A 72,089-nucleotide genomic window follows, 5' to 3' on the forward strand; every position below is an offset into this window, starting at 1 on the left:
ATAAAAAAAAAAGATAAAGAGAAATAAGAGAAATATAACTCCTACCCAAAAGAGAAGGCACAGTCTCTGTCTTAATTTACATAGCTACCTTCGAGTTGATCTTGACTGCAGCTGTGTTCAGTTTTTTTAGCAACAGCACCAGAAAGACATTTATATAAGCAGAGCATCCAGGCACAAGTGTAGCCATATCTGACAGACCATTAAATGGATTTTTTAAATGGGAAAGTGTATATATATACACTTCATTAGAGTTTTGGGGAAAATTTACCTCAGAAGTCCCATAAAGAAACAAAGCAGAGCTCTCTACCATGAACTTTAAGTACGATTACATTATTGAGCCTTCTTGTTGCATGAAAATTTAATTTGTTTTCCATATAATTTATTTCCCATTTAAATGTCTTTTTAACTGCTCTCTAGGTGATAAGCAAAATAAAATATAATTTACAGCACTTTTAGTAACAAATCCATTGTTCATTTTCCTATGAAGCTTAACAAACTAGCAAGGTAATTTTAAAGTAGCTTGTATTCAGATAGACCTGATGTTTTTTTCAGAGAAAATGTGTGCCAGCTTCACAGCCTGAGAGTGAGAACACACCTTTCTTTTTTTCAAATATTCACACAGAAAAACGTGAAATGTTGTCCCAGCTGAAAAGAAAGGTTCCTGCGAGACCCTGGGGGAGACTGTACAGCACAGACACACAGCAATTGGCAAATTCCTCTTTTCAGGTCATTGGGATTTTCATATGGCAACTATATGCTTTTGCTTCAAAGAGAAACTACCACAGTACACTAGGCATGAATAAAAATTGAATAGTAGGCTATTTATTTGGAGGTCATACCTCCCTGGTATCATTAAGCATGGTGAAGTTATATTTAAGTTAAATAAATTAACTACATTTCTCTATATTTCTCATTCTCGTTTTTTGCCTAACTGCTCTGCAGTCCCAGATACCATACAATCATGTAATGAAAGACAGATGCTGCTATAAGGAGCTTGTAGGTGAAACCTACAAGCATGCACAGAAACACGAGACCTAATACAGATGTAGAGTTATCAGACCAATAGACCTTATTAATTTAATGTTTTTTCCAGAGCCATCCCAACCAAACTGAAGTGCTACAATTAGGAGCATGATCACCTGAGGCTTCCTGTGGATTTGATGGAGAAGGATGGTCTTTGCAGAGGGAGGCTTGGACCTCAGGTTAGCACCAAGGGGAATCCCACGCTCAGCACCTGGCCTGCAGGCTGAGCACAGCAGCACATTGGTCATCAAGGATGAGCAAACCCATGCCTGGCTGCCACACTGGGCTGTGCCCTTTCTACTGTCCCTGTAATGTCTGGATGAGAGGGATCCCCAGTTGTGTACCTGGCAAACTTAGGCTTTGCCCCTTTCTTTAAGGTCCTGCACCCCCGGGGTGGCAGTGACCCTTCTGCCTGGCATGGAGGTTGCTGCTCTGAGCATCCTGGCTGGGGGCTCCACATTCCACCCCACCAAGGTCATCTACTCTCTCCCAGAGCCACTCATGTGCCAACATCTGTCACCAGCCATGTTTGAATGCCACCAAAGCTCCTGCTGGGCACTAATCACCTGTATGCCCCAGCACCACAAAGCCAAACTCATGTCAACTTTCCAAGTGATCCTACTGGTGTGTTTTTTCCAGTCAGCACTCAACTGCATGCTCCCAGTGCTATATTTGGTTGATGTTCCTTATCTTTATATTTTCCTTTCTTTTTTGTTGATGTTTTTGGTTGATACCATGGAATGTTTTCCGAATCATAAATCTGTTATTCAACAATCTCTCTTTGTCCCCCATGGAACATTTTCATCTGATGCTCCATTATTCTGCATTTAGTAACAAGAGAACTGTGTAACTATCATAACACCATACCCAGCTTGCAAGGATTTTTGTCATGAATAGTGTCCAGACTTCTCATTTTTCAGGTGGCCTTTTTGATTAAATAAGTAAGTAGCAGCTTTGCAGACAAAAAGCACTCATCTCTTTTTTTTTTTTTTTTTTTTTTTCTGTAAACCAAGTACCATTCAGATATTTTGGTGTAAGATGTATTTTTCATCAAAATTATGGTTTATGGCAAGACAGAAATTATTCCCAAAATTTAACAGAACTTGTGATTTCTTCAGCTAGAAGACAGATATCAAGAACAAGAAAAAGTATTTTATCATTTTTGTTGTTTCTCAAAACACCATTGGGAACAAGACTTAACAATAAAAGAGCTTAAGTACTGAAAATAAAATTTAGCATTTCTTTTGAGGTCAACTAACATATTTAATTTGTACCAAGCAAAACTTTAAAGATATTCTCTTTCTCTCAAAAAAAAAAAAAAAAAAAAAAAAGAATCATGCAACTTGAAAAATGTCTTTTAAGTATAATCTGATTCACCCAGAAGACTGAAGAACTCACTGTTCTGGCCTTACTTTGTGTGTCGATAACTGATCGAGCCTTAAGAAACATCTCTGGAAATCTTGGCTTCTAAGTCCTGATATTGTAGAAGTGCTATTGGTAATGCAGTATCAGAAGTATTTCAGTACAGACTACTCTGTACGTGGAGGTGCAGAAATCCTTCCTTCAACTATCCTTCGGGTGGTTGGTAAAACAGTAGGAAGCTGCCACTTATTCCAATCCAAGCCTCAGAATAAGACTGAAGCAGATGTCTGAACATACCTGCCTTGCCTTTCTTTTTCTGGTGTGATCTGAATTCCACAAATTGTCTATTTTTCTCCCTGCTTTGGGCAGGCTGTAAAAATAGGAAAGACACTGGTACTGGTTCTGGAAGAAGACTTACAGACCGACAGCCTGAGAGCCACTAGCAGCCTGGGATCCAGCTGGAGAAATGAACCTCATGGAAACCAAATCCATAGAGGATTCACAGGGAGATGAATTCCTGAAGCTCAATGTGAGCTGATTTGGGGAGTAGATTGCATACTGAAGTAAACCATGACACTGCTGTAAGGCACAGATAACCAGGGTTCAAATCCCTGTACTCTCTTTGGTTCACACAGGGGGGTTGAACCAAAATCTTCCACAACCCAAAGTGCTCTACCTGAAACCAGTGCATGCGGCTTTCTCAATTTCTCCTTCTGGACATGTTCTCTTGTGAGTAAAAATTTGCATATGAAGAAAGAAGAAATGATTCTCCAGCCTTAGGATTTGAAATCTTACCTCAGTCGGGGTGTGGTTATGTATACTGCTCTCACTCGGGTTTCAGCCAGGGAAAGCAAGCTCTGGAGGCATGCTGTGTCTCCAGCATTTTGACCCTGTGCTGCTGACTGTCTCAGGTGGGTGTAATCCCTCCCAATCCCTCTCATTGGAAAAGGAACCTCTGGGCTTGACAAATTGCTCACATTATTGTCAGACTGGATGTCAGTTTCTGTGCCAATACAATGGTATTTTCTGATGAAAGTGTTTGCAATTGGGAGGAAACAAAACAAAACAAAACCTCCAAAAAACTGACAAGTTCCATGTATGTTACATGTGTGCATTTGATTATGTGAGCATTATGTGTGGTAGTTTTTCTTTAAAAAATGAGCAAACAAAACCACAACAAAAACTCATAAAGACTTAATTTCCAGTGAATTCACCTGAATTTTCCTCATTAATTTAATGGAAAGCAACATAGAACCACCAGACCCTGCTTTAATTATTCTGCTACTTCTATATTGCGTATTTCTTATAATAAAAACTACTCACTTATTCCTTTCTTTCTACAATTGTATTTCTACAATTGTAATTTCTTTCTACAATTGTAGAAAGAAAGGAATGGAGGGCTTAATTTGAACTATGTTTGTATTAAGAATTCAAATAACTTCAATTTTATGAACAAGTCAATCACCTGTTCCAATTCTGTTAGCTGGGCAGCTCCTGCTCTTTGCTTCTTTTGGGGCGAACACAGCGAAGTGGTCATTTCAAAAGCATCTCTGTGAATTAGAGGTTTAGGGTCTCAGGCTTTCCCTCCTGTAAAAGCATTAAAAAGGAAAAGACAAAAAGAAAACCAAACACACACAGAAAAAAACCTGTTTCACAGATAGCCTCAGGATAAGCCACTAATCTCACAGGCCAGTTTTCCAAAGAGTCCCAATACTGCACTGATTACCTGAAGTGCTGGGAGCAAAGATTTGGTGCCCTGGCTCCACCTCAACCAGCCGCACCTTCCCCCTGCACAGGGCTGATGCCTTGCTTGGGTGGGTTTTCGATCAAGTCCTCAGAGCACACAGGGAACTGAGACTGGCCACCACATGATTTTTCATTTCTGTTTTCAGGGCTGCTAAAGCTTTTACTACTTTTGAAATTGTTCCTGAAGGGGAAGAAGGCCTAGCTAGGGCTAAAACAAAAGTGCATACTCAAGAACAGTAAAATGAGCTTTTCCACATGATTAGCTCAGTTTTAAGCAGTGGACAAATTTCTTCTTGTAGTATGTTTGCCATGAGCAGAGTGCAGGAACCTGGGATCTGGCATGTACAGGAATAATCCTATCCTGACAAACATGACATAATAAACCACCACATTATTGCGGTATTGCAAAATATGTAAATCATTTTTTGGAATCTATTTTAATTATGACCTTTTTTTTTTTTTTTTTTTTTCTGGTGAAATGTCGATGAGTTATTATTCATAATGTAAACTGACTTGGCAGTCAAAACATCTACATCTAAAATTCAACAGTCTCAACATATTTTAGAGAACACTGAAGAGAAGACTAAGGAGACATGGGAAAATATTACCATCAGCATTCATGGGTCCTGTGGCCTCCTCCTCGTCAAGACACTGCTGACTGGAAAGCCATTTTGCTTTCTGCCCTCTAACCTCACAGCTTGGTAGCATGGTGGCAGGGTCTCACAGCCTGAGGAAGAGCCTGACACATCCAGTGACATTAAGCATGCTCAAAGTTTTAAGATCCTGCTTATCTAAATAAGGAACTATTTAATTCTATGTATGTACCAATGCATCCAAAGCTCAGCTGCTCTGATGGTTATTCATCGTATTCTGCTCAAACTCTGGTGGCAGTTGTCTACTAGCAAGAGCTGGCAGGTGTATTGAGAGCATCTACAGCATTAGAAATTAGAGGCAGCTTGGATCAACCTGACCCAGACCAAGTCTGTCTGGGAAAGGGGCAGTGATGCCCTGACGTGGCAGGTGGGTGCTCTCCTGGGCTGTACCCACACCTGTGCTCAGCGCTGAGCCTGCCAGTCCTGGCTCCCCAAGCAACCAGAGAGGGGTCTTGCTGAAAAGCACTGGTATTCCCTGTCACCTGGGTTTCTCCTGGGCACTGGCAGATAAGGAGAGAAGGCTATGCATCCCAGCAGGCAGTCGGGAGGCAATGCTATCACTGGCAAGTGCATCCAGGTGCTGAAGTTTCCATGTAGCTCCACAGAGGAGATATCAGCCATTGTGCACACCAGCCAGTGCAATGGTATCTCCACCTCACCCTGGCTTTGAAGAACGACATAGCTTTCTGTTCCAATGGTTACTTTCTTTTTGCATGCTGACAACACTTAATTAGCTTTTTAGCTTTCTTGTACTTTTTTCCTTCTTTTATCTGTCTGGTTTATGCCTCTAGTTGCTATTCATTATGCTTTTAGAACTACAGCTTACCTTCTCTGAATGCATTTAGAATTGTATTATGTTTGACAAAGCTGCTTGTCTGCCTCTACTGTATGGGCTTTGTGGCTTGACTTTACTATGGTAAAAATTAAAGTTGGGAAAAAAAAAAAAAAAAAGAAAGAAAAAAGTAGAGACTACAGAAGGAGCTTCAGTGTCCAAATCATCCTTGCAACCAAGCAGGAAGTCTTTCTCCGTGGTCATGCCACAGGGTGTTACGCATAGAGGTTGCACAAGTCGTTTAGAAATTAGAAGAGCGTTGTGTGCTTCCTGTGCAGATCTGGAACTGGCAAGGCTCTTAGTGACCCTCAGCTCCTGCCAGCCACATCTGGGTCACCTGCTTGACCTTCTGCCTGCAGAGATTTCTACATTGTTCTGACAAACACTCAGACAGTCTGACAGATGCTCCTGGAAAGCTGGGCCTGGTATGTTACATCTTGGTTTCAGACTTGGAGGTCTCCTTGTAAGAGGTCTTCTGTCCCTCGGTACTTCTAGGATTTCTAAGACAAAAGAAAAAGATGTACAATTGAGATTTATTTATTTATTTTTCCTATTTGGGGTTCATCATTTTTCAGCTTCAGTGTCTGTCATGGTGGAAGCAAAGATATCTTTGCAACATGAAGGCTCATGAATCACTAACTTTGGGTGAGAGGGACACGATGTGGTCCACAGTAAATACAACGAAGTGGCAGATGAATGAGTCCATGCTCAGTTTAATGGCTGTTTAGCTCACAGGTTCACTGTTTAGAAATGGAAGGACCTGAAGTTTAGATGTAAAACTACTTTTGAAAAGCCACAAGCCATTGACATAAGTGGCTAGATTTTCAAGTGTTCTGTCTGCATTTTCAAGTGGAGTGGCTGTAGCCAGATGTCAAAAAGTACCAAATTCCCAGTGCCTTAAGCTACATTGCATTCATGGGCAATCTCTTCTGGTAATGAAGATGAGCCTATTTGTGAGTCTGTCCACAATGATGGGGCTGGCACAATAAAGAAAACAAAACAAAACAGAAAAAACTTTAACAGAGAGTTTCAAATACTGTTGTGGAAAACATTTGAAAGTCCCTTTTCAACAAAATATGAAAATGGTGTTTTACAGGAGGAACTGCAGCTTTTCATAATTTTCTTCTATATGTCAGAAATCCCCAAAGTCCAAATCATTCTTCATCAAAAACCTTTATTGCTTTTTAAACAAAAGTTTGGTAACAATAAATACATGCCTTTGCTAAAAGCATGCACAACAACACTTTGAAAATGTTATATGCTGTTTAGATCTGTTTCGCTGCTCTTTTTCCCTCTATAATTGCAGTTCTCACCTCTTAAAAAGAAAACACAAAAATAGCAAAATTGTAGACACCATTACCTCAAGGCCACTGTCCACTCAGCTATCAAGAGTAATTTTTAACCCTCAGCAAGCAGCCAAGCAGGACAATCAGAATATAATATATTATGAAAGCCTCCTCTGAAACCACCTGTCCAGCCAGAGCTTCCCGAGTTTAGAAGGCTTACGGGAATTACAGTACAGATGTCGGCTGGCACTAGAGAAGGAGAGGCCAGAGGCGGGATTCGTAATTCTCAGTCCTTTCTTTGGCCTGCACTGAGTGGGAGGAAAGGTGGATTTTGTTTCTTTGGGATCCTACTGGATAACAGTGAGGGGAGAACTGGCAAGTCATGACTGTGCAGACTGGGAAGAGCATGTCCCTGGCACACCTTGAGAAGTTTCCTGCTGCTCCCTGGAGCTGAATCTGAATTTCAAGACTGCAGGGTTGATCCCGGTTTGCCTTGCACCCTAGTGGAGATGAAAACAGACAAACCACTGGGAAGAAAAGCAGGTAAACAAAGGGCCATTTGCAAATTGAGTTGGCTCTCTTTCAAATGCATACAGAAGCAGACAGGAGCACTTCTGAAAAAAATCCCCCCCTTTGAGAGCCGTAAGGCATGGGGTTCATAGCTGCATAATCTCACTAGCTGTTGCTCCGAAGGCAACTATAAATATCAGGTTGTTGCAAGAAAACCCACAAAGGTTTCCTGTTTCTTATGGTTCAAGATAAAGGTTGCACACAGCATGGGCTCTGTTCTTTAGAGCAGTTGTTCTCTAACAGGCTAGAGTGAAAGATCTACAATTAACTCAATTTCAAGCAGCTTATAACTTTTCAAAGTAATTAAAGTCACTTGGCACAAACGGCTGTGCCACCAGAAACTGAAAAGCGCAAAACTGTGGGCGGGTTTGGTACAAAGCACGGTCCCACCTCCTAGAAGAGAAAAAGCACAAGACATGAGTTTCTCCTAGTGGGGAGAACCACAGGCTGGTTTGCAACCTCAGTGAAACAATGAACATGGCTGTGCTTCAGCTCAGAGCAAAGGCTGGCTGCTAGCTGCTGCTGCAGCAGTGGAGATTTCTGAGGCTGTGTCAAGAACCTGGGGGAAAATGTTGCTTACACTTGTAAACCTGATCTGTTTTAAGAAAAAAAAAAAAAAAGAAAAAAAAAAGATCTGGGGAATAAAAAAGAATGACCTTTCAGCACAGTAATCTATCCACCACGGTGGATTGCATCTCCTGCACTTTCCTCTTCTGGTGGCTTCTTTCCAGCTCGTTCCCCCTGGAAACAAGAGGCGTTTGAGCGATGCGAGAGAGAAGCAGTGAGTCAGTGTGCACGGTACCACAGCGGCTGCCCTGCTGCCGTGTGCGTAGATGTATCTGAGCAGCTGTGGAGCACGCTCCCAGTGCTGGCGAGGAGGAGCAGCTTTGGCAACGCAGAGACAGCGTGGGCTGGGGAGAGCAGAGAAGTGGTGTGCACGCTCTGGGGACCCTGCGCAGGCACAGCATGTGCTGAGAGCTGAACCTCAGCTTGCTCTAGTGATGCAGCTACGTAAGCTCAAAGCCTGAGCTGAAGACAAGGCTGTTGCACTGATGTGAACCCACTTGGAGATAAAAATCACCTCATCTGCTCTTGTACCAGGTCCCACTGGGGATGCTGCTGACACGGCTTTGAGGTTTGTGCTTGGCAGAGCTTCAGGTAGGGCACAGAGAAATGCGAGGAACTTGTGCTGGTGTGCACAGTTTCAGCATCTCCCTTCAGCTGACAGACCAGGCATCCTTCTTAAGAGGAAGGCACGAGGTTGTGTTGCTTCTAAGAAGCTGTGTGCAGAGGCACTGAAGGAGATGGCTGCTGTCCCTCGGTGAGGCTGCAGCACCCCCAGCACCTCTCCCAGGCAGAAACCAACAAACAAGTCTGGGACTGGATCACTCAAACTTGTCTCACCACAAGCTTCTCTGCTTTTTTCCACCATGTGACAGAAAGGCAGTACCGCACCTGACCAAAAAAAAAAAAAAAAAAAAAAAAAAAAAAAAAAAAAAAGTCAGTTTCCAAAGGCTGATGCTTGAACAACCCCTAGACTCTGCTGGTGAAAAGGAAGTAAGCCCGAGCTGCTGTGTGAAGCATTAGCTCATCTCACAGGGGAACCACACTTACATCCATTTTTTCTAGCCCTGATACTGGAGCCCTTGAACTGAAGCTGAGAGTAAGCTTCGTTTGGACCCATTTGGAAGTAGGAAATGCTCATCCCTACTTGGGTGGAGGGCAGTCACATTCACTAAGACACCACTATGCAGTAGTGTTATACAGCAGGTCTCTTTGTTGCTTTAACCTCCATGGCATGAAATCCTCAAGTAAGACCTAGTGTTTGCATTGGACTTTCACCACTGAATTTTGCCTGAAAGCATACATACACTTCACCAGCTCTTTCTTTTAAATCTTAAAACAAAGTGCAGAAACTCTTGCTCAGCTGCCCCCTAGCTTAGTGGCTGTTAAATTTCACAGACACTTTACTTTATGAAATTCTCACAGTTCCCTTTCTGTCCAGAAGTATTCTAGTCCTGATCAGACCAGGCAACTGGATACCCCCTCATCTTTAATCCCATTTTATAGTTAAAACCAAAGTGTTCCTCCCATTTCCTCCCCTGAGAAAGCCAGGCTGGGCAGATTTACCTTGAATATGCCTAATACACACCAGCAGGATCTTCACAGAGTTCAATTGCTTCATTCATTTAAAGCACTTACACAGCAGCTACAGCTTCCTTTTGTAATAACTTTATGTGCTTTCCCCATACTCTGGGCTAATTTCTGCCTATTTGTCCAAAACATTTCCCTTTCAGCTCATCCTGATGCATTTTGAGGGGGTTCTGTTTTTATCTTAGATTTCTTTATCCTTGATGACAATTTGTCCATGTCTGCCCCAAGTATCTGTGCACACGCAGGGTAAGTCCTTCCATTAAAGACATGCAGAGGACTGTAAGGGATGTCCGCCATCTGACGCACATTGGCAGCTCACCCTGCTCTGCACCTTGTGAGCTCACTGAGACATCCACAGCAGCCTTTCCTCATTTCCAGGTTGCTCCGTAGCCTGAAGGGATACCCACCCACATTTTCCAGACCACAGGGTAGTCAGGATGGGACTAGTCCTCGCTCCTACTGATGAAGCAAGATCCCTGAAGTGACTGAAATGCAGAAGACACGTGGCCACAGAGGGAAAGAAAAGGCATAGAACTGAGTCTGTCTGCCTTATACAACACACAAGTAGCCAAACCACCAATTATTTAAAACACATGGGGGATGGGGCAGCACCACACTCCAATTTGCAGGTACTGCTGCTATCGAGTCAGATGCAGGATGCTTGTGTATGGGATATGGCACAGGTCCATATCACATCCTGTTCCTGGGCCGAGGCTGCAGCCTAGCAGCAAGCACAAGGAGCAGGCAGCAGGACTGAGAGCACTTCATCTGACCGATGTCCTGCTCTGTGATCACTTTGAGAACCCCCTGGCAAAGCGTGCAGCTGTCAGCTGGACAGGCCTCAGGGGATCTCAGCAGATCGCACCTGACCCAAGGTGGGCAGGGCGTTAAACTTTTGTAAAATGAAGCATCTCACCCAGGATGTAGTAGTTTAGATGGCTGATAAAAGTCTCTTTGAAGTAAGATTTTGGTTTCAGGTTGCACCTAGAGTGATAAGTGAGAGCACTGCTGTGGAAAGTAGCTATCCCATTCCTCCCTTGTCCCACCTGCAACTGCCATAGGGTGAGTCAGTTCAGCTGGAGGAGCTGGCAAAAAATAACCCTGCAAAACATAGGAAAAAAAGAAAAAATATCATTAGATCAGCCACTGTATCCTCTCATCCTCTAGCCAGACAATTACCAATTCAAGGCAGAAAGAAAAGCCAAGAAGTCTTTGGAAAGAAAATCATTTGGAAGGGCTTCCTATTAGCTGATGTGTAATGCAAACCCACAGCCTCAGGGGCCCAGGTAAGGAAAGTCAGCAGCTGAGCCTCAGGTACACCTTTCCTTTTGGCAACACTGTTATGGGAAAGTATTCTTTGCCAGTAAGGCAGTCACATTTTAAACAGCCAGGGATATTTACTCAGTGATTTCCTGTCATAACCCTTCAGGCTCCAAGGCTCCCATGTGAGCTCCTTTCACAAGGTCTTGATTGAGCTAATGTCTCACGGGCACTCAAGTCACTACAGCAGGAGACATTTCTCTGTAGGTAGAGGGTGGGATCTGCAGAGAGATGGATGTACCCTTCCATGTCCTGATCTCTACACAATGCTCTGCAGAGGAGAACGGTCAGCTTGGGTTTCTTTTGACACAGAGGGGTTTGCTCTCTTACCAAACCCTTCCACCAGGCTGCATAATCTTACTCAAGAAATCTGGAAACATAGGTCTATGCAGCTAAAGTGGAGAAAGCAGAAATATACTACACCCATACAAAAATCTGGGGCAAAAAATAGATCCTGTTGCTGGAGTGGCCTGCACTCTGACATGTCCCTGTTAAACCCAGTGGAATGCAGAGATACTGAGGAAAGCAAGCATACTCAGTCCATGTACCTCATTTCTTGGCTGCACTGCTCTACTCTCTGTAGTCAAGTGTAGTGTTTTTGTTTTGGTTTTGTTTTGTTTTTCCAAATGCCATTTTAATGATTAGGATGTAGTTTGTACTGCAGCAGAATTTCCTCTGCTAAGAGTGGATTCATCTCTGGTGCATGTAAATGGGCTTTTTAACTCTGCAAGGAACACTTTGTGCATTTGTGTTTTATTTACATGTATCTCAAACTTAACTGTGCTTGACATGAGCCCTGACACAAAGAGATTTCCCAAATGCTAAGGGCAATCCAAAGTCACTAATCACTTTGTCAAATCCTCGCTATAAAGGTGCCTGATTTAAAGCCCAATAAAGTCAATGGAAAGAATTTCCTCTGACTTCATTGTCTGTCAACCATGTTCATAAAATTCCCATTCATGTCTGTACAAGATACCTAAGCACAGGTATGACAGGACAGGTTGCAGAAGGTTGTCAAACCACTCCCATAAAAGGTTGCTGGATGACTACTGCTTTTGCTTTTCAATCACAAGCCCATTGGGCTCTCCAGGTTTGTATGTCATTCATGTCTACTCCTAAGGATGGAGACCTGCCAGTTGTTTGGCATGGCTTCCACCAGTTTACAGTGCTCTGATCATCTTCGTTACAAAAACAGTTTGGTTTAAAATGGTGTTTTCTGTTAGGTGGGAAGACCCTCTTTGTCTCCACATCAGACAGCAAGAAGATCTCTACCTGGCAGAGCTCCCCCAGGAGATGCCTCCCCTGTTGCCCCCCTGAAAGAAGCCTTCCTGCTTCTGCAAGAAATAGTTCCAGGTGTGTGAGTCTACCTCCAGCAATAGGAAAGTAGAGGAACAATCTCCTAAATGAGACAATATTGCTCAAGCCTACTTTTAAATGCATGTAAGAACACGATGATGACCGGCACGTCTTTGACGCGTGCATTCACATTGCACTGGCACACTCAAGCCTTGCTCTTCTTCTCCGAGTTCTCTTTTTAAGTAATGCTTCTCCATCAGTACCACTGAATGCTTCTGTTACTTCCCACAGATGACAATTCTTCCTCTGGATAATTATTGAGAAGCTGTGTCCCAAGAGAAAGAGGGAAAAATCTAACCTGGGTAATTGTGCAGAGTGAGGGAATGTGTCCCATGTGTCACCCATGCTGCTCCGCACCTCCGTCAGCACGCAAAGCTGCACACCAGTCGGCACATACACATCTTTTCACCTGGGCTACCAGGCTTCGCCTAAAAGACAGCAAAACATCAAATCTCACTGCCTAACACTGACACAGCTCAGCCTTCATAGTTTAAGAAACTGGAGTCAACACCTAACCCTTTCATTCTAACTGAAAATAACCTCTCTGAGAAACTGTGATGCAATTTAGGAAGAAATTCCCCATATTTGGCAACAAACTTGCCTCATTCCAGAAACCTTAAATCACACTGCCTAACCACAGGCATACTTTTGATCTGAACATTAACTCTTTTTCTTTCATTAAAGGAAATATAATCATTTCTGCTTATTTCCATGTCTGAGAAGAGACAGGGGGACCCAGATGGGAATTTCAACTTTTTGTCTGATTCATTCCTTTGCCTAATTCCCCATCTTCCTAAATAAACATCCTTCATCCTAGATGTGAAAAGAAATGCTTTCATTTTTGCTTTGCAGAAATTATATTAATTACGTTAAAATAAGTATCAGCTATGAAAACAGGCAATGTAACTGACAAGTAACTGCCTGCATATACATTGCTAAAGAGAATTGACAGAAAAGCCATAAAACTAAGGCCTGGGCTCTGTTGTCACTGTTTTTCTTTATCAGCATTGTTGAGCCATTGTCCTGCAAGCTCTGTGTCTATATTTACATAGACAGATATGTCTGTGTAATAATGTCAATTATTTGGAAGAAAGGAAGAAGCTGCCAGAAAGAAAGAAAGACGGAGAAATGATTGTTAGTTTCTCATATCTAGCAAGTAAACAAAGAGGGAAATAAATCTTTTCTTGTTCATTTTATCCTTTTTAGATATAGAACTTCAAAGAATCACCCAATTTGCAGAGATAAGGCTGTCCTTAAAAGCAAGTGAGAGCCTGTAGTCAAGAATGTGCAAGTTGATTAGTCAGGTTGCTACTAAGTTTGGGGAATGAATTAACTCTGCTGCCAAATATGGGCAGATTTTTTTCCCCCGGTCAGATTTATCTGGCTGGAAATGCTGTATTGCCTTGCTATTTCAAGGCAATCTTGAAATTTATAATGTGCCCTGAATGTAGTCACAGGAGTAAAGAAAAAAATCTTGTGCACAGTATGTTAGTGACGATTACAGAGCTTGAGGTTTTGTTGTGACACTGAGCTCTCCCAGGCAACTTTTTAAACAGATCTGCTATGAAAGGCGACACTCATTTTTTTTCCAAGGGGAGTTGATGAAACAGGTCAAGAAGCCATAGGACTTAGGCAGCTCTTTTCCTCAGCCAGTTTCCTGATGTAGACCTGAAAAGTATGCCACTAAAGTTTTCTGCACCCAAGCTGAGGAGTCCAATCCTTCACTCCACCTCTTTGGTGTAATACAAGTCATTTGCCCCTAGGCAATGAACCTTGCCTGCCACAGCCCAGCATATACGCCTGCAACTGACTTCTTCAGGAAAGCAGCTGCTGTGAACCTGAACCTTCCCCTGTACTTCGCCCCCCTTTTTGCATCCACCTATTTCATAGAACGTTCAAGAAAATCCTCTTTTCTTCCCATAACCTCCGTTTGTTTTTAACCAAAAAAATAATGAACAGGAAACTAATGAGCAATAGCCATTTATTGCTTAAGCTACCTCCGTGCTTTATTACTTGGCTTCCCAATCAGGGAACCTGCTTTTTTACAGTTCTCATTTCATTTTTGGAATGGTTTCTCAAGCTCCTCCTCCCTGGCAAAGGTCCCTGCTCTCCCTCTGTGCTCTGGGTGGCAGCAGGTCCAGCACCACCAGCCATCCTCTCCTGCCAAGCCATTCTGAAATACACTTCCAGCTTGGGCTCAGCTCTCACTGCTGCCTCCACCAATATTTTGGATGATTCCCACATTTCTGTCATGTCTTTGCATCCCCCATTTTTCTTTGGCATTAGAACTGCCTGGATGGAAAGCCTGCCTGCTAACAGCAATTTGCTCTCTCTACTGTTTGCAGCTGGCCAAGTTCAATAAACACTGGCCTGATGTATCTGGTCTAACATGTTGCATGCAGGCACTTGTGCTGAATCATGCACCCACTACCGTGCCTGCTGCATGAACAGAGGGCCATAGCTGGCTCCTCACTTTGACTGTGGAAGAACCCAGCAGCACAAGGTACAGGTACAGATTTTCAGGTTACAGGCCAAGGATGTTGAACCTACACACTGTCCTCCTTCCTATGAGGAGCACATGAGCCTCAGCATCCTCAAACCTTGCTACAGAGAGCAGGGTTGCTCCTGTAGGTAAGCAGCTGCACATCCACACAAATGCAAGCATCATCTTGGCAGCCAGCAGTCAGGGATGGAGAGGACAGGATAACATACAACAGGAAGGCAAGATTGTAAACAAAGGAAAAGGGAAGCGTTTGAGCAGAACGTCCAACTTCCATGAGAATTTAACTATTTAGTCCCTCCAATGCTGTATCACAGTTTCAAGACAGTGACGTGCTCTTTCCAGTGGGCAATGGTGTGCCAGAAGATAAAGTCTATATTTTACAGTGTGCAATTATTTCTACAGTACAGGCAGGCCTTGTTCCACTATGTGCTGAACAAATACAGTGGGGAATAGCTCCCAAAAGGGCATGCAGTCACTGTGTGTGTGTGGGAGGGGGGGGAAGGATGGAGAACACACACAGAAGGACAAGTTGCTGAGAGAGCGCATGCTCCTTGCTCAGCACCCATTCTTCTCGACATTACCTGTGCTTCAAAGACTCAAAGTAATTGCAGCCTCATGCATGGTGTTGTTCTCTGCCCCAAGGCCGGCAGTTCAATGATGTAATCTCAATTCCTCTGCAAATTTTGATAGCTGTGACCCCTATCACCATAAAGCTGCTCCACTCAGCAATGTAGGCAGATTTGGAAAAGCAGCAGGACATACTGTCTCTTTCCCCTCTCTAGCAATGACAAGTGATCCTGCCCAGCTGAACATGGGTTTGTGAAGGGTAGGTCCTGCCTAACTAACCTGATTTCCTTTTATGATAAGATCACCCGTATGGTGGACCAAGGGAAACCAGCTGATGTGATTTTTTTGGACTTCAGCAAGGCTTTTGACACTGTTTCCCATAGGATCCTACTGGACAAAATGTCCACCATACAGCTAAATAAAAACATCATACGATGGGTGAGCAATTGGCTAACGGGCAGGGCCCAAAGGGTTATGGTAAATGGGGCTGCGTCAGGCTGGCGGGCGGTCACCAGTGGGGTCCCTCAAGGCTCCATTTTAGGGCCGGTACTTTTCAATATTTTTATAAACGATCTGGATGTAGGAATAGAGGGTATTTTGAGCAAGTTTGCTGATGACACCAAACTTGGAGGAGTTGTGGACTCAAATGAGGGCGTAAAGGCCTTACAGAGGGATCTGGACAGGTTGGAGAGCTGGGCGATCACCAACCGCATGAAGTTCAATAAGAGCAAGTGCCGGGTCCTGCACCTGGGACGGGGAAACCCTGGCTGCATGTACAGACTGGGCGATGAGACGCTGGAGAGCAGCCTGGAAGAGAGGGATCTGGGGGTCGTGGTAGACAGCAAGTTGAATATGAGCCAGCAGTGTGCCCTGGCAGCCAGGAGGGCCAACCGTGTCCTGGGGTGCATCAAGCATGGCATCGCTAGTAGGTCAAGGGAGGTGATTGTCCCGCTCTACTCTGCGCTGGTGCGGCCTCACCTCGAGTACTGTGTGCAGTTCTGGGCACCACAGTATAAAAAGGACATGAAACTGTTGGAAAGTGTCCAGAGGAGGGCTACGAAGATGGTGAAAGGCCTGGAGGGGAAGACGTACGAGGAACGGCTGAGGTCACTGGGCCTGTTCAGCCTGGAGAAGAGGAGACTGAGGGGAGACCTCATCACAGTCTACAACTTCCTCGTAAGGGGGTGTCGAGAGGCAGGAGACCTTTTCTCCATTAACACTAGTGACAGGACCCGCGGGAACGGGGTTAAGCTGAGGCAGGGGAAATTTAGGCTGGACGTCAGGAGGGGGTTCTTCACAGAGAGGGTGGTTGCACACTGGAACAGGCTCCCCAGGGAAGTGGTCACTGCACCGAGCCTGGCTGAATTTAAGAAGAGATTGGACTGTGCACTTAGTCACATGGTCTGAACTTTTGGGTAGACCTGTGCGGTGTCAAGAGTTGGACTTGATGATCCTTAAGGGTCCCTTCCAACTCAGGATATTCTATGATTCTATGATTCTATGGGCTTTCCCACCAGGAAGTCTGTGCAGTAACATGTGGCTGTGTGGGACTTATTTTTACAAGACAGATGGAGCCTTCAGTTCTCATATATATGTTTTAATATCTCATTGTTTATATGAGAAACTAAGTGTTCTTTAAATTGAGGTCCTTTTATTTCAGGGGTAGACACTGCCAGAAGCAGTAATACTTGATAAGTTCTGGGCAATAACATGATCTTGGAGCAGGGACAGTTCACTCACTTTTGAATTTTACTTAGATCATATTTAACTGTTTCCAAATAATACTTTAATTTTTTTTCTTTTCCCAAGGTAGGGGTTATTTTAATGTAGGAAAAACAGCTTCTAACAGAGGCCGAGATTAGCCACTGGAACAAATGTAAAAGGAGAAAAGTGGATTCTCACTTTGGCCTTCAAACTAAGCAGAAAGATACACTCTGGCCAGAATTACTTTGAGGCTCAAAGCACTGGTAACTAGTAACTCTGCCATACAGGGAAGCCAGAGAGGACATTGTGATCTTCTTTGTAGCTCCTCCATACCTGCTTCATACCCAATATAACTCTTTATCTTGGTGCAGATACCCATCTCACAGGGGCAGGCTGGCAGAAGCCAAGCAGGGAAGATATGTAGCCACATCAAGTGACCAGGAATAGTCACAGTTCCTGAGGCTAAGAGGAAGGTGCTCCAGCATCCTTGTAGCTCCCCAGTACATAGAATCATTTAGGTTGGAAAAAACCTCTAAGATCATCAAGTCCAACCATTAACCAATACTGCCAAGTCTACCAGTAAACCACATCCCTCTACATGTTATTTGCAGAACTCCAGGGACAGTGACTCTAATTCCCTGGGTAGCCTGTTCCAGTGCCTCACAGACAGAGTTTCGGTATCTGAGGTCCTCACAGCATGCAATAACAGCTTTTGTTTGGATGTTTTGGGAGCAGAAAACTTCTGTGGGAGAGATATGAAGCAAGGAACAGATGCTTCTGCCTATGCAAGCAGTGGCAGACACGAGTGCACTCGTTCCAGTCTTCATGCTCCTCAGGTACAAGACATTTTCCAGAACCCAAACTGCATTCCCTTCTGTGCAAAGTAGTTTGTCAGGTTAATGCCCTGATTTCAAAGATAAAATACCCTCTGGATCAAGTAGGGAAGGAAAGGAGCAGGTTGTTTATCTACTAGAGTTAAAAACATTTTTCCTGAGTGTATTTATCCTTTGTGGAGCCAGTTTTCCCTGGACAGTGGTCTATAAGATTCCCCCTGCTAAACCATATCCCTAAACACCACAACCACAGCTCTCTTAAAAATCCCCAGGGATGGCAACTTCACCACTTCCCTGGGCAGCCTGTTCCAATGCCCAACCACCCTTCTGTCAAAGAAATTCTCTTAATATCCAGTCTAAATTTCACTTAGTGCAACATGAGTCCATTGCCTCATATCCTATCACTTGGCACCTGAGAAAAGGAACTGAAGCAGTATCATTTATTTTTTCTGTTCTCTAACAAATCAGTATGTATATTGCTGTGTCTATACAGCTTCAATATCCAAATCACTATGCTGGTTGGGAGGATTATTTTTTAAAGATTTAATATAATACAGTACAAATGAGAATTTGGAAACACAAAGCATTCTCTACAGCACAGAAGCTTATTCCTTTCTCACAAGGGAAATCCGTAGGCTACCATATGCACTTTTGTGACACTTTTTCCAGACTGAGCAGCTTTCTTAGACCAAGCAAAAATCTAGAATATTATTTCAGAGTCTAGAATGAAGTATCAGATTTTAAGAAATATGGTAACATTTTTTGTTTGCTTAAACTTCTTTTTATGATGATGAGATTTTCAAAGGTTTCCTGAAACCCACCTTTATTTCTAACCATCCTCCCAACAGAATGTAATAATGAAGTGGTTAGAGTCAGAAGACCCACTAAAATATGGAGGTGGAAAATTAGATCTGATGTACAGTATTTTACAAAGAGATATTTATGAGATGTATCACAGAGAAAAAGCCTAAAGAAGAGCTATTCACAGACAGATGTCAAGGAAAGAGTATCCAATAAGCAACATTATCTGTAATATGATTCTGTAATTATACTATCTTTTAAAGAGATGGCCATGAGTGACAATTTCCAAAGTGATAATTACCATGAACTTGTCTTCTCAGTGCACGGGGAGAGCTAAGTTGGATGCTTGTTGCTCAGGATAAAAATCTGTGGGTGACAAATATGAGGTACCACTCTGTCTGGGCAAGCAGCAATATTTCCTCATACTTTCGTATTAGTGTAATATTCTCAATAGTTCAAAAACTTCACACTTCTGAACTGATTCATCTGATCACTCAATGAAAGTGTAGCTTTAAGGGTTTTTGTTTGTTTGTTTGTTTGTTTGTTTTTAATAAGGGAAAACAGCATAAAAATATGTTAAAATTTATCAAACTGATTTGAGAAGACCTCAAATCTACAAGTACCTTGGGTTTCAAAAACATTATAGGAGCTATTTACTGTAGTGCCATCAAGGATATTTATGTTTTGATTAAAATGTAGCTTGACATTGTTTGTTAGAATATACAAATGGCTTAGTAACATTTATAAAGGGCTGGAAATGAACCTTTATTTCCTCAATGATAAATCTGGTTCCTTTTTTTTGTAGGACCTAGATCTAGTCACCAGTATTACTACAACCTACAACAGTTACTTACACCAGTAAATTTTAGTGAGAGATGGTCAGGAGAAGATATTATTTATTTTTCAATTGTGTTTTCTAGGAAAAAAAAAAAAAACAATTTAATTCAGAAGACTGTACCTAATAGATTTAACTTCAAATCTGGCTAATTTTAAAATTTCTTACCGTGTTACTTGGATTCACAGGAACAAGCATTTACACTTTGGTTAGGGTTGGACTTCCTGAAGGCCAACCCTTTCCAAACAACATGTATTAGAAGGTCTTATTATTCAGTGAAGTGCAGTCTGGCCAAACTGTTTTCCAGGGAAAAAATAAGCACATCAGACTCCAAAACCACAACATCACAAGGCAGTGGATCCAAACAGAGAAACCCTGAGGTGACCTGGAATGGAGCTCATGTCAATTAAACAGACCGGAATGACATAAGTGGATATTTTGGAATTGAAGTGTTTCAGAGTATTTCTTTTTTTTTTTGGATCTCTTTGATCTTTTTTTTTTTTTTTTTTTTTTGAGACAAAATAGAAAATCCAACACTTGCATTCTTTGAAGAAAGTGTTTAGAACTGAAAGTCCAATTACTTTCAAGAAACTTTGGTGCTCATTAGGACATTAGATGGTAAATGTTTTTTAGATGTTGGTTTGAGTTTTTCAAGGATTCGTTGCAGATCAAATAAGGTTCCAAAGTATCAAACCTCACAGACAAAAAGAGCATGCTAGAAAAAACAAGTGATGGTAATGAACACCATTCCACAAACTGCTGTTAAACAGACTGAGCCCATCCAAATGGCTGAACGCTAAGGAAAATAGATGATTGGTAGTTATATTAGGTTACGTGAAAAACACAACTTATTTAAATAACAGTAGTTGAGTAGAGTTTCTGAAAGGGAAAGAGGAAAAAAGTACTTTATTCCTGGAAAAGGTATACTTAGCATTTTCAGGCAATCATTAGCCAGTTCTATCCCTCTCTAGGCTCTGCTGGCTTGCATCTGTTGCATAGATTTAACCATTCAGTGTCATTAGGCAATCAGCGGTAATCAGATGGAGATGCCTTTGGCCCTGCTAGATATTGATGCAGAGGCAAGTAATTAACCCCTAGCTCTCTATGGCCTACAGCACGAGCTTGAAGAGTAGGCACACAGCACCTGTGCTGTAATCACCTAAATGCAGGTCTCTGAATCTGGTGCTGATGCTGCCAGCCTAGAAGAAAAAGCTGGAGCTATTTGTGTGAGTAATGTGTTCTAGATGTGTTCATGTGAATAGAAATTACCTATTTGAGTGAATAAAGCAGTGACAGAAGCTTCAGCAGAACTAGAATCCCATCAAAGTGAATGAAAGTAGCATCCTGTTTGATAAGCATATTAGGCTTACACGTTTGTGGGGCTCAAGTGCTAATAAAACTAATGAGAGAAGAGTCTGAGCTGAGTTACTAAAAGTGTGATTTCTTTTAACGCTCCTTCCCACCCATCACTTATTCTCACTGAGGCACACTTTTACCCATTCTTAGTCCCACTGAAATGGAGGGAGATGCTAACTAATGAGTGATGGTAGTCAAAATCTGCTGGCAGGAATTTAAGAGGAAGAATTGTCTCAGTGAATGCTGCTTTTGCTCAGGGAATGGGTGGATCATTAGGGTTTTCTTTCTGGGTTCATGTTTTTTGTTTGTTTGTTCGTTTTTTTGTTTTGTTTTGTTTTGTTTTTAGTAACAGGGTCAAAATTAAATTATCTCTAAAATCCATCTGGTTTTAGGTATAGATTAAACAGTTAAGTGCCTGAATTAAGGACTGCAACCCACTAATCAGAGCGAAACATAGATTTAAGACACGAAGATAAAAACTAACAAATAGCTCCAATATTAAGGAAATTCCTTCATAGCAATTATTTGCTTTTTGAAGCAAGAACATTGCTTTTCTTGAGTTATTGTTGAGACACTGGGGCACCAGTCAGACAAAAGGTGCATTCAGTACTTCAAGCACAGTGTGTGTGACCTGCCTGCACAGTTTTGCAACTGTCCCTTCTCACATTGCCTGCCTTTCAGCCCTTCCCCACTCCCTGTCTCCTCCTAGTCTCTTCAGGGTCATGAGAGATTGTTCTTGACTCCCTCCACTGCTGTCAGGGTCACATTACTCCAGAAAACAGCCTTGAGGGTAAGAGGGAAGACAGAGGTCACCAGGCAGAGGGGTGGATAGACTACCTCAAAATGCACTTGCTTCTCAGGGCTGAAGCTTCCTGCAACAGCTGTGTGAATTTAAATGTTTTCCCCTTCCTTTTTTCCCATTTTTTCCCAGATCCCCAGCCATAGCCTTGTCAAAGGACTTGGTGTTAACTGCAGCTCTCATCTCCTCAAAATTTTGCATTTAGTCTATATAGTCTGTGTTGTTTAGACTCCCATCCTAAAACTACACTGTGAACTCCTTCTGAGAATTTAAGCAACAAAAAGCTAACCTGGCAAAAAAAAACAGTCAGGAAGGAAGGCAGGGAGGGAGGGAGGGAGGAAGGAAGGAAGACAATGTTTTTGGTGAAACAGCACCCTTGAGCGTGCACTTTGTCAAGCATCAAGGAGAGAGTGCAAGGGGAAATGTTTGGATGTGCAACCAAGTATAGGAAGAGAGCTGCAGAAATTTCACATCGTATTGGTTGTTACTGAGGTGAGTGAGACAAATTGCTCATGGAAATACCTATATCTCTCCACTAACTACAAGAAAAATACCTGTATAGCTATCTTGGGCTGGACACCTACCTGTCAAACAACTTGAATTAGGTAAAATGCATCCTTTCCCTTAAAGCTACATGTATTTTTGTGGTTAGTGCTGAGGTCTGGATCCTGCCCAGATTCCTTAAAGGCACACAAGTGGGAATGAAGGGAACTGTGCATCCTGCTGGGGCTCTGTTTCTTTTTACTGTGCTGGTTAAAAATCCTGTGCACAAACTAATCATGGAGTAACACCTGGCCTATTGCACAGTTAGTTAACTTAGATATTGGGACTATTTACAATTCTTGAGAGAGTCAGATCCTTCTTGGCAGAGAACTGCACAGACACAAGAAAATACTTTCTGCTCTGCTTTATTTGCAAGTATTGGCAAGAAGGCTTTTTTTTTTTTTTTGTTAGCAAAAGCAAGTCCATATTTGATCATTGCTGTGCATTTCTGCTTTTAGAACTCCAGCTAATTATTAATGGGTTCCTGGCTCACATTCCTCAGTAAACAAACAAACAAACAACAACAATAACAACAACAAAAAAAATAAATGTTATTGCTCTGGGCTATAAATACCTGCAACTGAAATCACAGCTCAGCAGGTGACAGGGATTCCTAATACTCACAGACTCCTGTGAAACCATGAGGGTGTGTACTGTCTCCACTCTTCAGTGGTGCACTGAACCACTCTGTCCTCAGTTTGTTTCTTGACTCCATTGCTTCACACCAGCTTGTGCACAGACACTCTTAAATAAGAGAATTCCTCCAAATTCCAAGAAAACCAATTTAGATGTAGTGATCTTCCATTAATTCAGGGTTTAGCCACATCTAATACCTCATACCTTTTTGGTTTTCATATATTGTGGTGAAGCTCTGGTTTCAATCACCAGGAAGGCTTTCTGTGATAGATTCATTTTCAGCTTTGAACAAAGGAATTGGGATTCCTTGCACATATGGCCACTTCCCACTGCATTCCTGAGACACAGATGTTTGGTCCAGTTACATGCTCATAAGGCTGCTGGCATTCATTTTTTTCTGGAATGGGTTTTGTTCTAGTATAATGATAATACATCAAAGTGGGCCCACCTTTTCTTATCAATTTCATAGAACTGTCCGCGTTTGAAGGTTGCATTTCCCATCAGTCAGGAGAAATGCAAGAGCCGAGGGAAAAGTTTTCATCTGGTCTTCCATCACAATGGGAAGAGGGTGTATAGATCTCATCTCACCTTCGGACATCCAAACTTCACAGTATTCTTCCTCATACCCAGGACTTATTTCTAATGCAAAAGCTGTTGGAATGACTTACTATTATAGTTATATATATATATACATCTATATATATTCTATCATTTTACTTTTTTTTTTTTTTCTTGTTCAGTACAATGATTTTAATATCAGTAAACAAAAAAATGAATGGAAGACTGTTCTTGCACTGGACCTAGATAGGAATGTTAAGGTGGTGTGACCACTTGGTAGTGGTATAGATGTGGTTAATTCTTCCTTGCACTGGTAAAGTAAATTGGACAGCTGAAATCTGCACTTGCACTCATTTGGAGGGCTGGGACATGAGTAGCCTGTAGCAGAGGGAATTACAATAGTTGAGGCATGAAAAATGCACTGCTACTTTTTGCAGTGTCCCTTAATTCTGAGCTTTGCTAAGTAGAATGCATGTGTGGAAAGGCAAGTAAATGCCAGTTGTTTGACAGTGGCAGGTGATGGCTGTCCCTTGCACACCTTGCTGAAAGAGTTGTCCAATGGGCTAACAGCTCCTCCAGCATCTATATGGTAGGGGTGGTGTGACAAGGCATACCCCACGTCTTGTTCCTTTTGCATCAAGACTTTGCTGAGGGAAATGCCAAAGCGAAGTCTGCTGTGCTCTGTATAAATAGACAAATTTTGTCATAAAAAGGCTCAAGGTTCCCGGGCCCTGGTCTTTGGCCTTGTAATGTCCCAAAGCTAACACATACTTTGCCAGTATGATGGCTCCTTTATCTGTTTACAAAACAGGAGACATGAGTTTTTCAAAGGTGTTTTGCTTACAGTGAAATTTTACTTTACACTAGTTTTTCCATTCCTTGTGTTGAAACACCCTTACAGCTATAAAGGGCACTCTGTTTAGTGTGAAGTACCCTTTAAATAAACCTGCAGTAAATGATGTTCATCTCAGTTCCGCTCACCATGTAGATAAAGTATATATTATTCAAAAAGCAAGTCAGCTTCCATTATGTTGACATGAATAAAAATAAAAGGGAAAATATTACTCTACCAAAATCCAGAACCTTGACAGCCAGCGCTGCAGAAGGTTTTTGTTTCAGATTTTAAAGGACCAAATATTTCAACTAAGCCTCCGGCTGGAGTCTGTATATTTACATAAATTCCTTTTCTTTCCCCTGGAGCCTGACCCTATTTCCTGAGGCTTGGGTGAGATACAGAGTTGCCTTTTTAGCTTTTGAAAGGCTTCCCTTTGCACTCCTGCTTTCTTATTAAGTATAAATGAGAGACCCTTAAAATCAGTCTGCACCACTTGCACTTGATAGAAGATCCCCACTTAAAGACCCTTTTCTCCATCCTTAGAATTAAGTGTTCCTTAAATTACAAGTTTTCTTTAACAAATCACTTGCATAATATTAATGCTTACCACTCAAATCCCTATGTATCATGGGACTTTGAGACTGCATTAGTTTGGGGTCTTCCAGATCTGTTATTTATGTCTCTCAAGTATGAATAATAACTCCTCTGATACAAATTCATCTAGTGAAGGCAACTTTATTCTTAATAAATATTATGAACACTTTCAAAGTGTCACATGCAAAAAGAATCTCTCCATGTATTTCCCATCAAAGGAGAGGAGCTCTAGTGTGCATGGAAATCACTTTAAGCCCAGCTCAAGTTTCAACCTGTCACTCTGTGTGCTGAAGTGAGTGCAAACCCTGTCCTGATACAAATTGGAAATGAAAGATGTTGACAAAAATTTCAGCTATGTGAGTAATGATTTGTGACTGTTTTGCCTAGGTACCTCAACAGCATTCATGAATAAAGCACTGGGGTTTGGGGGAGCAAATAACTCATTAGAAAAACAATTTCAACTTGATTAGAGATTATTAAGGAAAAAGAACCAAAAAAAAAAAAAAAAAGGAAAGGAAAGACATTTTATGAATCAGTGTGCAAGTGTGCACTTCAGTTTCCCTTCTTTAAATATCTATAGCAATATGTAAAATTTGGGTCAAGTCTTTAATCATAGGCACCTGCCAGTGGCAAGTTGCCAATGCATAGTGCTGCTGTCAGCAGATTGTTTCTGCAGGGTTTTGGAGCACATCTTGTATAAATGTACAGCTTGCTATGTGTGACTGGCAGATAGAGTTTCACTACGTAGCTATTACAGAAGAGCAAAATTTTCTTCTTTATTGTCTAGATGTCAACCCAAAGCTCCTTTTGCAATTAACGATAAACATAATAGCTGGTTTGACCACACCTGAGAGTCCCACTTTGTATTGGAACCCATCATGATGTCTAAATGTGAAACACATTCACATGATCCTGTAAGCCTCATGGTTTTCTCCCATTCTGGACTGTCTTCATTATACAGATAATATTTTATTAAGTAATAATATGATAGAGAAAAGAGGCCCTGTTGCAGGCAAATTCTACATGATACTGAAAAGCTCTTGTACAGAATTCCTAGAATATAATTCTACATCTGAAAAGAAAAACAGATTTTCCCTTCTGTCCAAAAATAAGATAAAAGTATTTGAAATTGTTGATGTATCCATGCATATACTTGAAAATATGGACTCTCTCAGACTTTAGGCCAAGCGTATACTCTTAAATCCCAGCATTTCTGTAGCCAGTATCTGCAGAGCCAAGCACCAAGAGCCCCACTCTGCTGGAAAGTGGTCCTCCCAGACATCCTTTCATTCTAGACATGCCCATTCAGACACAGCTTTCACAGCCTTTTAATCCAATCAGCCCTTACAATCTTTCTTTCACATCACCATCCAGTCTGTTGCGCACATGCAAGCCAATTTTACACTGCAATTGTCCCCTCATTTCTGAGCATCACATCAGCCCCATTTTCACTCTGAGAAAGCTAAATCCTTTTTTTTTTTTTTTTTCTTTTTTTTTTTTTCAGACTGCCATGAAGCTGAGAGAACTTTATATAACCTGTATGTTGAGGAGGGAGCACAAGAGACAATTGGAGCAGGAGAGACAATGACAGCAAAGCTCAGAAGCTCCCAGAAGGAAGATTTCCTTCTGCTTTCTCCTCTATGCCCACCTTTCATCAGACCTAGTTAGTAGGTGTAAGAAGGTGTGAATAGCTTTAAAGAGGAATCATAGATGTAAGGAGACCTAAATACTACGCATGTGATCCTGCACTCCATCTTTAGAAGATGCAGACCAGAATCTGAAGGGAGTCCTTGAGATTTTTGTAACCTAGGGCCAGTTTTTCTCACCTGAATCTCTGTTTACGAGAAGTGTTCTCAGAAGGTTTTCATGTTTATTCTTTCTGGTGTTAAAATCAGGGAGTGTTAGGATCACTTTACAACTTTCTGGTCCTTTATGCTGTGAATGCAGTCCAAACTGGGACAGTGACCCTTGTCCTCAGCTTTGCTGTTTTGTCCTCTGAGAAAAAAATAAAAAAAAAATAAATAAATAACTGAACAGCTTGTTTGTCTAATATGAGCATAAAATACAGCACCCTGTTGTTGCAGTTTTGCACACTGATGTGATTAGTGACTTAATCAGAAATTGGGAACACTAATACTGCCCTGTGATATATTCCTGCCAAGATGCTGTCTGAAGAACAGAGATAAGGGATATCAAATGTGGTAAGATAGGCAAAAAAGTTTTCTTAGCAATAACAGCCACATAAAAGCTCTCCAACTGATGCTCTAACAAGGAAATAGTTAATGAGAAGTGCTAATAGCACTGAAGTGAAATCAGAATAGCACTGAAGTGAAATCAGAGAGCGCCTCATAGGCAAAATAAATTATATGAGCAGAGTGAGTGTCTGTTTTAAGCAGTTTCCAGATTATCTGGGAGTTTGAAAACCTTGACATAAATGGCTTTCATGACGTTGGCAGCCTAATTTCTACTTAACACCAATGCTTCTCCTTTGTATGTTAGCAACATTTCAGTGTAGTTCATGACATAAAAGAGCAGTCACTCTGCAATTATTCATTACAGTCCCTATGAAGCTCTAGTCACACCTGAGAAATGTGAGCAGTCCTCTTGGCCCTGGAGGCAAAAAAAGGCCTGAGAGCCTGCAGTTTGTATGGTTGTGGTGGTGATGCCAATGTGCTGGTTTCAGACAGCTGGGCTGTAAGATCAGCAGTGAGGCACCATGGGGCTACACAACCTTAGGTAAGAGGAGCAGGGCAGATGTGAAGGGCACAGCTTGAGGCAATTCTGCCTCAAGATGTTCCCTGGCCAGCCATGCCTCTTGGCTACCCACTAATCTCAGCGGGAGTGTGCAGAGCGATAAATATCAGGGAATCTTGTATAAACCTATTGCAGACCACTGGTTTGAGTGAGCTGTACTGCTCCAGAAATATTCACAAAAAATTACTGAGGCATACCTCTGGGTGTGTTGTGCTGCTCATGCTGTCCAAGCATGTACAGTACCCCAGGCCCTGCATGATTTCAATGCTTTTTCAGTGACCAGACTTCATCACACTTGGCCACTGTGGGTTAATACAGCGATGTCATATTCAACCAAATCAGCTGTCACATCAGCTCTTCATTTTCATACAAACAGCCAACAACAGTTATTTCCACTTGCAGCACTCACCAGCTAAGTCAAATTTTCCACTAATATTTTAACACCAAGGTCATTTCATTGACAGTAGCTAAAGGAAGCAAATTACAAATTCTAAATAAACATTCTCTAACACAGGAATGAGATCCTTTTGTTTATGCAGTTCATATTTAAAGCATCTATAACAAAATCATCAAATTTGTGATTCTCTTTTTCTATGGATGACCAACCTATCTCAATTCTAAGCTGCCTCTTTCACTGCATCTCACATGTAACAACATTGATTAAAAATTTCACTTCTCTGCAACAGCACTCAATCATTCCTTGGTATCTGCATACTTTTTACTAATTCAGTGCCTATGACTTGAAAGTCAGATGATTTCTTACTAGGAAAATACTAATGTCATATTATAACAATACTGATTGTGTTACTGATGTTGAAGCTGTGCACAAAGCAAGCATTGTACATTTTTATCAACTTAACAATAGCAAACAAAAGACCAGATTCTGGTTAAGGAAATATATATACTAGTAGCCATTCTGATGTTCTGACTATTACTAAACATAAGTAGACTGCTAAATTGGGCAGGTTGCTCTTAATCTCTTCTGGCAAATATGTTCAGCTTGGCATAAATAATTAAATATCCAAACATGGATTTGAGCCTGGCTGTTCTGTCTCCCAAGAAAATGCTTTCCCAAACTAACCTCACTTTCTCCTTGTGTGACCAAGCAGCACTTAATTATTTATGCCAAGCCTAGGAGAGGTTGCAATAGCATGCCCATCACGAGTTCCCAAAGCACCCCTTGTGAGTGGGAAGTCTAAACAGTCCTGTCCCTGCTTCTGTAAGGAAAGAGTGGTCATGTTGCATGTGTGCACATCCCCAGTGCTGCTGGATCTAAGGTGTAAAGTTTCTGTACTGCACACTGGATTACGTCCCAGAGGTGAAGAAAGTCTTCACCTCTGTGAAGTGCTAAGTGCTAATCACCAAGGTCTGTGATTTCCTCTTGCACTCAAGTACAGAGGTGGCAATGTGTTTCTTCATTGATTTCATGGACAGACACACAGACCATGAAAGGAAGGACTTGTCTCTGTGTTTTTGTGCAGCAGAGCAGCAATTTGGGGGTGTAAAATATCCATCAGGCATCTGAATCCCCCTGGGGATCTGGTCCATGATTCACGGCACTGCTCAGATGCTGACTCCAGAGTATGATTTCAGCATGGGTCCTGTACCATGAGTAGCCACCCAAACTCATTAGGGGTGTTGAATGAATTAGGCTTTGCTTGACAGGTGAAGAAAGAGAAATGTGGCCTTTTCTCAAATAACACTAAACTAATTCATCTAGGCTGTCATATATAAATATTATCAATAATATTATGCTTCATCAGTCAAAGCACAGCAGAACCAGAATAGAGTTGAACAAAAGAATAATAGCAGCTGGCTATCTACAGCCGCACAGTACAAGCTTTTTCCATTTAGGTTACATGAACATCTAGATTATTTTCTAATTTTCTTTGTTCCTTGTAGAGGAAGGGATCAAAAGACAGATAAAAAAAGGCACATAAAGTGACCCCAGTGCTTTAATAAATCAGTGTTTTTTTAACATGACCATTCTTGTGGCAGTTTACAAAAGGTCTCAGCTCTGGGCTCTGTGGCATCCTCATGCTAAAGAGAGAGAAAAAGAAAAAGTATCTTTGTTGTTGTTGTTGTTTTTCTCCTTTCCTTCCTTCTGGTTTTGGCTATCTAACCACCATTTCAGGTCTGCTGAATGCATCAAATGCAAATGTTACTGATACCTATTGTCTCAACATGCCTCTCATAAAAATACTGAAGTTACCAAATCAAAACATATAGGGCCAGATTGCAGCTCACCCTGTAAGCTCATTACAAGCAAGGCAGGGATGAAGGCAGGGAGGGAGGGAGCTTTCTCAGGCGGGTGCCTCCTTCCCTTCCTGCAGAGGGGGAAGGGGAAAGGAGCGGCTCCTCACGCAGCTCCCAGCACAGCTCCCAGCCTTGCCAGCATGATAAGGGACAGAGCAGCTGAGACATTGCTGGGCTTTACAGGCTGTTGGTCATAAACAGATCTTACAGCTCTGCCAAACCCAGACTCTGCCAAATCTTTGGTAGTGGGCCAAGTACTGAGGCTTGTTGTGCTCCTGGTCCCTGGGCCATGCTGAGCCCAGAGGAGCCACAAGCTCTGCATCGTGCATCCCTGGAGCTGCATGAGCAGGATGGGTTACAAATGCCTAAAAATCCCCATCTGCTCTTGTGACGTGTGTGCTGGCACCTTGCTTAGGCTCTCCCTCCTACCAGTTACTGCTGGTGTCACAGAAGCACATGTGACTGGTAGATGGGGCTGGACCAGGTAGGGAGCAGCACTGTGGTCCTGCCCCATGCTACAGGCTGTGCTAAGACAGGCTGAGCTCAGGCAGCATGCCCCAAAACTTCCTGGAAAGCTATACCCAAACATGGCCATGTAGTGCTGGCTAAGGGCAAGCTCAAACCTGTGCACATACACCATGCAATGCAGATGAAGTCAGGGTATCTCTGTGTAAATAGCGTTTAAATAAAATGAAGCAAAAGATCCTGAGCTTGCACTTCTCTTGCATATCTTCCCTTCATGCAGCAAAGCAAAGAGGGAACAGCTTCTGCACATCACTGTGAATAATGCTCTGTGAAAGCAGCCCCCACTTCCCTGATACTGGAAACAGGAACGAACCTAACATTGCAATTATTTTCTCTTCCCCACCTCTCCCTGCTAATTTTCAGTTACTGGAAAAGACAGGAAAATCAGAGACATGTCTGCCTTCTTGTTCACCCCACTCTGCTGCAACATGCATGAGAAGACATGTTGCTATTGACTTGCAAGGCGATGCGCCTGTTGCGAGCCTGCTCCCTGACATGCCTGTAAGGGGGAAGGCGGGAGATGCAATTAATTCTGGAAGGAATCCTTCCTGCTGGCAGGCAGCCAGAGATAGCAGAGCCATAATAGCTTTTGGGCAGCCACGGCACAGAAATTACAGCCATTCACCGAGGACACTCCCGCTAAGCTTCTGCTTTCTCGAAGTAATTGCAAATAATATCACTTGGATTCATATAGCTGGAGGGGAAACTCAGACACCGACGAAGCATGAAACAGCCTGGCCCGAGACCTAAAATAGCTCTGCATAAAAATTCACAGCTGCCCGTTGTTAGAAACATAAACAAGACCATAACCTCCTCTGCTCACCATCAATGATTTTCCTTTTGTTCCCCTCCCCCACCACCAGCCACCCCAGTTCCAGACCCCATTTCTCCACCCTGGTTCCTGCGTAGCTGTGCCAGATACCATTGTTCCACGTCCCAGTGCCCAGGGACAGGGTCACACCGTTATGATGGCCAAGGGTGGCTATGCTCCCACCACGCTGCTGCCTCCGTCACCCCAGGGTGGGGACTGCAGCCTGCTGCTGATGGCACGGATGGCAGCCCTGCCACGGACATCACCTTAGCAGCGGCTGTTTCTGCATAGGGCACCCCTCCCCAGGGACTTCGCTCGCTCAGATGTGGGGCATGTAACTGCAGAGGGGCGGCGTGGAAAATGCCAGTGCCTCCAGGCAGCTGTGGCCTCATGTCTTCTTACTGGTGTGTGGTTTTACGGAACACATGGGATTTGTCGGGAAAAACGTCCCAAATTTATATTGGAAGGTGGAAATGTAAAACAATCTCTCAAGTATTAAGGTTAATAATGCTGATTCATTGACGAACTAGACTGTAATCGTTTCCTCACATCAAGTAATGGCTCTCTCCATGAATTAGACATCAGGCTAGTCATGTCAGAATCTGATCCATGACCTGCAATATAAAAGCAAAGGTCATATAATGACAGAAGGGCCTTGCTGAGAGCAAGAGGCTGCTCCAAATGAGGAAGGCTGGCAGTTATCTATCCCGAACTTCTGTCTTAGGCAATTCACATTACAGTAGCCCGAATGGCAAGACCACAACTAGAGCTTCTGCTGCCTTTGCTGTTGCACAGGCACTCAGTAACCTTGCCTCAGAGCACTTGTGATCTAACTGATAAGAGAAGTCAAGTAAGAAGGTGGAAGGTAAGGCTGTCCTCTGTAGGAGGAATCTGCAAAACAGTCAAGATCTCCTCAGTCTTGTGACTGAGTCCTGCAACAACTTCCTTATCAAACTTTTTTTTTTTTTTTTTTTTCTCTAGAAATACGTCACCACAACTAGTAACACCTTGCACTGCTCTAGCCTCCTTTATGCAAAGAACACAAGGTAGCTCCCAGAGGAAGGGATTCACCTCACTGAACATGGCTGTCTGCAACGCAGACACCTAAGCCTGAGCTGTGCATGATTCACAGCCAGCATGAAACCAGTAAATGCCATCAGTGAGGCATTGGCTACCAGCTATACAACAGGACACACCTCATCCCCCACCGCCCTTGAGAAAGTTGCTCCAAATGGCTCCTGAGGCATGGGATGGAGAGCCTCATGGTGTCACCTCTGCCAAATGTCCCCTGCAGCCATGGGCAGCCCTGCGCACAGTGACAGTGCTGCAGTCCTGCTGGGCTGGGAAGGATGCAAGGTGAGGTGCCTGCCAGGTAAAAGTTTCACTCCAGGGCTAAGTGGCAGCACTGGGACTGGAGCAGAAAGCAGGGGGAGAGGCTTACTTCAGAAGGACAGATTTGGTCAGACCCCCCCTCTGGACACTCAGGGGTCCACTGTGTTGCACGTTCACTCCAGTCCTTGCATCCTTCAACTGTTGGAAGTCAGCAGGCACTGCTTTGCTTCCCTGCTTCTGTCTCTGCCTCTGCCTCTGCTCCTGGGGTGCACTAATAGTACAAAGGTAAAGAAAAAAAAAATAGGAGCTCAACAAGCCTATTTGGTATAAGTAAGAAGTCACAGAGACTGTATGTTTACCAGATTAGAGTGGGTAACCTCTTAATGGATTTTCATCTGTGCTGTTGTGGTGTAAATTCCTTATCTAGCAGGCTGTCTGGTGGTCTGCCTCCCAGCCCACATGAGTGCTGGGTGCTGGCCTTCTCTCCCTCAGGCTTTGAGCAACCCCCTTCACAGAAATTACCACAGAAAGTAAAGTTTTCCTTTTCACTGCTTAACCCTTCAGTGGCAGACCACATGCATGAGATACAATGTATGCAAGCACACAGTGCATGCACATACACAAACTGTACATAAAGCATTGCATGTGTGTGCTGTACAAAGAAAGCCAAAATACACACTAATGTAATGGCATGAAAAATAAATAGCTCATGACACAGATAACATATGCTGCATATGTTTTTCTGCCTCAGTTTCTTCCCTATATTCAGACATGACTTATTCAGGGCAAAGTGACTTACAATGGGCTCAGATTTACCTTTAAAATGTTATGTATTTATTTATTTATTAATAATTATCTGAATTCAGGAACCCGGCTGCAACTCCCTCTAAAGGCAAGCTTGTCTCTCCTATCCTCCTGGCTAAAGCTTCCCAGTTGTTTCTGGGATCCTTCCTTTTGATTATCCACTAACACCCGGCTTTGTGCTGCTTCTAGTAACTTTCCACTCTTTTAAGCCACGATCCTCACAGCCAACCTGGAAAAACTGGTTTGTGTAAGCTTTGGGTAACCCTTTGTGCCAAGCCTATTTCCACCTCAATGGCTGAACCTGGAGATGTAATGGCCAAACACTGTTCCCAGCAGAGGAGTTAAAGAACATTTCAGGAGGAGAGGAGAGGAGATTTCAGACTTGCAAATACATTTGGCTGAAATCTTCCTATAAAGTTTATGCTAAGATTCAGATCGTACAATTACAGGGGAGTGATTAGCGAGAAGTGTGCCAGGTGTACTAATGTGTCATTGCCAGTCAGAAAGCTTGTATTTGGCTTGGGAGTGAACTGATCCAAAAACAGGTGGTGCCTGGTGGCCAATCACACGCCCAAGTGGTGAATCACTGTTAGCAGTGTTATCAGAGATAAATCATGCACCAGCAGAATAAAGGCTGGAATAAGTCTGCATAAACTATTTGTGGACTGGTTCCAGCGGACAGCAAGCCTAGCTGTGGTTTTACACTCCTGAGCCACTTGCCTTCACTGCCTTGAAATGCAAAGTCAACACTAAAAATCAAACAGAAATGTTACTGTATTTACAGGAGATATAATTGCCTCGGTCAAATAGAGAGCATTCGTTTACCAGTTTGCATCACTATACAAGCAAGCCAGGCTCCCCATGTGCTTGGTTACAGCATAGCAGCCCGACACAGAGCAGTCCTCCCGCTGTAGGAAGCTGAGTGTTCGCAAGGAAACACAGCAAGAGGCTCACAGGATGTTGGTAACGGGATGTCTGTGTGGGATGCAAGTAACCTACAAAAGACTACACACAGCCTCAAATCAAGGCAGGAAGCATCTGTGGGGGTCACTGAGGAGCCACAGAGAGCTAAATCCATTTGACATTCTCCAACTCACAGCATTTTTAAATGAAACATTAAACGAGCTTTTAATGGGAATTATTTCTACCTCTTTCATTTTGTTCTTATGTTATTGGTACTATAACTGGTCAAATTAGATCCTGTGTCAAGCAAATTGTCTTCTAGATTAAGGAAAACAGACAAACAGTTTGACCTGAAATACGAGGGAGATCTAGTTCTACACCTTAGTGAAGTTTTAGTGCTTTCAGTCTCATGGGAGGCAGATGGTCTGGGATGGAGAAACCAGACTTCAGATACATAGAGGAAATGTGTTCTGGAGGAAGTCTAGTAGCTACATTAGTAAACCTCTGTGAAGTTCCCTGAAATGTTTTAAGTAGGACACACCATCAGGGAAACCTTTCGTTCTTTTAGCCACTCATTTTCTTACCTTTAGACCCTTAACCATTTTTATTGAGAGATTTTCAAAAGGTGATACTTTTATAGGCTTGTTTTTCCTCTCTATCCTGTCCCCTTTTAATCAAGCTGTGAGAACAGTCACGGCAAAGCAAAAGCACAGCAGACAGCCCACTCCTTATTCTTCTTTCTGAGCTTTCCTATCAGTGACCAGGCTCCAGAGATCAGTATTTTACTCTTGCATTTTTAATTCAAGAAGTATTCCTTGGCATTTGTATTTCTTGATAGTGGTGTTGACTATATCAAGTAACACCATCATTGCTGAGGGATAAGCTGTCCATCCTTGCAGTACAACTAATGCCAGGAGCCAAGCAGTCTTTGTCTAGGGAAATGGGAGAAATGACTTTAAAAAGACAAAAGAAGCTCAGGATCTCCTCTCAGCTATGAGTGAAAACCATTCTCTAGGAATGGACAAAGACTGTAACAAACAATAAATCTCTAGTCACTTTTAAAAGAAATTTGGAGAAAGCACCAGAAAATGTATTGCCTAGACCAAAGACAAGATGAACAAGTATTTTTTTTTTTTAATTTCTCATTTCCCTGATTCTCAACCACATGATAGCACCTTCCTTGCTATACATGATATAAACTTCTGCTTTGAATATTGCTTCCCAAGGTCTAAAGACTATATGTTTGTCAGTATTGTTCTTAAGTTAATCCTACACTGAGAACATGTCCTAGATTCCTTTAAGATCTTCCATTTTTTGTTTGCCTAGTAAGACTTATCTCAGAAATTGATTTTTCTCCTTGGGTGTAGTGCAAACATCATTATATAATGAAGAGATTGTTAAACCAGCAAGGTTGTGCATATGGTAAAAATAAATGAAGAGGTCAGTGAATTATCCTGGACCCTAACAGAAGGCCTCTTAAGAGAAGAAAAGCTCTCAGGTAAGTCAGAGAAAGCACAAGCTTTCCTTCTAAAAGAAAGGGCTTCTTTAAACAAGACTGTTAGAAATCAACAGCAACGGCAAAGGAACAACTAAAGCATCTATCTATAACAGATATTGTTCTATGTCTGGGAGGGCCATCTGACTTGGTGAAACCTTCACCCAAACTACAGCATCTTTTTATCAAGTTTTGCAGAACAAAAACTACAAATCAGGGAGCCTAAACTGATTTTGCTTTGAGTATATAGCAAAAGTGACCATATCTATGACTTGGTTTAGTTTTCATAGGATCGAGAGTTTTATGCCTCAGCTAAGTAAGAGGGAGGAAAGCAATCAACTACATTCATTATGTGGACAGGATGCTTGGTCCTGTCGTAGACACAGAACTGACAATGAGTTCAAGGCATAGCAGAAGAGCAACAACTGAGATTGGGCTAAAGCTCAGCATGACCAGAATTGGTTTGGATTGGAAACAAAATATTCAGAACCTGTAAAATAGAGTGAAATCAGTTAAATAAAACTGTTGCTGCATGGTGTGCTTTTCCTGGAAGTTAATAATTCTGGTTTTGTTGTTGTTTGGATCCACAGGTTGCTCTTATGACCATAGGTCATACTGTGGAGTCAGTAAATGCAGTTTCAGCATCTGACCTATGTTAGGTACCAAGCAAAGGTGACGGCACAAAGGGAGGGTCCCACTGTGAAAAGTGTCTTGCAGTACAGCACTCAGGACACTTTACGATCAAGATGAAAGGTAAAGGCTTAACTTCAAATCTCTAGATTCCCATTCTCATAAAAGATGTCTTGCAGAGATGTCTTCACTTATTCAGTGCTACATTCATTATATTGTCCGTTATCCTCCTTGTAAGTACAGGTTCTCATCATGAGCCTTTACAAATATATTTGATTATCAAGACACAATTGTTACCCTATTTAAAATACCTCTTTAAGCAGGAGACTAGGAATAATTCACAAATCAGTATTGCTTGGACTATTTGAAAATTCAGTCCTGCAAAGCCTGGCTCTTGGATCTGAAATAACACTTAGTAGATGTTCAGCTCAGCTGCCAAATATAATCAGAATTGCTAAGGGTTATATAGAGATCAGAATAAAGTACCCACTCATTTCTTTTCACTGACTGCAACACAAGCCAGGCAGTCCCAGGCAGTGGACAGGCCAGATACACTTTGGGAACTGGGGCCCTTGGTCCTCCATCATAGCATTTTTGACTTGTGCCAGGGGAACATAACCCTTTCACTCACAACCTGTTCAATGCTACTGCATTTGGAAGAACATTTACAAACAACAGGATATATTTGGAGTGTTAGAAAATACTAGCTTGAACTAGAAATAATATAATAGCCACATCCTTTGTATGCATGGCATCTAACCCAAAACGGAACAGCCCTTTCAGAAATGATTGTTTTCCTTTATAGAAATGTGTCTTGAGCCTCTCAAAAAGCTACAGCCAGACTGAAATTCCAGAAATCACATGCGATATCTGTTGTCTCAGTTCTCCATGTTATTCATAGATATTCTTAAACATCTTGAAAACGAATATATTGAACCTAATATTTGTAATACAGGACTCTAACTTAAAATCAGAGACTTGCTATTCACATGGTAGCATTTTGCAGCGAGCTCTTTATTCAGTGCTTCATTCATTATGTTGCATGCGGTAGTCATTACAGACAATTGTCTGCTAGCGCTACCCACACCTCAGCTGTTTGTACAATATGAGTCACTCACTGCAAGCTACAGTTCCAAGCAGAATTTCTTCATCCTGCAGTAACCACATACTTTGTTCCAGATTACCTCCTTTCCTTTTGAGTAGGCAGAATTAGTAAAGTACAATTAGCGATAATGCCATTTGTCCCCAGGCTGGTACTTTTGCTTAAAGCACTTAATCTTTCCTGTGCCTCATGTATTACATCAATAAAGCTGCTGGAGTACTGCTTGTAGCATGTAATAGGCACAGATCCCAAAAGAAAGATGCATCTCTCCTGCTGAAAGGAAGAACACTGGCCCACCAGCATTTGATTCAATGCATAAAAATATTTCCAAGCAAATATCATGTAGTCTAGTCTAATTCAATTTATCTTTTGTGAAAGTAACTTCCTACTTTATATTAGGAGGTAACAGATTATGCTGTACCTTTCTTTTTCTCTCCTAATAATGGAAGACAATACCGGAGGAAAACTGGACAATGCCTTGTCCTTTTCCTAAAACTATCTGTTTGCAAATATTCATTCTAAAAATGTGAGCATTGGAGGCAGCAGACTATCAGTCTGTTCATCCTCTGTGTCTTCTCTTTTCTTTCCTACCTTTCTTCCTGTTCTGGTTTCTGACTGAATGCTCTCTCTCTCACTTTCCATTTACCCCAAATATAAACAAAGTGGATGTGTCTTTTCATTGAGCAAATCATTCCCAACACCTCAAATAAATGAGAGGGTGCCTTTTCCTATTTTCCTCATGTGTAGAGCAGGGTAAAATATCTTTGCATCCGTCTTACAGAGCCACATTTTTTTTTTTTAACACCTTGACTTGAATGGACTCGAACAGTATAGAGATGTATATGGAGTTAATACACATGGTGTCTCTTATTCCAGCATCTGTCCTTACACGTATGCTTTTGGATAGCACTCTTTTAACCCCGTGGGGAAATTACATAAAATTAGTAATGGATTTATATGACAAGCCAGGTAAAAATAACTCACAGTGCTCAGTTGATCTGTTTCCTTGGGCTTTTTTTTTTTGTTTTTGTTTTTGTTTTTCCATTTTTTTTTTCCTTTCTTTCTGTCTCCCCCCTATCCCCCCCCTCACCCTGAAATGCTTTTTGAAAGACACAATAATTCGTGTGAAAAACTGAAACTGAAGAAGAGCAATTGCTCCCAGGTGGCAATACACATCTGCACCTCTGGGGTGGATGGGACTGGCCCATGAATGAAGCTACACTTACCAACAGATAAAGCTGAAACCCAATCTGGAGATTTGCTCAAAACAAGGCAAACTGAAGTACAGTTCTCTTAATCTCTAGCAAAGTGGCATTGTGGTGGAAAACACAGTGCTTTATCTGTTGTTGACTTGAAAAGCATGTTGGCTGCAGAATTGTCACAGCTTCATCAGTTCATTCACTTTTTTTTCCCTGTAAAATTACCCATGTTTTTTGATGAAAAACAAGCGTGTTCAGCAGGGACAGGTGGCTTTCACTAGTATACTTTGTCTTTCAAGGGTGCATACTGTTTTCTTCTTTAATCCTCTAGGGGAGGGTGGCGTTACCTCACAGTTGGAAGTAGGTTTGTAGAAACAGAAGAATGAAAGAGGCTTTCTCTTCAAAAGTCACATCTGAAGAGTTATAGTGTTCAGCATGCAGGAAAACCAAGTGTTCAACCGCCACTGAAAGATCTCCTGCTGTTGCTGCTGCCACCTACATGGCACCAGGGTGGCAGAGCCACCATCCTCCCCATAGAGCTTGCCAAGCCCTGCTTCTCACCACCAACGTCCCCTCCTGGGGGCCTCAAACACAAAGACACAATGCCAGGGGACAGGCCCCACAGCCACCAGATCTACCTGCTCCGCAGAGTTGATGAGTATCAGTAAATGTGGATGAGCACCCAGGGAAACAGCTTGCCCCCAAATGAGGACAAGGTCATCCATCTGCAGCCCAGCCTTCAATTACCCCAAGGTTTGATCTTCTCAGTAGTTAAAATGTTTCTGTCATGTAATGAAACCAAACACAAATTAGTTCTTTTGTTCAGAGCTCCTGAGAGGGCACCACTGGCCCCCTCACACCAGGTTCATTATGTTAATCATTATCATAAACTCTGCCTGTGGTTCCTTTTGTCTGTCTTACCTCACAGTTATATTACAGCACCCTGGCACTGCTGGGTTTTGACAGCAGGATAGCCAGGGACAACCACAGCATGTCAAAACCAGGCTTCTTCTTTTTTTTAATTATTACTTTTATTATTTTGGTAAGGAGGAGAAAACACAATGTAAGTGGGAGAGATTTTTAATCTGGAGGGATGCTGAAACAAAAATTTCCAATGTGACTGCTGAATCAGGGATGATAGGGACTCTAGGAAGTTCTGTGGGCTTAAATTATGCACTCTTCAGGCAGACGTGTGCCGGCTGCTCATGTTGAGTGGTTTGGGTGGTCCCCCCATGGTCATCTCTGTGAGGAAGTAGACTTGCTGGGCAAGTCAGACATCCTTCAATGCAACTGCACCTATTTACAAAGAAGATGCTTCCAAAATCCTTTCAGTCTGCCCCTAGCCAAACAAGTGCTTTCAATTTTACCTTCCCAAACTTATACAATCAGCACTGGTCTAGTGCTGATTTTTATTTTTTTTCTTCTCAAATGTTTACTCTGCCTGTGGACAGGGATAAAACAAATCCTCACTTCTTCCCACCTTTCTGCCTTCCAGAATCGGTGACACCACTTTACCCATGATACACATTCAAGAGTAACATAAAATGTACTCTGAAGTGCAGGCAGCATTTTAGCTGTGTTTTGGCTAGGGACCAAGCTGGGCAGGATTGCTGTATCCAACTGCAGACGTTTACAGAGCAGGCACTGGTATCTGCCTTAGTACAGAATCACAGATTCATAGAATAATTTAGGTTGGATAAGACCTTCAAGATCATCAAATCCAGCCAACAACCTGACCTGCTGAGTCCCATCAGTAAATGATCTCCCTTAGCACCATGTTCACATACCTCTTAAATACTTCCTCTATGGTGCCCTGGGCACCTCCTTACAGTGTTTGACTACCCTCTCAGTGAAGAAATTACTATGTCCAATTTAAACCTCCTCTGGTGCAACTTGAGATTGCAGCTTCAATCCCTCTTTACAGAAAATGGAGAGGAACACATGCTTCTAGGAAAGGATTCATCTGACCTACTCTTATACTGATTATAGGTGAGATTAATCACATCCTTGAGATGCACTTCTCTCCCTGGTTACATAAGGTCATATGAAATGTACCTCTGCCAAGGAACCAGGCCTCAGAGACAGCAGACTTCAGATATCTCTGACCTACTCTAATGATGTTTCTTGCATTTTGTTTATGCTCCCATAATTTGCTGTGTCTGTTCAGCTTGATCTAAATAGTGATAAGTCTCTGGTGCTTCCATACTGCTATTTTGTGTTCCCCTGCACAGAGGCTGAATTTATTAATCGTGTGAAATGTCTGATCCTTACCTGCCCAGACAGCTTTGTTTTGATGTCCTGAGAGCACATGAATATTCCTGGGAGCCATGAACAAAAGGTGATGTGAAAGTGCAAAGTCAGCAAGGCAATTACTAATGTGTCCTATAACACAGCACAGCAGGTAGAAGGGAGAGATATCCTCTGTGCAAATAACTAATTACTGTCACTGTAAATAATCCCCCGGGGGAAGGCCCTGTGCACCTAAAGACTTCTCCATTTCTGCCATTTACATCGGCTGGCTCAGGGAGATATATTGCCATTCCTTAAATGCCTTACATGCTGTGAGTATCCCTAGGCCACTGCAGGTGTAATGACACTCTACTCCTACACAGCCTTTTTGATGTGACCCCAACCACAGAGCAGGATCCTTGTCTGAAGAGCAGAGAAGATGAAGAAGACAAATGGCACTTCCTACACAGCTCTTGCAAGGGAAGGAGTGTGTGGAGGTAATACCGGAGGGAAAAACAAGAGCAACAGTGGCTGCAGGTGGAGGCTTCTCTTTGCCAGTTAATGCACTCAGAGGAATCAAAATGAAGAAACACTCATGAAGAAGAAAGTGGTAGCAAAGGCTAGGACGGATGATGTGAAAGTAGTAAAGCTTTGACTATTGAGAGAAACACACATTTCTATAAACTCCAGACCATGAAGCTGGAGAACTTCCACTCTGGACATCATCTAATAGGATTACTATGCTGTGCAAGACATTGCCAAACCCAGTATGACCCATATCCAGCACTCCTTTCAGGGAGCTTTTCTTATTCACAGAAACATCAAGAGACCCTGCAGGTTAAATCAGTAATGCCCCATCATGTGTACTTCACACAGGAATATGTCAACTCCTGTCCCAAAAGATTTGCACCAATACCACAAGGGAAGGTAGTGCAGAGAGCAGAAAACACTGATCCATTCACTCACATCACTCTTTTACCACGCTGTGTCCCAGCTTCAGCCCATTCAGCCCCTCTCCTGTCCCCTCTGTGAGCTGGGGAGCTCTTTACAAGAAATCCTCCCCAGGTCTCAAGGGACAGGAGTACTGCAAAAGCCATCCAGCCTGTTATGAAAGAGTGGCCACAGCATAGAAGAGCACACACTTCAGGCTCCTCTGTAAGGATTTCTCTTCATAAAGCAAGACGTTTACGCCATCTTGCAATAAGCTGAATTGGAAAATATCAGATATTTCCTAACAGCTTTTTCACAGCATGCAGCTTGTTAGGTTTTGACACTTTTGATCTTGCTTGATTACTTGTTTCCATTCTACCAGCAATTTTATTCTAACTGTTCTGGTTTTGAAGTATTTCTCTCTGACAAAACTTCTCCCTTGATTTTGCTACAAATCTTTCCATTCATTTCCATTCATTTAATCTCTAACTGAGCTCAGTGCAAGATATTTTTATCTGCTGATGTTTATAAGAGTCAAAAGAGTCAACGTTGTTGGGCTGTTTTTTATCCTGAAATATGCCAATTCAATACAACTAAATTTTATTTTGTGTTTTAATGGAAATTTGAATGTTTAGAGGAGCTCTTCAGGAATAGAAGACGTAATCACTGGCCATTGAGAATAAATGTTGCTTGTAAATAACATCATCCTAGGCAGCTTTCTTCTCTCAAGAATTAAAGAGAAAGCAAGATGAAGTACCATCTCCATAAATACTGCTTTGTTTCAGCGTATTTAAAATTCCTTGTGTAAGTTTCAGCATCCATATTTCTTCACCTCTATGAAGATTACAACAAAGCAGCTGTTAGCAGAGCTTGCCACATGTTTCCTGATGGAGGAAAATACTTTCTGTGAGATGGCTCAGTTTTTCATCACTCATTTTTTATTTATTTATTTAGTTAGCTGGTTTCAGAATATATTTGCATGAGCACTGGGAAAGGAGAGAGAAAAATTCTGTGCCTTGATAAACTCAGTTGCACTCAGAAATGCTGTCACAGCAAGAGTGTTACAGAGCAACAGACACAGTGGAAGTCATGGTCATACTCCCAGTTTTATCCTACATACCCACTGTTTTGTTAATCAACAAGTAACTGGGTAGAGTGGACTCGATATCTGTCAAGCAAGTCATATTTAGGTGGAGAAGTTAAGAAAAGGAAATATCATTCAAAATTTATTTTATTTTATTTTATTTTCATGTCCCCTACTTGCTGATTCACCAGAGATGGTTGGGAGGGTATTCCAACGTCATCATCATCTTTGCAATATGAAAAATTTTTTATCAAGGAACTCAGACATGGGAAGACAATAAGTAAATCCCTAATCTGTGCAGTATATGTATATACTTGGCCCATGTTGAAATTCTACACAGTATGGTCTCTAGCCGAGTTAGATTCAGGCACTAGATGTGCAGTTAAAAACAGATGCTAGCACTGAAATAATAAAAAACATGTTGAATAAAAATCTTGCCAATCAGTGTGTAAGAAATGTGGCCTCCAGAAAATTCAAGGTTATACAGCATGACATGGATCTTGTAAGGCTGTCTACCCCCGTGTCAGAGGATGCACACCCCACTGCCTCTGAGCGGGGGAATGGAGAAGGTGTAGACAGTGCGGCCACCCTGCAGTGCTCTGGTGGGCTCCTCAGCCCACCCAGACACACAGAAGCACTATTGCAATGTGGAAGCTCTCAGAACTTGGAAGGCACACAGTGCAACTTGAAGGGAAAAGAAGTCAGACTAAATAGCTACATCTATTTCTGACCTGAGTGCACAAATCTTTCATGGTCCCCCTGCTTGAGCCTGCCTAAAATAAAGCATTAAACTTTCCTCACGGGACCTGCTGCTAAGCCTTTAGGCCATCTAATACTTCTGCGTTAATGGCAAAGTCGTGGTATATCTTTTTATTAGCAAATAGAGTGCAGCAGGAAAAAGTGTCAAATGCCAGGTTTGAAATGCCACTATCATCAGAAATTCCCGAACTGATCATTGGTGTGGAATAAATAATAAAGCAGCAGGAAACTGGTGGTTAAGAGACTATGGAAGGCTTTCAAGTGTCTAGTAATTCCTGGTGCTTCAATTTTAAAAAGTCCTGATTTTAAGAATATGGAAGTCCCCAAAGTCCACATTTCACGAAACTTTAAAGACTCTAGATTAAATAGAGTAAAACTGGAGAATTGAGAGATCGCTACCCCTTTTTAAAAATCCAGTCAATATTCCTGCAGGTGTACATTTGTTCTTACCATATACAGCTTTAGTAGCCTGGGTAGCCTATGCACAGCACTGTCCTGTGCTGGAGAGATGCAGTTTTTCTCTCCCCTGACCTGAAAGAATGAAGTACCTAATATTCCACTGAGGACAGATGTTATATTTATTCTAGAGTGCAGAGAAGTGAGGTTGCCAAGTATGTCAGTGATGAAACTGGGTGCATTCATCCTGACTCCAAGCTAACTTTCTAATAACTGCTTCCCAGTTCCAACAGCAGCACCCAATTTACATCTCTTTTTGAAGAGGTGTGGCATGATCCTACATCTACCACCACTGTCACAGAAGCACTTAAATTTTAGTTGCTCTACTGCAAGAAGCTACCATGGCTGGAGGAGGCCTTCTGGATGGATATCCACTATCTAACTCATAAAATACTGACAAACAGACAAACACATTGAGGTTCTTCAGTGACTAGGCTGATTAACTAAAAGAGGGTTTTGTAAATGACTGTTTCTACAGGTGTGGACCCTTCAGTGTTCCCTTTTCAGCTTAGCTGGATGCTATGGGTTTTACATAGCCCACTGAGAGAAGCGTAAGGGTCACTGAGATGAAAGCCCAGCAGATACCACCTCCCACCTGCACTTTCTGGAAAAGCCTGTGCAGGTTTGCCTGGGTTGTGCTAATGTGCATAAAACCCACATACCCCAGAGCGTATGCATTGGCCTTATAGGAGACTAGGTTTTAAAATTTGTTACTTACATGCAGGGCAGTCTGTTCATGATAAAAGCACTATAGTGTATTTCTTACCCTTCTAATTATAGCTTAAGGTGCAATTTGTTGGAAAATTTGGTGCAGTTACAGTAGTTTATATCAGATGTAAGGCAGATATCTGCTCATACCTACCCTGCATATGATAATAGGGAACAGAATGCATTCTGCACTTGACAGCTGTAGAGAGGGAGAAGGTTCAAAGTTGTTGCTTGACCATTTGGGGATGAATGTCAAAGCAGATCTTCAAGAAAATTATGCTATCTGTATTGTGTCTGCGGAGCCTTTTGGTCATTATTATCCTGCACCAGGAGTATTTGGTGAAAGGGAAGAAGGAAATGGTTGTTCTCATCCCTCTGACATTGAAGGCAATGGAAGGATAGATGGAAAGATGGAAAGATAAAGACAGGAAGACACATGAAACAGAAGCAGATCCACGCAGCTAAGATTTTCCAGTTGAACTTTTCTGAGGAGCATGTCATCTGAGCAGTTTGGTGAATAGTTCAAGAGATGGAAATGGCTTTCCTTAGTCTTACTAAAGTTTTGGCAAAAGAAGATATTTCACTCACTTTTCCTAGCAAGGAAACAAGCAGGTCAAGATAAAGTACAAATGAAAGACGCATCCAAAAGGAAAGGGCATCCATGTGAATGTGTTAACTGCTACCCTATAAAATGACTATCGTATAGAAAATTATAAAGTTTGTTTGTTTGTTTGTTTGTTTTTTTCCATAGCTTTGTGTGTCTGTGTGTGTGTGTAGCAAATAACTTATGTGAAGCTGTATTCTTGTGGCTTTGGGAAACTGTTGAAGCTTCAGGAGGTGTTTGGGGCAAGCAAGGGATGCTGTACTGGCATTGCCTGAATTTAGAGCAGGGACCGTACCTTCACTGCAGGTTTCTCTCACATTTAATCTTTCCATGGAGACTTTGTGCAGTTGTTCACCCACCTGTATACCAGTGTCAGAGCTACAGAAAGAAAGCTCAAACATTTTAGTTTCAAATGAAGTTTAGGCAATGAAGGTCTTTTATTTGTTGTTATCATAAGATGAATACAGTGAGTTTTGAAGCAAAGAGTGCCCACTCCACTTTGGACATCGGGGCTCTCTAATCATTTCCACATCTGTACGCTCACCTGCCTTCCCTTCCCATGTTTGACTCCTGCTCAAACATGCTGTGTTCTTATAGCCTTAAATGGAATACTTTATGTCTGTGTCCACAGCCTATCCCTCCAGCTTTTCCAGGCTTGGCAGAAGAGAGAAGAAAATCCATCTGTGGGCCAGATTTTCCCCATTTTGAAATTCTCCAGTTATTGCACTGTTAATAGCTACAGCAATTATTTAATATTATCCAGAAACCAATAGTGATGCTTTTTATTTAATACTTACACTTTACTGTCCAATTAGCCTACTCTTTAAGAATTTCCTTACTAACCAGATTACAAAGATGGTTACTTAATTTTTCCAGCTGACAGTTAGCATGTTGACATTCTCCTTGCTTAGTAACAAAAGTCACATGAGATTATCTGAAGCAGGAAGCAAACACATTGCTGTGGAGAGTGAGAACGTGGCATTTTTAGCAGCCCAGTAACAGAGCCTTGCCCCTATTGACTGCTCCCCTCTGATATTCCTTAGAACAGCAACAGCCGTCTCAAATTTCTCCATCTCTTTTCTGAACTGAAAACCTCTTTGCTCCACAGCTAGCCATTTTAATCTTTTCGTCCTTTCTTGGCACACATTCATTATCTCAACAATACTAATTAAATCAGGAAAGCTTTTGGAGATATAATTTTAAAGCACAATACTAAATAAAGCTGTACTGCCCATGGTCTCATGCTAAATTAGGAAATTGTGTAAAACTGGCAGTCAAGCAGGAGAGTATTTGAATTGCTCTTATCTCAGACCTAAAACAAGGACATCATTAGGGACAGTTAGTTGTTTCTGGGAAGTCAGTGCTTGTCCTCATTTTAACTAACAATACACTACAATACCAAATTTGAATATGCTGGGAGCATGAATGATCTGACAGTAAGAAGGGCACCAACGATTCTCAGTGGCTTGAATGGAAATAGCAGGTGTCTGGTACTTTTCTGGCGCTAAGACAGTAATCAGTCACAGATAATTGATTACTTTCAGATCCAGAAAGTGATTTGCAAAGGATTATATTTTCACAGTACTGTACTAGCTGAACATTAACTGCACAGGAGGAAACAGATTTCTGAAGCATCAACCACACAACCAGTCATTTTTGATCATTTGAGCCATCCCCACACCCCATACAGTCGTATGTTCAAACTTCTGGGCAAATACTAATTAAGCCTTCTAATTGCAACACAGCTGCTTCCATTCCATCTATTAAACTCTATTCATCCCTTATTATTAAACAAAATGTAGGGCAGGAAAATAGAAAGAGATTTTCCTATGCATCTGTCTCTTTCAGGACAAATTCCTTTCCTGAACAAGTACAGCCATGCCTATAATCATATATAATATAGAGTATCACAAGACTACTCACATTCATTTTGAAGACCTATCTAGCAGTGAATTATCTCCTGCTTTGTCAAAACGAGCATGACTGCACATTAAGCTCAGCATGATTCACAGGCAGAGCAATATGGAAAACTGCCCTTGTGGAGGCTTATCTAGCTTCACAGAAGTGTCTGGAAAGAACCTCAGCAACTTTAGCAATTGTTTAAGAGCTGGACTCTGCTACCAAGAAGATAAGCACTAATGCAACATAACAAAATGCAACTAATGACCAAGTCTGGCAAGAAAACAGGAGTCCTGCCACAACCAGACCAACATAGAGCAGCTCCAGCCCATTTCCTGCCAACCAAGAACAGGGAGAGGCGTTTGCTCGAGCCACTTCAGGGACCATTTCACTGTTTAATCCAGCTCAAAATCATCCTAGCAGAAAAGATGACACCCCTACAATCAGATCTTAAAAAAAAACAAAATAAAACAAACAACCAGAAAACACTCAGAACCTGTGAGAAATCATTTACAAACACTGATCTGATGCTCTCTGTCCCTTCTCATTTATTTATCTACAGAAACGTATACACAGTCATTCACATGAATATTTAGAATACCCGTGGAAAGGTACCTCTGGTAGCAAAAGGCTGTCAAATACACTTGAGAAACAGCTCGGAAATGGCCCTTTATGGAGCTGATGGACACTTTGTGAGAAAAGCTATTTTGTCTTTCTCAAAGTTTTTCTTGCATTTGGGTCAAATTCAAGGAATAATTTGTGCTGAAATCAAATGCCAAGACATGTTCCTAGGAAGCCTAGGCTTAACCCTAGGCCAGCCCATGAAACAGAAGGCAGCAGCCGCCTGCCGCCCTGGAAGAAGTGCTCCCTGCCAGGCAGGGCAGCTGGGTTAATCCCTTCCATGCCTTGTTCACTGATTAGGTTTGAAGATGAATCGAAGCAGATGCTACACCCCTATGTATCCTCTCTGGAGGGTCCATCAGCCACTTCTTTCTTCAGCGCATGGTGGATGAGGAACCTGCCTCTGCAGAGATGGGTTCCCATCAGCAGAAGAGGGTCTGCAGCCTGGACCCCCAGAGGAGTGCATTACACGGCAGGCACTTCAGTAGGAGGAACATTTGCATTTCCCTATCCGCTCTGTAGATGATTATTAAATCTGGTCTGTCTGTTCCAACAACTAGCTTTTCATCAGAAACAACCAGGTTGGGTAATGAATGGTTATGTCTGAAGCTGAATGAAATATTTTGCTCAGCACCCCCCCACACACACACCCACACACCCACACACAAAACCACCACCAACAAATTGAGCTGAGATGGACTAAATTATTTTTTCCCCTCAATTTTTTGGTTCAGCTGCCACACTGAAAAATCAATTATTTTCATTGCACTACATCAGTCACACCTATTTATAGAAATTCTAGTCATACAATCTGAGAGCAGATTTCCCCTGCTGTTACATTGGCTTTAACTTCCAAGGAAGCCAATGTAGATGAACCCTTTGGGAAAAATAAGTCCCTGGAGTGGAGAGCCTGACACTCCCCTACCATGAATAACAAACAGCAAGTGTTAGAACGATTAGTCACAGGGAACACTTTATGGGAAATAACCAGTGATTGAAATTTTCTTGCTTAAAAGAATTAAAAAGTCTAACCAGCTCCAACTTCTATGACCTGTTGAAAGGACTTTTTGGGCTTTGACGTTACACAAAATGGTATGCTGCTCTAATTTTAGTAAGAGTCTTTAATGGTGCAACACCATACTGAGGGTCAGGTTATCTGGTTATACAGATTTAGCCCATTCACCTAAGAAAAAAATGCATTGACCTGTACAGTTTGAGCAACTTTGTGTGATTCCATTTGATTTTGTTTCTTGCACAGCCCAAATACCAAAGAGGACCGTCCCTGGAGGTCTTTAAAAGACATTTAGATATAGAGCTTAGTGATATGGTTTAGTGGAGGACTTGTTAGTGTTAGGTCAGAGGTTGGACTCAGGAGGTCTCTTCCAACCTAGATGATTCTGTGTGCTTGCCTATAGCAGCACCTGTTGGGCCAGTAGCACACATGCCACGTTATTTCTGGTGAAAAATGATTATATCTCTGAGGATTAGACCATCCTGGAAGTGGATTTACACATCTGCAGCACTGACAGTGTTCTGTGCTTTGTACAGCCTCCCACTTGCCTGGCTGCCCTTGCAATGATGGCAACGGATAAAATAGATGGGTACGGGCCCTCTGGCCTCTCCTGCCTCCTGAAGCAGTTGGGATGGCAGCCAAGCTGGACAAGGTCAAGGGCTTCTGTCTACTAGCAACTATTTGGAGGCCAAGTACCAAGTCCTGGGGGCATCACTGAAGCTGCTTCCAGGATGCAACACCTGCCATTGATGTGCAGCTGTCTTCAAAGTTGTATCACTGCAAGTCAAAACTTCTCATAAAAAACAGCATCGCTCCAGAACTGCATCTATACTGGTTTATAGCAATGCAGAAACTGGACCTAAAGCCTAAAATAGGTGTCAGGTCGTACTCGTGTTGGTTTTCTGTTTGTACTGATATATCAGAAGAGGCTTAAAATGTCTTCTGTTATTTCCTGTTGTTCTATTTAAAAAGAAGCGAAAGAAAACCATACTCTCCACAAAGTTAGAGAAGGGTTGATTGACATGGCCTTTGCAGCTGTTCATGTCTTTAGAAGTCTCCTGTTTGGTTTACACTGGTTTACATTCCTTGAGAAGGTAACCCCTTTCTTCTGAAATGCATTTGAACTGAAATCATCGTGGGCAGCTCTACACAGGGGGCAAGAAACAAGCTGCATCCATCAAATGATTTATTTCATTACAAGTAGCATACCTAGGTCCAGAAAGCATTGTGCTGGCTGTGCCTCTGTCAGTCATTGCCCAGAGGGTTCAATTAGTATTAGGGAGGTTGCCTGCTGACCTTTCATTTTGCTCTACACTAGGATTTCCATTCTGACTGATGAAGCCACATGTCACTATAATTTCACCAGCATCTGTAAAAGAGTGCCTGCTGCAGCTTCCACTTTACATTAGTCTTCTGTGCTTCTCCTTTGATCTTGTACTGAAACATGCCACACCATCATGCCAGAAAAAAAAAACAACAACTCCATGTCCTTCTTTGATCTGCACCCTCGTGTCCTGATGAGAAGAGTAAGTCTGCATTTTATAACGTTATGGCCAAATCCTTTGTGCATGTAAGTCATTCCTGTGGGGCTCTCATTCAATAGGGCCTAACCCAAGGGAATTATGCTTCACCTACACCAGTTGAGCCCCCCATGCCTGGAGTTAGATAAACAGCAGACCAACCCTGCAATCACAAATTTTCTTTTCTTTCTTTTTTTTTTTTTTTTTTTTTTTTTTTATAATGAAGTCAATCTTTCATAAAATGATCAAACGAATTGACATAATTCAACTCAGCAGGTTAAAGATCAGACTCACGTATGAAATTATTTGACAATATGTTAAAAATGAAGCCATAAAATATTTAAACATGAGCCTGCAGTAGCTTCACAAGGGAACGCAAGATAATTTCAGCTTTCTAGCAGAAAATAGAGTAAGCATAGCATTGTTAGAAAATATGCCCTTAAAGATTTATTCCTGTCACACTAGGAATGGAACAACTGAACTGAACAAAGACGGTCAAAGGGCTTATGAAACAATGGGATAGACACTGGGAGGTAGGTGAAATTTATTATTTTGTGCTATCTATTTTAAATTCTCCTATAGTTTCACTTGGACAGTGTTGGTGGACAGTAAAAGAAGTTGTTGGGGTCTCTCTAGAGATCATTTCTTGGTTTTATTCATTATAATTCATTTGTCACCCTTGCCTTATTCAGTTTTTTTCTCGGGATGTTAATTTTTAATTTCAGGTGACCTCAGATCACAAGACTCACATTTTTAAAGCTACTTAGACTTTTTCCATTTAGCTTTGCAAGCCTAAGTAGCTTTCAATGGGATCTAGGAGATGAAATGTTTAGGAAATGGAGAAAATGGGACTCAGTTGTCAAAATCACTCATACCATGCAATGTATTTATGATTTGTGGCTCTAAGAACCTTTGGAAATGAGACCTTGATTTTGTTTTGTGTTAATACAGCACCATCAAGAAGGTACCCTATTCTATGATTACTGCTATTATGATAGAACTAAAAAGGACTGAGAGCCTATAGAATATTATGATATATTCTATTATGATAGAACTAAAAAGGACTGAAGAGGAAAGTTTTAAAATGTAGACCCTAGAGGTTCAAGTTTGTAAATAAATAAAGATCAATATCTAATGCAGTGATAATTAATCTTTAATATTTGAGGTCTTAAAATTCAGATTTCATACTCTAGATGTCTGGTTTCTGAATTCTAAATGTTTAGGGTTAGCAATCCTGTTTTGCCGTGATTGGGCTGAGGTTCATTAAGTGACTGAGACCATTCAAGGTGAGAGCTGCACCAAACTGTGCATTCTTATCACACTCAGACAAAAAGAACCAATTCTGCTTTTCTTTGGGGTTTCATGTCTGTAAAAGTTTTCCTGACATGTCTATCTTCCCAAACTGATCTCAGGACCAGCTTCAAAACAGCCAGAACAAATTCAGAATCTCAAAATCCAGTGACGTACTGCGTCATCCTTCCAGTTAACAACCACCTTTCTAAGGCTGTCTTACAGTGCAGTTCACTAAACACATCGTGTGTTGTTTCAGATGAGCCAGGCAGTGTTCCTTCAGTCTGTCCAGTTTGCAAATGAATTCTCTGGCCATCACCACCATTACTGCATCTAAAAGTTGCTGTAAAAATCTCTTTGAAATGGTAACCCTAAACTGGGGTCTTTCTGTAGCTTCAAAGGCATGATGTCCCAATCTGAATTCCTTTGAAATATTTAATTTGAATAATAAACTAGCCAAGCACCAGCATATTCAGGTTGTTATCAATTAGCTCTGACCAGTAGAAACTTTGAAGTGTTAATGGTTTAGCTGGACAAAGTGGCAGACTTTACTGGTTTCCATGGGAAGAAAAAATTAACCCTTTTACACCCTGCTGAAGAGACAACCTTTTAATAAAGAACTCACAAAAGTCCTAAGTGTTATACCCATAGCCAAAATGTTCATAGAGACATAATGGGCAAAAATGAAAATCCAGCCATTTTCATTCTTTATATCCCCAGAAACAACAGTAGGGGCCCACAACCCCTTTGGGGACAACAATATTTGTGTGCTTAGTGACCTGCACATTGAATTTATTGTTCAGTCTGTACAGCACAAACAGCAGGATGAGTTTATATGTATTTGAAGCATGTGCTGAAATATCTTTCATCTGTTCTTGGCTGTACCTTTGACGAGACAGTGATATTTTTCACTTCGGGTGCAAATAAAAAATAACCCAAACAAACAAAACATTCCCACATGCTGTTTCTTAGCACAGTCCTTGCTGTTTCACCTTGCCATACAGCCACCTGGGCTGGGGTGGAGCATGCATGGGGCAGCCCATGGGGCAAGCTGCAAAGCTGGTGTGGCTCTGCAAAGCGCCAGTGTCTGAGAGCAAAGACATGTGGATCAGAGTCTTGCTGTCATGGTCTGGGCCCGGCCATACTTCTGAGATAGAGACATCATTGCTTGTATTGCACTTTGGCGGTTGTCCTTGCTTTGTTTCCCCGCTATGTTGTCTCCTTTTCCCATTGGCCACCAACTCCCCTCACGCCTTTCAACCCTTATCCCAGGAGGATCCCCTGCCACCACACCCAAGGCGTCATCACAATAAAGTTTTACTTTTTTTGGTAATACCATACAGATATGTTACTCACCTGACTGCATCAAAAAGCAAAAAAAAACTCAGCCAGGGGTATTGCTCAGACTAAAAAAGTTATATAATTTGGCTTCAGTAACCTGATGGTGTCTTTGTGCAAGCCAGTTTATTTCAGGACACTTTGAAGGGCTGCACACATACACCACCCTTTAGGTAGATCCACTGGTGTGACTCTAATAAGTAGGAGTGCTACATGGGGCAAGTGCCAGGATTTTGGCTACCAGATGATCTGCTCCAAGGTCTCAAACCCTTCGTGTGAACAATGGAGTAACCAGAAGTTATCCATGGCCTGTTTGTTGACTGCTCTCACAACACTGTTACCATTTTTTTTCTTGTTAAATGACAGAATATCTTTATTTTTATTTTTATTTTTATTTTTATTTTTATTTTTATTTTTATTTTTATTATTTTTATTTTTATTTTTATTTTACATTCAGGAATTAACACAGTTTAATCCCAAGTGATCCTGGCTTGGATTTCTTAACACATCCTGTCACAACACAGTTGCCAATTTAAAAAGGTCATTCATCCAAACTGGGAAAACCTTTATTTCTTTTCAGGGAACAGTACAGTCTCCCAGTCTCCCACTGTTTTTTCAAGAGAATGAAAAACCATCTTTTCCCCTTCTCCCTCCTTCATAATACCATCTGACAGGATGCAGAGTTCACAATTCATGGCTCAAGTGACCTCTGTATTCCCATTACCCATGGCTCCTCCTTAGGGGATTTGCAGAGCTGTATTTGTATCTAAAAACAGTTCCTGAATCCTCGAATAGTACTAGTGAGGATTAACAGGAATGTCACTTTCTAGCAATTATCAGAAATCAAAACGTACACTTCTTCAGAGGGCTACCTCAAGGCATAGACATTTTTAGGGACTACAAATACAAAAATCAAATCTCAGTTACCAATGAGGAGTTAAAAATACAAGAGATTTTGCAGTCCAGTAAATTATCTTGGATGATGGTCTGTCCAGGGTCCAAAGTTTTTTAAACATTTCTTTGGAAAAACGTATGTTTTCTCAGACAGCCCTGAATAGCCTGCTTTTGCTGTACTCCACGTGCTATTTAAAATGCTTGCTCTTTGTGAGGGTGTGCAGTACAGTGAAAGCAGCAGCAGAGATGTGTATCTGAAAATTGCTCTGCATGACAATGAACGATGGGTGAAGAAAACACCGGGTTTGTGTCTGGGGGAGGGAATGGGGCAGCAGCATTTCAGAAGAGTGGAGCTTGTGATTGCATGTGTGCAGGCAGGGGAAGAGGCAGAGAGCTGGGAGTCAGCTCCCATTCCCAAAAGCTGGGCGCTAAGGAAAGGCAAACTGACTGGCGCAGCTCCAGAGCTGTAAAAATCCTTTCCTTCCTGCTTGAATTCAAAGGAATAAACACAGTGAAAAATATCACCCCACTTTGCAAGTCATTGTGCTGCACTATTAAATCCAGTGCATTTTTCTATTCATATTGATTTTTGTTGTATTTATTGGAATCTCAGTGAACTAATTTTTTCCTTTCCTGTGTAACCTTTTATTTCTCCTTCTCTCAAAACACATTCAGTGTTCGCTATGGCCTGCATTCAATCATCCCTCGAGGCAATGGAGAGAGTTCAACCAACTGCAATAAGATTTGGACTCAGTCATACAGAGAAGAATACCTGGCAAATGGTGTATGTGAGCAGAAAGCCAAAGGGAGACTCCTGCAGTCACTATATTCAGTGGCATACCTCCTTTTGACTTCAGGGATGCACATTTGCATCCAGAGCTAGGTTGGGAGAATAACCTGCTGGTTCTTGGCCTCAAATAAATGCAGTCATGAAATAGCCTTGGCTATTCTGGTGGACCTTCACCTGATCAGAGTGATTTTTTCTCTGCAGCAGGGTCTCCAAACTGCTGCTCCCAGTCATGGAAAGCACATGTCTAGCCCTCTCCCAACTTCTTTATCTTACAGATCTCTGGGAGAGAGGTTAAATCAGGCCACATGGCAGGGAAGGATTCTATGTGCAGGGTGAAGGACTTCAACACCCAGGACTGCATCTTCTAATAGGGATTTTGGTGTGCTGGCACCTGCAGGTATCTGAGCTGTTGCTTGCTCCTTGTTGTACCACTTTCCTCCTCTTGCACCTCAGGGCCTCACTGAACTGGCACTGCTGGGGAGCAAGGTCATTTCAGTCTGCTGCATCACTTGCATGGCACTATAAACCAGGAAATAAATATCTGAGATATATTAAACCTTGAGCTGTGCAAGGCCTGACCATGAATTTTTGCATGCTGAGCTAATGTGGGTGCACAGGACAAGGAATGACAGCACTGGAAGCCTGGCAGATGTACGTTGGAGGTACTTCTGAAGTGAGATTACATGAAGTGCATGCAATGTACTTGCAGGGAGGCAGGAGCACAGCAAGGTTGGGAGGCAGACTGTGTGGCTGGTTTGGCAGGCGGGACAGAACTGGTTTCATGGAGTAGTGCTGTGGGGTGAGAGAATGGTGTAGCAGGCAAGGTCAAAGTTTGAGAAGATACTTGGTTTTGAAAGGAAGGATAACTTTCAGTTATGTTCAAGCTTTGGAGAGGGTTTATTGGGATCTGACAAGCTGGCCACCACTCACACAGCCATGGGGGACTTCCAGCAGAATTCAAGGAGTAGGTTTCTTATCCATAAAAATGGATAAATAATTTTCAGCTTTTGGATTACACTTTTCTCATGTTATATGGAATGCAATAAACCCTCATTCCTAATGCAAATATTCTAGTGCATGCAAAATATAATGCTTTTTATACTGTCATTATTTCATCAATAAAATATTGGCACCTGGAAAAACTAGCAAAATCACTGTGACAGGAAAGAACACTGTGTGAACAAAAATGGTTTTCCATGGCTTTGAAACCAGAAGTGCAATAAATTTACAAAACACCAGGAGCAAAGACACCCCAGCAACCTGAGAGGTGCATCTCCTCTGACCCCAAGTATAAACTTCTGCTACCTGAGTTCAAATCATCTCATATAATGCCATTGCAACTTCATTGTAGCATTGTTCCTGGGAGACAGACCTCTCGTCTTTTATTACTCACCTCATGTTGTCACAAATGTTTTGGTAACAGCTTACTTGTGCTCTAATTGGAGAAAAGAATCCAAGACTTCAGAGCAGGCTGGTCTCAAAGTGCAAACTACAATGTGTGGAGATTCACAAGCCCTGCAGGCCTAACAAAGCCAATAAATCAGAGCTCACAAACCAGCTTTGCACTGATGTGATTTATCTTCCAGGGCTAACCTGCCTGGATATGATTTTATAATGATGGCAGCCAGGGATGTGAACAGCAGAGTAAAAGAATCCATTCACACTGGAAAAACTGTGAGTATTAAATTTACTATAACCACTGCACAAGTCCATGAGACAGATCTAAAATGCATGCAGATAGATAAAAAGTTGAGGTGCTAGGTTGGATTTTTCAGAAAGGACATATAGTTAAATATCCTTGGATGAAAAAAAAAAAAAAAGTCTAACAGGGATGTCAGATGTTACAATGACTGGACAGAGTGGATATGCAGACTCAAAGAAGTATTGTGTGATTCTGTGAGTGCCCTGAAGTAGCTCAAAATGCAGTTCATGTCAACAATGCCTATAAGCATCATTAAGGGACACTGTAGACGTAACTTAGCACAAGCGTGTTTGCAGTATTCAGAAGCTGTCTGGATGTCTCTAAAATGCAAGAACCAGTGATAACTCAGTTTTGAGTTTTATAATAAATAATAAAGCATGTTCACTAGAGTTATTGTAATGGAAGTATTGAACATTGTCTTTTCTGCGGGAAATGAAAATAACGTTCTCCAGAAAGCAGTGCTTTCTCAATCATAAATCTCTTCTTCTTTTGCTTTGTTCAGCTTTTAATTCATTCCACAAAATTTTACTTATGGGTGTAGGAATTGTATCTGATACTGACAGAGCCATGAGCATCTTGAAAAGCTTAAAATAAACGATGGTTTTGAAAGTGGGACATGTGGAAGAGGATTATTATTTTTTTTTCATTAGTGAAGACAGATCTAAACCACCAGAATCACAGCAGCCTGAAACCCTGGTGTATTTTCAAATTCTTGTTTTCTCTTTTCAGAAAGAAAAAGCGAGAGAAAGAGGAACAGCAACCTGAATTCAGGAAAAGATAACTTCAAACCAAATATGCATTACTTTTTATTTGTGGGCATATGAAGGAATTTAATCTTAACAAGAAAGAGGTAGTGGCTCTAAATGCACAGGCTGTAAAAACTGTGTTCATTTGCTTTGCACTGAGATGCAGATGTTTTTACTATGGCATTATGTGGGAATTCTATAGTCCACAGAAAGATGAAAGATTACCCATGTCACACAAAAATGCATTTCACTGGCATCTTAGAAGCTCTTTGCTACTTACAGAAATGAATGTCATAAATAGTTTTTGAGCATCAGATAAGCGCTGACTGTCAAGGCATTCAGATACATTTCAGGAGTCTTTGCTCAAGAGTATTCAGAGACCACATTATTCATATAAGGAAATGCATGTTTAATGCAGTGCTTATTATTGTTTCACACTGAAGTCAAGCTAATACATATATAGTGAAAACACCTAGAAACTGGTAAGGATATGTTTATTAAGCAGTTTTACAAATATGTAAAAGTGATAAATGTAATCAATTAATGGGGTTACCCTTCATCTCCAGTACCATATCTAATTTGGCCTTTAAGATTCAGAAAGTCAACATAAAACAAGCAGCCATGTCAAACAGCCATTCTTAAGGACATTTGAAATATTGCTGTGATTAGTGTTTTGGGAATAATTAAGAACAAAAAGAAAACTTAAAACACATTTAACTTGTTAGTTTTCAACACCATGTTTACAGAAAACTTGCATTCTCAAAAATTTTGTTCTTTTCAGATGTGCTGGGCTGATGTCTGTATAACCTTGTAATTGGTCACATAAGTCTAGCAATACAATTTCCCTGCCCTGACTGGATGAAAGTACTGGCTCTTACAGAGCAAATATCCACATGGGTAAACTTAGAATCCAGCATCTGTGAATATTTATGCAGGAAAATTTGAATGTTATCATGTTTACTCTATCTATGAAATATGCAAGCCTAGCTGTAGAGAATTCCTTTACAAATCCAAACAAATATTTGCAGGTTTTTTTTTTTTTTTCTTTTTTTTTTTTTTTTCTTTGGCTGCAGTTGGGGCAAAACTGTGTTGTAAGGTAGATGCCATTAAATACTCCAGCTCTGAGGTCTTCTCTGGACCAAGGCCAGTCTCTGTGCTTTTGGGCCCCTGACTGGACTATTTGTAATTGGGCTCTAGTCTAAGTGATCTGTTACTGTAAAAAACAAACAAACAAACAAACAAAAAACCCCTACTTATTACTCATGCTGCTATCAAAGCTGGTTTAAAGAACATTTCAATGTCAAACTAGTAAAGCTATTATTCTGCTTAAAAGAGAACAGTGTTTTTACCCAAAAGATAATCAGAGACATGTTCTACTGAACAGTGATCTTCACTAGTGAAAAACCTCCTTTTCTTCTTTGAAACCTGATCTGAAATCAGGAAATTCCAAAATGTTACACTTACTGGTGAACAGAGTTCATGGTCTATGGTATCCTAAGTGTCTACTGGAGAAGTCTGGAAGGGTAGGATTGCTAGCTTGAGATAATTGTCTCAGGAAATGGAATATATGCAACAAGGGGTAAAGGAGATGAAAATAATATTTGTCAAAGTGTTTTAGATAGTAAGAGAAAGCCACCATATCTGATAGTCCTTCTTTCCCTGTAATCCCAGGTATATTGCATCCAGCTATTCCAGGTTTTCTGCTCATGTGCAGATGATTTCTGCATCACATCTGTCACTCTTGTGCCACCCAGATGTGACAGGCTCAATGTGCCTGTTTGGGTGTGTGTAACAGTCGCAACACGTTCCAGATGCACCAGACATGGTGAATGCAGACAGGCTCAATATATTTTACGCAGTGAGTCCCATATGTCTGGGATAAATTGGCCTCATTGTGAATGTGATGTGGGATGCCAGGGATGCTAAGCATCCAAAAATATCGTGGATTACTATTCAAAGCAATAATTTTCTAACCATAGTGTCAGAGTTGGAAATGTTGCAAAAACACTACATAAAGAGAGTTCAAAAATGAGAAATATTATCTAAGATTCCACAGCTACTCAATGAAATTTTCATTTTCCCCTCTTTAGTACCATTGCTGGAGGGTAGGAAGGCCCTACAGAGGGGCCTGGACAGGATGGATTGATGGGCAGAGGCCAATGGGATGAGGTTCAACATAGCTAAGTGCTGGGTTCTGCACTTTGGTCACAACAACCCTATGCAGCACTACAGGCTTGGGGCAGAGTGGTTGGAAAGCTGTGCAGAGGAAAAGGATCTGGGGGTGCTGATTGATGCTCATCTGAACATGAGCCAGCAGTGTGCGCAGGTGGCCAAAGAAGGCCAATGGCATCCTGGCTTGTATTAGGAATAGTGTAGTCAGCAAGACCAGGGAGATTTTGTCCCCCTGTACTCGGCTCTGGTGAGGCTGCACCTCGAGTACTGCCTTCAGTTTTGGGCCTCTCAGTACAAGAAGGACATCGAGGCCCTGGAGCATACCCAGAGCAGTGCTTCAAAGCTGGTGAAGGGCCTGGAACACAAGTCCTATGAGGAGGGGCTGAGGGAACTGGGGTTGCTTAGACTGCAAAAGAGGAGGCTCAGGAGAGACCTTATTGATCTCTACAACTATCTGAAAGGAAGGTGTTGGGAAAGGAAGGTGGGGGTTGGCCTCTTCTCACAGACTAGAGGGAATGACCTCAAATTATGCCAGAGGAGGTTCAGGTTGGAAATTAGGAGACATTTCTTCTCAGAAAGAGCAGTAAGGCATTGGAATGGGTTGCCCAGGGAGGTGTTGGAATCACCATCCCTGGGGGTGTTCAAGGAAAGTTTGGGCCTGGTGCACAGGGAGATGGTTTAGTGAGTGATATTGGCAGTAGGGAGATGGTTGGACCAGATGATCTTGGAGGTCTCTTCCAACCATAATGATTCTATGATTGCCACTTTATCTCTTGGAGGATGTGCACTGTAGCTAGAAAGTCTGGAAAAAATATTGCAAGTCAGACCATTTTCACACAGACAATTTACAAAAAACAAACAAACAAAAACAACAAAAAAAAATAAATATAAGTCATTGCAGTAGAAAAATGTGTTTTATTTTCAAAGCAGACACTCATATCTTGTTCCATCCATTGCAAATGGATGAGGAAATGGAGGAAACCAAAAGTGAGGCAATCAAGTGCAAAAAATCTTATGATCTTTTGAGAATTTCCATCAGTTTTTCAGTTCATTTTGTAAAAGGTTGTGGAATCATTTAACGTGACAAAAGGCTGTGTACTGAGTTAGGATTGATATTGTGCAGCAAACCTCTACAACAGAAAATAGATAACTGGAATACAAAAGATTCTCTCTCTGTCTCTGATGACCTTGCACCATAGTGATTGCTACAAACATTGAGTAAACATTAGCCAGGCATAGCCTGATCACATGACAGAGCATCTCACATTCTTTAATGACCCTCCATTCATACTGTGCTTTCTGAGATGGTGAATATTTTGTGGATAAGAAACATGCACTTGGAAAAGTCAACTGTAGTTGAATGAAGTGGATTATTTATCATTATTTCAGTATTTTTTTCTCTCTCCTGGTCTCTTCTTCCCTGCATAATCTCTTTGCTAAGCTTTATGTGTGAAGATCTTTGTGCCTTCCCGAGCATCCAGTGATAAACATATTTTGAACAAAATATTTTTGACTATTGCACTTGCAAAACCAACTGCACTCAATGATATGCCCAAGTGCCAGTTAATTGCAAAATTGGATGATTAACCTTAGCTTGGGGTAAGAAACACAGAGAAAGTTTTAAAAGATAATAGATACTCCCTGATATTTGAAATAAAGCCTGAATCCAGTCTGTAAAGAAGTTTAGGTGCCTAACTTCCATGAACTAACCTGCTGAAATATCATAGGGACTCATTTCCTTTCGTCTTTCTTGATCTCTAAATTCCAGATAATTTGGTATCCAAAAGCCTTAGAAAATACCATCTGCCTTCTATCTTGACTTTAGGCTTTAAAATATCTCTGGATGTTTCAGCCGTGCTTATTACTGTCCGTACAGCAAACAGCAGAATGAGACATCAGTCCTCTGCTCACAGTCATTCATTATTGTGATGGAGGCAGAAGAGGGAGCAAAAGAAATGCTTCTTATTTAGGAGAGTGGGGCTTGAACGCACTTACAGCTGCCTCACCAACAGCTGCAATTGCAATGCAGTTCCATATGGCCTGGCATGCAAGGCTCAAGTGCTAAGAATGAATCTCGCTCCGGCTGTATTATACTGCCAAACATTGTGATATGGGTTCCTCATTAACCAGTGATTGATTAATGGCACTTAATTAAAGCAGAGGACAGCAAGAAGAATGGAGCAGTGGAGGAATTAGATACTGTATGGCATCCTGTCTCACAATTTGGCTTGAATGTGCGTTGGTTGGGGTGACTAATAACACAAACCTAGGAATTAACTCTCCCAGCTGATGCTATTGTTTCTGACAGAATGCTTGCCTGTCACAAGAATTAATTCAATCTACACCGTTGTTCAGTCCCTCAACAACAGATGCTCATTCAGATATCTCAGCAGAAGAAAATGGCTTCCCTCAACACAGGAGCTTGTGTAGCAACCTGCAAGGGCCTGTTCACTGTCAGCTTCGGGTTCATGGCACCCCTTCATGTCTACTGCTCTGTTTGTATGTGTGCTATTCTCTGTGTATGTCTGACATTTAAGATAGATATTTGGCAATAACATCTTGAAGAAAGCGGTACCCCTTCAGGGAAAATGTGGAAGTTCATTATTCAAATGAGGAAAATGGAAAGTGGAGGATAAAAAAAAAAAAAAAAAAAAAAAAGTGGTTTGTTCTCCTGCTGCCACATCTCCCCCGCAAAAGCTGCCTGCCCAGTCATTTTGTCCCTTCCGCGAAGGAAGCGGGACTGCCAGCAGCCAGTTTTTCCACCATAGTAAATGTCACTGCCGTCCTTTGACCAGATCCACAGCTCCCCTCAATAGCTGGCTGCCGGCCCGCTGCACGCAGAGGGCCTGGCTCTTCCCTTTCTGCCTCTCCAACCCAGAGATGATTTGACTCTGCTGCCAACAGTGCGAGAGAGTGGGGAAGGAGGCTGGATACTTCCAAATGGCTTAAAACTGCTCTAAGCCTGGTACTGGGGACCTTGGTTTCCAACCCTGACACCGACAGGGCCTATCTGAGGGAGCTGTGGAACAGATGGGATTTTTGTGAGCAACAGTCTGCCCAGATAGACTCAACTCACAAGGGAAATTGTTTGAGATAACGCACAGTTTCTTTAATAAAAGTAGTTCCCAGCCCAGGTGCTTGGCTGTAGCCAGGGCACCAGGGGTCTGCCATCAACAGTGAGCAGCTCCTGGAGCTCCTCACATGTAATCCTTGGCTCAGATGCTTTTTCAGGTCTGAGGAAGCTTTGGGGACTGGGAGTCACCTGCTGAGAAGCCACTGGGATTAGAAAGGATAAATTCTCCCAAGAGTTTTTCTTGGAGAGGCCCTTGCAAACTGCATTACTTAAAGAGCAGGGCTTGGTCCTTCTGCCAAATATACAGGAGGTTCCTTCCCCTGGTCACTGGGACACTTGTCAGTCTGTCTGTCAGCCTTGCACTGTCCCTGAAAAACCTCCCAGGCCCATGTCCGTGGATTATTGCTTCCTGGATGGAGGGAGGGTGGAAAGGTATTGCAAAAAGGAAGACTGGTTTTCCCTTCCCTCACAGCAGGATGTGGCTGAGCACAGGAGAACTAGAGAAGGTGTGGAGAACAAGATGTGCAATTAGGTGTATGGGAAGGTACTGAAGGCGCTAGAAAAGACTAAATCAGCTGGAACTGCCGACACCGTAAAAGAGCTAAGGGGAGATAGATGACTGAGGCATGTAAATCCTAAATGCTCTGGAGAAGGTGGGTATGGAATAAACATTCCCTCCTGCCTCAGCAGAGCTAAGGGTACCCTTTGAAATTAGCAGGCTGCAAGCTTAAAACAAATAAGGGAAGTCCTCTTTCACACCGTGGAAATTAAACTGTGGAACTTGCTACAGGATGCTGTGGAGACCAGAGCCCATCTGCATCCAGGGAGGGTTACCTGGGAGCCAGGGATGGCAGCTTGACCTCACAGCCTGCCCTGGCTCAGCAAGTCCCCACGGCACTGGCAGCCAGGCGTGGAGAGGGAAAGGATCACCCAAGAGTGACCTGAATTTCCTACTCTCTTCCTTAAGCATTTCTGGGAATGTTAGGGAACTCCTCGTACTGGGCAAATGTACAGGTCTCACTGTGCTGGAGAGGGAGCACAGGGTAACCTCCACTATTGTTCTGACCCTGTCTGGCCATTTTCTTACATTTGTATAAGAAATTAGGAGCATTGTCTTCTGAAGTTAACAGAGGCAGGTAAAGACATTTGAGAAAATATTCTACTTGCCAAAAATGCCTTTCAGGGGACTAGCTAGTGAATTATCCTGAATTCAGAAAACAGTGTTGTGACCAAAGACAATACATGGTGAGAAGAACAGTGAAGTACTAGAACCATTTGTTTTGACTTTCTTGAATGATTATATATATATATATATTTATTTTTTTTTTCCCAGGAACATAACCATAAGGTAAAATTCTGACATTCTTAAAAATTGTAACAAAACAAGAACAGTTTGGGGAATGGGCTTAAGACCTTTCTTTTCCAGGTTGCTAAAAAGAAAGAGAAACCATAAGAGCGCAAATCAGTGTGAAGCCCAGTGACTAACCTGGGGAAAAAGAGCATTTGCACAGCTCTATTGTGAGCTGTTTTGTTTTGTTTTGTTTTTTCCCTGTGCTGGAAATTAGTCATGTGCTTAAATGTCTAACGTTACCACACTCTTCATGTGTCTTTTGTAGGAACAATGCCTGATATCAGAAGTGCAGTGGCTGAGAGGCCATCCCAGTGCAACCTGGAGGAGTTGTCATGGGGGTCCACCTGTGGAGCCTCCCCCAGGCATGGGCACAGTGCAGGGTTGGGCTGGTTTGACTGAACATCTCCAGGCACTGACACGTGGGATGTAGGCTGGCTAGGGAATGAGGAACTTGTCAGCCTGGTGTGCACTGAAGCAGTGCCAGCTTCACTCCCTGAAGTAGGGGATTTCAGGGATTTCCTCAATGAGGTGAGGCAAATCCTCCTTGCCAGTCCTACTTTCAGGTTGAAAACCCCTCCAGAAGAGGTTTCATGGGGCTGTAAAGCTTTGTCCCACAGCGCAGGGAGCAACAAGCAGAGGGGCTCCCTCAGCTCAGCTGCCAGTGAGTCCTTTGACAGGATTTTACTCCTCATAACACCTGCATTGCTTCCCAAAGCAAATACCTGGTGTACTCATGTTGTAGGGGAAGTGGGAGCATAACTTGCTTTTAGAGAGTGACAAAGGCTGCCAGATGGGCTGTGAGCCCACATGGGAGCCATGCAGCAGCTGGGAAACATCAAATGTCTTCTGGGGGCCTGCAGGTGAATGTTGCAGAAATAAGCATCTGGGAAGAAATCCCTGCACGTGCTTTGAAACTGGAGAGGCAACAGACTGATCCTTTGGTGTGCAAGAAGAAAGGTGATAATGCAGTCCTTCAAGGGAAAGATAGGTGGAAGGCAATGTGCATCCACAATAGAAGAATTCCTGAAGATACTCCTGTCACCAAAAACATCAGACAATGCAGAGCTGTCAGACCAGGAAGAGTCACCAGGGTTTCCAACCCTAATTACCAGCTGGCTGAAACAATGACATAATCAGCGGGGGGTGAATCCCATTAGTGGTCATATCCTGACAAGAAGAACCAGCTGCAAGAAGTATTCTACTGAACTATAAACTACTCAAAACAGCACTCTGAAAGAGTGTTTACAAACACATTGCTATTCAAAGCTGGACGTATTGTTTCAGAGGAACTGAGGAAACCAAAACAAGAAAATAAATTATGCTGACAAGTGGGCTTTACTATAACAATGCTGTTGTTAAGCCTATAGAGAGAGTGTCCATTGGTACCATCCATTACCCATTGGTAAGTTGGGGATGGCAGAAATTGGTGAAACAGTGGAGTGATCCACATCTACATCAGCTAACAATGTTATTTCACTGGAAAATATGGAAAAGTCACAGATTTAGCTAGATAATCATGTGGAGCTTTATTTAATCACATTAAGGCAAAAAGGATCCTTCTCTTGGCTGCAGGAGGCAATAAATCAGGCCAACAGTTAGGAAAAGGCACCACAGCATCTTGGGCACTTGTTCATCACCACTGAGAAGATGAACTTTCTCTGTACTCTTCATCCTTGAAGCCAGAGCTTGGAGCTGAGAGCTCTGGCTGCCATCCAGCACAGCACTCTTACACAGATAATCCAACTAAAGCCCACAGGGCAACTGAGGTGTTTAATGGTAAGCACATGCTTAAATGAGTTGCTGGATTAAGGCCAAAAGGGTTAGCACCTTACAGCCTGTAGCTCATTGGATCCCAAGGACAGTATTGCAACGTTCTGTGGGATCAGCAGTTTCTGAGTCTGTGGATCACTGGTGGTCCATAAGATATGCGGAGCTCATTTGCAAAATGTGGAGGTCATTTCCAAAATGTCTGCTGTGATTTTGGTTTTAAGCAGTGCTCAAGATTTGCTATACATACAAAATTGGAAAGCAAACAAAAGAAAATCAGAGAAGTTTAACCTGGTTTTATTTATTTGTAAATAAAAACATGCAGAAACATTGCTAAATGGTACGATTTTTCTCTCTGAGGGGGAGGTCTGCCTTTGGATTACAAATTTTCAGGCATTTTTTTAATCACAAGTGATTAAAAATTAAACTGTAAATAATTTCCTGTTGACTGACTAGTTACATGCTGATCAAACCTCTGAAGGATGTAGCTGTTCCTGTAAAAGAAAGAAGGAAGCCTTGCTGGATTGTGAAAGCAGGTGGAAAAAAATCAGAATTCTTCTCTCTGCTCCCAAAATAGTAACCAAAATTAGACTATGACCTTTCTAGAATGATGGGTGTAATTACGTAAATCAAAGCTACTGTTATATCTCCAAGGTAAAATAAATAAATGAGTATGTAAATAAATAAATAAATAAAATGTTGATCACATCTATTTCTTTTTATAAACCATAAAAGCCAGGATGTACAATGTTTAGACTGACGTTCCCTTTGCAAAAGAGGAAATACATTACTGTATTGCTGCACATAAAAAGGAATACAGGGTGTGAAAAAATAAAATAAAATAAAATAAAAATGAATGAATGAATGAAATATCAGCTCTAATATACCATTGTGATGTCTTGGCTTTCGTAGTATTCAAATATAGAGGTTATTTTCACCTCCTCCGCTGTCTCATGAATTCCCTCAGGCATTGTGATTTGAGCTTCAAACAGGGAAAAAGAAAAAATTCTTTTTTATCATGGAAACTGATAAAATGGGCAAAGACAAGAAAGGCTCCTTTTGTTCTGATCTTCCAGGCCTCAGAACATATTTCAATTCATGCAGATATGCACTTAAAACCTCCTACAAAGCAACTGTATACATTTACCTTTTTTAAAAAGTGTATTTTGATTTTAATATTACATATATTATTTTCTGGTATAGAAAAATGCTGTTGTTTTTATTTAAAGAATGTTATTTCTGTCCTCTGCTACATGTTATTTATTGAAGCTTAAGCTGTTATGGTCTCTTACATAAATCCTCTTTAGCATGTGGATTATCGATCCTGTAATCCATAATAATATTTTCTATTCTGGTGTCCAGCTGCCAGTCATAAACGCTGAAAATATGCATGCTAAAATTTGTTGTGCGGTTATATTCAGAAAAAATACAATTGACATGGTCAATGAATGGCATTTCTAAATAAAATATTGCAATTTCTCTTTAAAAAAAAATCTTAAAGAGAGTAATCTATATTATTGGATTTATGGTTTCTCAAGTTTCAGTTTTAAAATCAAAACCATTTTTTTATCACATGGGTGCCCTTAAATATTAAGCTTGTTTTTATTTTCTACTTGCAATATGATTTCAAAATAATATATATATATATTTATACTTTTGAGGAAAAAGCTTCTTTGTTCAAGGTTAATTTTAAGGGATCAGCCAAACTCTAATATGGAACAATTAGACTAAAAAGGAAAGTTTTAGTAGGAATTCAGATCCTTCACCTGGCTCTTATCTCTGCCATGGGCAGAGTGACAAGCCTGGTGTTACAGAATGCCCTGATTTTGGGGCTAGTTTGATATGCCACTGCCTGTCCAATTTCAGATTATTCCAGAACAGACCTGGAAGACACCCATCTTCTGCCTGTGTTGGAAGATTTTGCCAGTGTTGGAAGATACTGCCTGTCAGAAGGGCTGCTGTCCCTGCAGGGTCATCCACAGGAAATTAGGCTTCAGTCTCTTCAAAACTGTGGCCACTGCAGATTGATGTGGAGGTTGAGCCTGAACACCAAATTTTCAGTTTGGGCACTAATCTGGATTTGTTGCAAATGAGAGCTAAATGTGAAGTCACCATAAAACTGAGCAGCATTCATGTGCCCTGCTGCAAGGGATGGCTTGGGGGACACAAGGGAGGAGTAGGCCTCATGGTGGCTCTTCCCTGCCCAAGCCTGAGGACCAGGCTGGGAGCAGCCAACAGCTCCTCCACTCAGCAAAGGAGGAGCAGATGAGGGTTTTCTCATCTCCTGGGGAAGCACAGACAGCTAAGATATCTAATTTTAAAGGTTCGGTCAAGGCTTTACTAAACACTCAGCTAAAATTCCAGCAGTAGGCAAAACCAGAGTCTACACAAGTGGATAAAATACATCTAAGTTTATAAAATGTACATATCCCAGTCTTATCTGTAGCAACATGTGGCTGGTGATAATGCCTGATTTACTGATATTATTTTTTATTGACATAGCCGTTACTAGTAAGTGCCTCATAAATCATTTGCAGCTAGGGAAAGTCCCTGAAACCACTTCTGCCCTGGAGAAGATCCAAATAAGGTACCCATTTTTTCCCGCAGGCACAGAAATACAAATAACTGGATAGGTGGGTCCTGCTTCTGGCCATCTATTCCCCTCTTCAGGGGAATTTTCTCCTCACCTGCTCAGCACCTCCACCACTCAGCACTTTCCAAACCCATGGCCATTACTCCATATGCTGTGTGCTCCTGTATCTCCCAGCAGTGCACGTCTGATCCAGATCTAGCACACAAAAATAGTTGTCAGATAAACTAGATCCCATGGTACTGTATTTACGGTGGCTTCACGGAGGCTTTGCACCAACAGCGGGAAGGATGAGACCTGATTTGACAGCACAGAACCTACAAGGACAACACAACCCCTTCAGTACAAGTCTGAGCCAGCAGAGCAAACTTGTCTAGGGTTAGCACTTTGCACTGTGTGGTTATGGTGTTTGGTAGCAGCCACCAGGCCAAACTCCAGATACACCATCTTGCAGGACCAAAACCTTGGGGTTATGAGGGGAAGAGAAGCAGCATCTTGCTGCTGGTCCACAAAGACCAAAACAGAAATGAGAGAAGCAATGGAGTCTTCTCCTGACCAGCAGCTCTGCAACCCCCAATGTACCTTGAGCTCCATGCTACAGCCCTTAGCACTGTTGTGCCTTGAAAATTATTGTCCATCATGTGGGCTTCAAGCTTTGGGTGGAATTCAAAATTAATAATTTCCCTGATTTAGGTATTATGTACTTGAAGCTTCATTGGCACATACATCAAATAAAGACCGTCTGAATCGAGCCCCTGATGGGTAACCCTGATGGGTACCCTGATGGGTAACTCCATGGGGAGTTACATGTTTGTTCTGGATAGTTAGAACAGTCCAAAAGAGGCAAAGAGTGAGAAAACTGGTGTGGGTTATCAGAACTCAGTGTCTGAGTCTGTTCTCTGGACCTATAGCAGCACTGCACATACCTCAAGAAATTTAATTTCTGTGCCATGCTACCATACATAACCAAGATGTGAAGATAAATCTCCTCTAATGTGAAGATATGAACTGCCCGTGAATTGGGCAGCACAGGTCTTGTGAAGGACCTTCCAGATGGGACAATTAATCTGCAGAAGTTTCAGATTGTTACTTTTCAGATATATTCATTCATCTTTTCTTTTAAGGAAAGAGAATATGTCTTCATGGCATATAAGTGTGCCAGTCTGTTGCACATCATAACTTTTGAGCCTGTCAGTTTCATCCATATTTGATGGGATGGAGATCAATAGGATAATGAAGTTAATTGTTAATTTTCTAAAAGTTTCAACAACAAAAAGAATGGAAGAGAGACCCTGTCTGTTCCTGTATTGAGAGCCCAACTCCTATTAAATGACAGAGAATTCATACAGAAGAGCTACCGTGGCTGCCATAAATGTCAAAAATGTTTCAGTTATAAATTGCCCTGGATTAAATAACTGAAACATAAAGCCTTAAGAAACCAGGCATCATTAGTCCTGCTGCTCAAGGTCTTGGGCATTTGGGAAAGGGACACTGGGGAACAGGCTTAGACAAGGATGTTCACTGACTTGGGTTGATTATGTCAGGGGATTGGCTCTGCTTGTGACAGCTGAGGCAGAGACAGTTGATTTAGCACTTTAATATACTATTCTGTCTAATGAGAAAATTATTACTTGCAGAGAACAAACATGGTTTTTGTATGGAGACTTTTATACATCTACATAAACACTGCCAAGATTTTCTAGTCTAAAATGCATATATACTAGAGGAAGGCATAATCCCACTTTTCATTCATAATAGCATGCCCATATATCTCCCTTAGACATGTAACCATGTTTTCCCTCCCAGATCCATTCCTGTATTTGTGGATCAGTTAATATAATTTCTATATCATCCCTATCCTTTAATTTTAAAAAGTCACGTAAGAGGAAATAAATCACATGAAAACATCATCCACTTTGGTAGCAGCACGATGGTTATGTTGCTATGGAAACATCTGTGTGAAGAGACTATGATGCTTGTGGAGATTAGCATTTTACCCCAGTTTTCCAATTATGTCACGAGACTGGGTTTGCACTTGTGTAAACTGACACAACCACAAGGAAACTGAGTAATTTATACCAGGCAAAGATCATAACTAGCAATTATTCATGCAAGAAAACAAAACAAAACAAAGAAAAACAAAACAAAAAACAACACACACACACACAAAACCTACCAACTAATAATTTACATGATAGGGAATCTGAACCTAAAACTGCTGCTGTCCCATGCATATTTGAAAAGATGTGTTAAGTTCTGCTGGAATCAACCAGGAATAATAATCTTTTTTTAGTGAGTCCTAGGATTCAAGGGAGCAGCTGGGAAGACCAGTCATCTCAGACATGCCCTGAGTTTGAGTAGATAGGGTCTAAATGTAGTGCTGTGGCAGCAGTATGAGCACAGACTACACTAGGGCATGGTAACCTTTGCAGATTGTCCTCAGTGAAACCTGTGCATTCTCAGACGTCACCATGCACAGCCAAGCCTGTAAGTTCCACACTGTATTTCTGGGTATGTCTCCCCATACAGCAGACATAACTTCCATTTGTAGGAGAGGCATAACCAATCTGGGCCCCTGGATCAGCACAACCTCTGTGATTCTCAGAGGAGTATTTATTATGCCATTGCTCACTGTGGCCAGCATCCCCTCAACCTTCTCAACAACACTCCAGGTATGACTAGGCTAGAGTCCTTTCCCCTATTTTCACTGGTGCCATGTGCTGAATCACAGCCATGAAAGGCATAGAGCAGTAACACACCTGCAAAATATAAGGTTTTGGGTAGTAGGTACTTTTCACAGACAAAACAATCACATGTGATGTAAGGCACAATCTCTGAAGAAAAGATGGCTTCCACTTTGCTTCATCAGGATAAACTGCACAGCCTTTATGGAAGCAAAGCACCACAAAGAAAAAATAATCCATATGTAGAAAACCATGAAGGACAAAGACTAGATTGAGAAACATAGTAGAACTACCACATGGTTGAAAGTAAAATCTAAACAGTAAGAGATAGGGTACAAAGCTTACTTTTGACTACACATATGAATATTCTGGGGTTGGTAATAAGGTGGCATATTAATAACATCATCAAGGACAAGTGTCTTCAAAATAGATGAAAACACGATGCTTGTCATATGAAGCATGCTATCAGTTCCTCTACAGGAAAGGTTCAAATATGATATTAAAATTATCCTGACAGGTTCTAAGGACATAGGTCAGTATTTTCCCAAAGGGGAGAAAATGAAGCAGTCCAGGGCTCCATTGTCCCTCTTGCTCATGTTTCCCAGAGCCCATTCATCAGGGCAGCTTGGGAGCAGGCTGCAGTCTGGACCAATGACCCAGCTAGAGGAACAAGCTTGTCCAAACACACCAGCATTTGGGTCCATCCTTGCTCTGTGGGAAGCACTGGTTGGTTTGGAAGGCCCAGCAAAACAGGGAGTTTTGTGCAAAATTCATGTAGACCCTCAGGTCATTTGAAATATCCAATATTATGTATGTGCTTGAATATAGGTGTAGGTATGTAGTACAATTATCTGAGTTTGTATACTCTAATGTCTAATCTGATATTTTACACCACCCTAGCTTGTCCACGTCCAGGGATTACTGCTAAAATAGGTGACTTGGTCAGCACTACTAAAAGAAATCATGCAGGCAGACCCTGAAAATTAAATCAAATCCAACAGCTGCAGGGTCACTCCACCTACATCTACAAGTAAAACAATCAGTCCTGAAAAAATATGCAGAGTTCCTTCAGAAGTCAAAGGTAGCAAAGTGCATCAAGTAAGGTTGGTTCCAATGGTGGTACTTGCTAGAAATAACTTTCTTAGCAATTAAACTTGAAATATTGAAAAATTTAAATCAAAAGAACTATAGTT

Source organism: Netta rufina, assembly GCF_964035555.1.
Source record: "Netta rufina genome assembly, chromosome: 1".
Lineage (NCBI taxonomy): Eukaryota > Metazoa > Chordata > Aves > Anseriformes > Anatidae > Netta > Netta rufina.